At 36.9% G+C, this 72089-nt stretch overlaps 6 protein-coding genes across 6 annotated transcripts; 3 read left to right on the top strand and 3 right to left on the bottom strand.

Moving 5' to 3' along the window:
• Positions 1-2067: 2067 nt before the first annotated feature.
• Positions 2068-2520, bottom strand: LOC107766364 (auxin-induced protein 6B-like). The gene has a single exon (XM_016585136.2). The coding sequence runs from the start codon at positions 2518-2520 to the stop codon at positions 2068-2070; it is 453 nt and encodes a 150-aa protein (XP_016440622.1).
• Positions 2521-32794: 30274 nt separating this feature from the next.
• LOC142173567 (uncharacterized) lies at positions 32795-33630 on the bottom strand. The gene is made up of 2 exons (XM_075239185.1): positions 33124-33630; positions 32795-32977 (listed from the first exon to the last, which is right to left on the bottom strand). The coding sequence occupies exons 1-2, from the start codon at positions 33628-33630 to the stop codon at positions 32795-32797; spliced, it is 690 nt and encodes a 229-aa protein (XP_075095286.1).
• A 3379-nt stretch (positions 33631-37009) lies between these two features.
• Positions 37010-40871, top strand: LOC107766361 (putative ribosome-binding factor A, chloroplastic). The gene is made up of 4 exons (XM_016585132.1): positions 37010-37472; positions 39246-39419; positions 40141-40350; positions 40701-40871. The coding sequence occupies exons 1-3, from the start codon at positions 37107-37109 to the stop codon at positions 40285-40287; spliced, it is 687 nt and encodes a 228-aa protein (XP_016440618.1). The 5' UTR covers positions 37010-37106; the 3' UTR covers positions 40288-40350; positions 40701-40871.
• A 3295-nt stretch (positions 40872-44166) lies between these two features.
• Positions 44167-47263, top strand: LOC107766359 (peptidyl-prolyl cis-trans isomerase Pin1-like). The gene is made up of 2 exons (XM_016585131.2): positions 44167-44529; positions 46936-47263. The coding sequence occupies exons 1-2, from the start codon at positions 44298-44300 to the stop codon at positions 47058-47060; spliced, it is 357 nt and encodes a 118-aa protein (XP_016440617.1). The 5' UTR covers positions 44167-44297; the 3' UTR covers positions 47061-47263.
• Positions 47264-50268: 3005 nt separating this feature from the next.
• LOC107766358 (amidophosphoribosyltransferase, chloroplastic) lies at positions 50269-52228 on the top strand. The gene has a single exon (XM_075238083.1). It carries the CDS (start codon positions 50404-50406, stop codon positions 52123-52125), a length of 1722 nt encoding a protein of 573 aa, XP_075094184.1. The 5' UTR covers positions 50269-50403; the 3' UTR covers positions 52126-52228.
• Positions 52229-53766: 1538 nt separating this feature from the next.
• LOC107766363 (tRNA-dihydrouridine(47) synthase [NAD(P)(+)]-like) lies at positions 53767-58939 on the bottom strand. The gene is made up of 10 exons (XM_075238082.1): positions 58534-58939; positions 57828-57944; positions 57502-57738; positions 57063-57309; positions 56720-56973; positions 55791-56063; positions 55294-55575; positions 55060-55180; positions 54141-54310; positions 53767-54045 (listed from the first exon to the last, which is right to left on the bottom strand). Exons 1-10 carry the CDS (start codon positions 58849-58851, stop codon positions 53947-53949), a joined length of 2118 nt encoding a protein of 705 aa, XP_075094183.1. The 5' UTR covers positions 58852-58939; the 3' UTR covers positions 53767-53946.
• Between the last annotated feature and the right edge of the window lie 13150 nt (positions 58940-72089).

The following is a 72089-nucleotide window of genomic DNA, read 5'->3' as shown; positions in this document are numbered from 1 at the left end:
GGATAACCAGTCGCTGGATATTTTTCTTTACTTATGCTAAACTCTGCATGCTTATAATTTGTAAATATTTGCCTATGATGTGCCTGTTTCTACTTAATTTCAACTGTAAATATGCATATCCCCTCTTTGTTGATATCAAAAAGGGGGAGAAAAGAAGTCATACATTGTAGGACAAATAGCAGCGTTTGTTGAGGGGGAGTCGACTGAAGTATATGCAATACCTGTTGAGGGAGAGTCGACTGAAGTATATGCAGCACCTGTTGAGGGGGAGTTGATTACAATGGAGTAGGCCAACCGGGAAGTAAACTGTTGTTTATATATTTTTTTTTTGTCATCATAAAAAATGGGAAGATTATTAAATATGAGTTTCAATGATGAAAAATAATATATCACATTTAGTGCACGATCACAAGGGATAAAACAAAGAAATCAAAAAGCCCTATCATTCAAGTATAGATTAAGGAAACAATCTATTAACGGGAGCTCTAGAAGCAAAGCAAAGGACATGAATCAATGATTAGAGATAAAAAAAGGAAGAAGCAGCGGAGATCCGGAAGAAGAATCAATCAATGATTTGATAGATGATTGACGGAAGCTATTATAGGAAGGTCCCAAATCAAAGGGAAACAAGATTGCAAAGTGCTGCACTGGAGATCGTTGAAGCTAGAAATCAAGGGATCTATCGCTGATCACTCAAGTAACGGAAAAGATATGCCTAGCGGATGAAAAGCCTGTCAAGACCACAAATCAAGGAAGATCAACGGAAACTCGACTTTATTCTTGGAAAGAATCAATTTATGATTCCTTTCAAGGATCAACTCCCTTGGGTTTCTAATCTCTCAAGATTCACGTCAATCAAGAGGTCTCGCGAAGTATATATATATATATGTTCCAGATTTGAAGAATACATTCTTTGAACGAACCATTATCACTCTTTTTGTTCTACTCCAAGCAAACATTATACTTCTCCTTAGATCTGTTGTATAATTAGTGAGAGAAGAAAGAAAGATAAATACTGGTGAGGCATTGTATCAAGAAGAGAAAAGTGACATAGATATTGAGCCGTTGGTGTAAAGCTACATCAACTATCTTGTACTCGAGATACTTCAAATACTGAAAGAGATCATCCTTACAAGCTAAGGGGACTGGACGTAGGAATCACATTGAATCTGAATCAGTATAAAACTCCGGGTGTCTTTATTTCCTGTTCTTCATTTCTGCATTATTATTATTTTGTTATTATCTCTAGTCGACTAACTGGCAAACTAGTCTACTTACAATGAAAAAAAAAGTCAATTCACCCCCTATTGTAATTTCACTAATATTTGTATGCAAAAATATCAGCAAATTGTACTTTAAGTATGATGTTGTAAAAACAATTTTACAGCCTCAATGAATAAAATTATACTATTTAACATTTTTACACACCATCTATAGAAGCCACTGAATAGTTGTATTGTCTAAATTATCCTTGATTTCTCTTTAAGTATCTAACTTAATTAATACTCAACTAATTAGGATAGTAAGATTAGATTTGGAAAAAATAGTAGTATAAATTAATTTTTATTTTGCTAAAATGTCAAATATTTTAGACAAGTTTAGTTTGCAAAATTGCCAGCTTTTTAAATAGAAGTCATCATTCGGACTTGCTTATTGTTATTGATTTCTACTGATCTTCTATTGTGGGATCACAATTTTCATGCTCTAGATTGTATTATATTTCTTCAAAATCAAGAAATATATAGGAATAAAAAAGAACAAATTAGAAAAAAAATGCGTGTGCATGAGACTGCTACATGTAAAGAAATAGCGAGCTTAGAAGAATATTCATTGTATAGTATATCAATTACGTATCAAATTGTACAACTTTTGTCTCGAGAGAAAAAAAGAAAAAGAGAGAATAATAATATTGTAAATTTCAAAAAGAAAAATACTAACAGACACTCTTTATAATCTGGCGTCTTTCATCAGCACAATTCGGGATGACTCAGTCCTCAAAGGCCTTTCGCCATCTCCATTAATTGCAACCTCACAAATTTCTACTGCCTAATCGAATTTTCTAATCTTTTAACAAACTGATTTTTCAGTACATCTCAGTAGTGGCCGAGATTCACCAAAATTCTCCACACTATTCCGGTACTTTGCATGGCATGATTTCTGAAAATCCTCAAGGCTCAATGAACGGGTCGGGTTACCCGATCCGGATCTAGAGACAAACCGAAGGATCTCCTCGAACAGGAACTCGTCGCAAGGTATAGCCAAGGTTCCATGGTTGGAAAAACCGTACTCTTCCTCGGCCTGAATCAATAGCTTCCTAAAAATTGGATGATTTAAGTATGTCGCCCGCACGACGAATCTCCGGCAACTACTGCCTACGGAGATTGCCACGTGTCCGGCAGGCACATCAGGAGCTATTCGTTTAGATGAAGACGACACAGCTCTTTTTCTCCAATGCCGAAGCATCTGACGAATCTTAACGATGTAACGGATCTTCATCGATTTTCCGATCTCCGGCGACATCTCTAGTGACAAAATATGAGTGGTGTGTGAGAGTGGAGAAACTTTTCCGGTTTGCGATTTGGAATTGTAAGGAGTTGTACTCTACGCGGGTCTCTTATATAGACCGAATAACTGAAAGGACGAAATTGACCTTGGTAAGTTGAGGATATCTACGGGATTGCGACAGGTGCTCTAAGGCCCATGTGGTGGGCAGAGAAAAAGTGAATATGATTAGTTGCCGTTGTGGGACCCAATTTTACAACCAACGAGTCTCTCTTCTGAATCTCTGTGGATTTTATTTTCATATTATTGAATTTTTCTTTTTCGTTTTCTTTTTTTGTCTCATTTTGATGATTGCGAATCAATTTTTTTTAATATCATTAAGTAGTGTAGTGAGATAAATGGAATCTCTCTCAAAAAATGAAGGTTCCGATTTTGAGTTTTAAATATGGAGAAAGTTCTATAAGTAAATATTTTTTTTAGTGGACCTTACACAATATGAACTCAATTTAATTAGTCAGTTAATAACTTAATATTTAATACCGGATAAATCAAGCACAAAAAAAAAGGAATCAATTTGATAGTTTTTGGAGCTTAGTTAAAGAAAAATTAATTTGATTTATCAAATATATTCTTATCACAAGTAAAAAGCTAAGTATTTGTAAACTACAAAAAACAATGTGTTAAGAGTTGCAATTATTTCATATTAAATACAATCAAAAAGAAAAAAAAAGTGACAGATAAACGGGAACAAAATTAGTACTAAATGCATCTTCTCCTTTCTATTTTCGTACAGACATTAAATGGCATTAAAAGTTTTGTGTGGCAATATTTGGTTAATCTTATTTTAGTTTTGGAATGTCTTGAAGTTTACTCTAATATGTTTTCTCTCTATAAATTTGTTTCCATTTTAGTTCAAACCAGATGTTATTATACGACATAGACTTATTCGAAAATATGTATGTGCAAATGGAAAGATATGAAAATTGTACTCACTTATTATGTCTTCGTATTTTTAGAAATGTTGATCCTTTTTATTAATGTGGGTGTAGCCTACTTTTTTAGTCAAATTATTTTTTAAAGAAAATATATTGAAATAGTCAATGTTAGTTTTAGATGGATCCATGAGAGAGTAGATTAACTAACATCAAATTTCCAGGATCTGAAATAAACGAACAATTAACAGATTAATTAACCTCATAAGCATATACTTTAAAAATACAACTAATATCACGTTACACCCCTTGATTTTCTTTTTCTATTTTAATTTTTAATTACGGACCCAAATTATTTGAAGATTTCTTGTCTGTCAAGGATCTTTCTATCCCTGTAATCCTACACTAAAAAATGGAAATAGTAAAGATTTGGGGAATATTTATGGGGCCTGCATTCATATTGCATCTAACCACATGTAATTATTTTGCTAACTAACTAAATAATCCTAATTTAAGGCAGACAAATTTTTCTCATCAGTCACCTCACAAACTATATGGGGGATACGTTATCCTTTGTAAAATCATTTTTCACCGATTCCACTAAAATTGGTAAAGTAGCAGAGGAAGTGTATAGGGAAAATGACATTGTATAGTCACTCTTAAAATAATATTCGTAAAAACATATATTTTTTGCATAAAGATATATTTTATATGTTATATACAAATTTTATACACTTTTTCGTTAATGGATTTAAATAGTTTCTGATACGGATCTAAAAGTGAAAAAGCCCAAGTGTATAGGTATCCATCAGTGGCCCAATTAACAAACAACGACTGAATTGAAAACAAGTCCCAAACAACATGAAACCCGATAGATCCTTGCCCAATTAAATATGTTATTTCGTAGAAGAGCATCATTGGTGTTATAAGCAGTAGAAATGGCGTAGGATAACCACTTTTTAACATGGTATTTAGTTTTTATCCAATATTTTTAATGCTGAGCAAAAATAGTCACTAGTCTATTAAAATTAATATAAAAAGATATTTTTACCCTTTCTTCATGAGTGTTGTGTAAATATTAAGGATATGGTGTCCTTAACATTTACACTGTACACATGAAGTTAAGGACGCCATGTCCTTAACATTTACACTGAACATTTGAAATTAAAGACATGATGTCCTAAAGTTTAACAACGAAATGTGTAAATACAAGACACTTTGTCCTTAATATTTACACAACATTCATGAAGTTAAGGACATCATGTCCTTAATATTTACACAACACTCATAAAGTTAAGGACACTATGTCGTTAACATTTACACTGCACACATGAAGTTAAGGATACCATGTCCTTAACATTTACACTACACATATGAAGTTAAGGACATGAGGTCCTAAAGTTTAACAACAGAAGGTGCAAATACAAGTTAAGGACATTATGTCCTTAACATTTACACTGCACACATAAAGTTAAGGACGCCATGTCCTTAACATTTACACTGCATATATGAAGTTAAGGACATGATGTCCTAAAGTTTAACGAAAAGTGTAAATACAGGACACTTTGTCCTTAATATTTACACAACATTCATGAAGTTAAGGACACCATGTCCTTAATATTAGCATAGGGGTATTTTCGTCCGGGCAGGTAAAAAATTATTAAGCACTGACTAAAAAATAAATACATTTTAAACGGTGATTAAAGAATAAAGATATCTCTAATTAGTGGTTAACCGTGCACTTCCGCCTTATAAGTAACAAGCAAACGTTTCATTCTTATGCATATTATACATACACACACAAATTTTTGAAGTATGAAATCATACTTTCTAAACAAATTACAGTCAATAGTCAAAAGAAAATTAAAATAAAAATTTTAAAGCTCTCAAAATGAACAAGCCATGGGTTAAAGTTTGCACAAAATGATCCTTAGTATAAATGAAGAATAACACAAGGTGTGAAGTGTGCACGAGACATTCTTCACCGATTGGGGCATTAACTTCAAGAGACGTAACCATATATTAGCGTCTTGAACGTTCTAAGACCGTCTCATTTAGAGACGGATGTAACATTTGCACAATAGATACATCCGAATAAAAAAATAACATATATATACTCCATTTGTTTCAATTTATATGAATTTATTTAATTAAGCAAGAACTTTAAGAAAAAAGAGAAGATTTTTGAACGTGTGATGTAAAATGAGGTATATATATTTTGTGTGGCTATAAATTATTGTATTAAGGTAAATTGTTTCCAAATATGGAAAGGGTCATTCTTTTCTGCACGGACTAAAAAGAAAATATGTTCACATAAATTAAAACGGAGGGAGTATAATTTAAAAAATATTAAATCTAATAATTTTTCCACTATATTAGAAGTGTCAGTGCATCAGGTGAAGCAGGGTACTCTCGGGGGTCTAAAGCCAAACTTTAATGGGAGGCCTTATTTGTTTTTAAAAAAATCCTATATATTTTATTTGAAATTTTTTCAAGCTTTTTCAGAATAAAATTTTTAATAATTCTTTGCATAAACCATTTAATCTCTCATGTAACATTATTAATCTTAAGTAATAGAACCCGATTCAAGAAGTTGATAACTTTATATCAGAACAATTTTTTGATGTTTCAATATACTTGTCTTAATGATGGAAACCCGAGAAAAAACAAAAAAAAAATAGAGTTTAAAAGCGTATTATTAATTTTCTAATGATAAATATAATATTTTCTTTATGTAAAATATTTTACTTTTCTACTTTAAAATACTTAATATTTTCTAAAGAGCCCCACAAGAAGAGTTGTAGTGGGATGGATATGATCTTTCCTTCCTTAATCGGAGGTATTCGATTCGAGTCTTAGGAATAAAAAAATTCTTTCTAAGGAGCGGTTTTCACTTTAATAGACTTTACATGGTACGAATTCAAATCACTCAATGCCCTAAATCAAATATCGGACATCATATAGGAATTGAAAAAAAAATTGGGGCCTCTAAAATTCTAAGGCCTAAAGCCCCAGTTTAGTGGCTTCACCCTAAAGGTGACAGGGGGCCGGTCCGGTCCGGGTTGAAGAAAAATGTGGGCGGCCGGTCACCAATCCGGGCCAGTATCATTTTTTCCAATCGGATTTACTGGGTCCGGGCCCATCCGGTGATTTAATGAACCGGAAGGGTTATGGGCCAAAGGGGTCAGGCCGGGCCGATTTTTTTTAATTATATTTTGTATAACTACTGTAATTTATATTAAGATAAAGTAAAAATATAAAACAAAAAAATAATCTTATAAAATGAGTGTTTGAATAAAGGATGCAAAGGCTTTAAAATCCTTATATTTGAATATTTCATTAAAAATTTAAGATAATAGAATACAATGAAGATGAAAAAAAATTGCACTTATAATTTGCAAGTTCTTTTTTTATTTCAAACTTGCAAATAAAAGTTTACATTCAAAGGTTTTGCATTGCCTTGGTAAGTTCTTCATAATCAATATGAACTTCTTGGCCATCTTCTAGAGTGTTAAATTCAGATGGGTGACCATGTGTTAATATATCTCCAAGTTCCTTATCTTCTGGTTTATCAACATCTTCACGTCCATGATTTCTTCGTTCTGATCTAATCCAATCTCTGAAACATACTAAAACTTCCAAAGCATTGCTTCCCAATGAGTGACGGGTGTCTCCTAATTGTTGTCTTGCTTGACTAAATGCACTCCCTGATGCAACAGTTGAAATTGGCACATTCAGCACGTCCCGAGCCATAGCGGAAAGAACATGAAATTGCTTTTCATTCTCATGCCACCATTCCAACGGTGAAAATTACTTTGTGCGAGACTCTGATTGCTTTTGCAAGTAAAATTGAAGTTCATTAATGTTCCTGCTACTGGTTTGAGTGGAAGAAAATGTAGACCAAATATTATAACCATCAATGCCTTCATCTTCATCCATAGTAGTAGATGCAGTAGAAGTAGTACAATGCATAGTGGGATTAACATTGCCTACATTAATAGCATCATCATCAATTATATTTGCATAATAATTATATAATTATTGTAAATAATCATTTAGCTTGTTCATACAACAATATAGATTTGGGGTTTCAGTTGGTCAAATAATTTTAAAAAAATAAAATAAAATATATAAGTATATAAAGCATTGATTAATTGGTGACAATTAGACATCTTAATAAAAGGATTTAAAACAACACTAATTAAGTAAATAGGAGGAGTTGGAAAGAAATATTTTTTGAATTTGGCTTGCATTTTTTCAACAACATCCATATATTTTTCTTTCTTCTTAAATTCAGTGAATAGAAAAGAAATTTCAGTTATATGTACTAAAGCCATAGTAACAATAGGGTAATATATTCTAGAAAACTCAACAGTAGCTGTATAAAATTTATGTAAAAATTGAACAACGTCATTAATGGTCTCCCAAATATTAGTTGTTAACATACGGTTTAGATCAGTACAATGCGCATTAGCAACTTCAGTTATCGGCAATCTATATTTGTAGCAATATTTTTAAAATAAGTATATATAATTCCATCTAGTAACAATTTCATCTGGCATGAATCTGGGTTTAAGGTTATGCTCCGTACACTTAGTCTTAAATTCCTTAATTCTATATTGTCTATTATTTTCTTGAATAACACCAACTGCTCTTCTAACATGAGTAATCTCAGTCGAAAATAAATCAAGGCCACTTTTAATAATTAAATTATAAACATGACATGCACACCTAACATGAAAGATTTCGTCAAGTGGTGGTTTCAAATGCAGTCTTAATAGTAAAATTGCGGCATTATTGTTAGAAGCATTATCAAAAGACATACACAATACTTTTTTATTAAGATTATACAATTCAACAACTTCGCAAATAGTAGTACTTATAAAAATATCAGTACGGCTTTAATCTTCATCATATTTAAAAGCGATAATACGTTTTTGCATACAATAATTATTATCTATCCAATGACATGTAATTGTCAAATAATCATTTTCATTTACAGCATGTCCAATATCAGAAGTTAGAGAAACTCTACAAGGAAGGTGGTCAAATAAATAAGGGATTATAAATCCTTTGAATATATATAGTCAGATATGATGAAGAAACAAAAGAAAAAGGTAGACAACCCAAAGCAATCATTTTTGCTAACTCCTCGCGATCCTTCATTTTATCATATTTCATAAGTCCTCCAGCGCTAGGGTTTAGAGTTCCTTGATTTTCATCTAAATCAGAGCCCCATTCTATAGGATGAGTAATTTTCATATGTCTACTAAGTATTCCAATCCCCCCTAAACTTCCTCCGGTCTTATGTTTAAAATCATCTTTACAAAGTTTGCATCTAACTCTATCTGAATTCTCTATTTCGTCAAAATATTTCCAAACTTTACTTCTTTTCCTCCGATTAGTAGTCGGGGCCACATGTGGTCTACTACTAGCGCCATGACCACCACCCCTGCTACCAACTCCAACACTACTAGGTGTAAGTGGTGTCTTATCTTCAATTTCTAATTCATTATCTTCTATACCGAAAATCTTTCTGTAATTGTTCATAATCTATATTATTATCAGGTGATGTTTCAGAAATATGTGTAGAGTCATTTAAATTACTACTAGATGTTGAAGTAGTACCTCTTTTTCTATTTTTCCGATTACTCCGATTAGCAACCTTATTACACACTCTTTTTGCAGCATTAAACATATTGTGAAAATGTAACTACTAACAAAAATTAAATATGTAAATAAAATAGTAAATAAGAGAAAAAGTTGGAGGGAGTGCACCAAATTCCGCAATAAATTGAACACTTGATAATTTTCGCAACTCCAATGTTACCACGAAGAAACGTCAATTGTTCAAAATTCAAACTTCAAACTTCAAATAATACGAAAAATTAAATTCCAAAAAAAAAAAATGAGAGCCAAATAGTTTATTGCAATTTAGATGAAGAATGAGAGAATGACAATTGAGAATATGAGTTTGAGAAATGAGAGATGAGTGAAGAGGGGGTGTGTTTATAGTTTTTTAAAGGGCTAAATTAGTAATTACTAAAAGTGTTATTTTTTATAAAAAGTGCCCAAAAAGGGCTATTCTTACAAAATATCCATTGGGCAACGGTCAACTGAATTTTAAAAAAAAAAAATCAGAAAATAGTCGTTGAACCGGTCCGGGCCGATCCGGTTAACCGGTTCAACAGTAATTTTTCTTGACCGGATTTGACCGATCCGGTTAATCGGTAAGAAAAATATAAACGTCTCAACCCCTTACCCCCCAAACCCAGCCCTACCCGGCCCCTACCATCGGTCCGGGCCGATCCGGTTTAATAATGGTCTGGGCCGATCCGGAACCGAATCAACCCGGCCCGTTAAACAAGTATACTTCACCCTCTGGCCGCCCCGGGTACTCTTAGTTGACATCCCTATTTCCAACCTAGGCACTTTTGGTATTTCATGTATTTTCTTAATTAAATTTCTTCTATAAGTTTTTTGTACTTTCTGATGTACATGTGTATCTTTTCTTCTATTCCACATCTGCCCTCGATAAATGCAGTATGTTCATTGAGAAAGTGGGACCCTTAGACACTTGTTTGTGCGGTATTCGACTAGAATACATAAGGTAAAAGGTGGGACCCATATGACGTTTTATTGCACTATCCTTTTGGTTTCCTTCTGACATGCATTTAAAAGTTTTAATTTCTAAAATGAGGGGTCCACTTTTTTCCTTAAAACATCCATGTTTCATTTTGCACAAAATACATTAACTTCAACTAAATCTAAATTTTCAGTATCAAACTTGATAAAAGGTTTGCTCTATAATCTATGTGGTAGCAATTAATTCCCAAAGTTAAATGTGTAGGGTTTGCACACTAAATAATTGATGAAAAATTAAAAGGGACATTTGAACAAAATTTAACTATATATTTAAAATAATATGCAATTAGGAACTAATATTTATATACTATTAGGCCGTTTCAGTAGACGAATTTGCCTTACTATTAACTGTTGAAAGTTTATGATTGATTAACATTTGTTCAATAGAAAAGACTATGTAAATTCTGCCGGAATAGAGAGGAAAAGATTATGTTATTAGGTACGGACTAAAAGCTCACCAATATGATAAGCAATCAGGACTATTAATATTCGAGATTTTTACCTTCCTATACACTATATGAAATCTTATTACCCTCCCTACTCAAGTTTTAATATAATTATATGGGTATATACAATTTACCAATTATATACATTTTGGGAATTAAATGAGATATTCCCTCCCCTACGTTTCTCCTTTAATCACGCTAAAACGTATCTAACGTACATATCCCACTCCCCCACGTATCTCTGTCCACAGTACACACCTCCCATGATTCGGATGCTCTCTCCCTCTATTAAGGCTTTCTTCCATTTTTGTTCAAAAAGCTTTTACAATTTCTCTCTCAAATTTTCTGATTTTTCTCTCAAAATCCCTACGAAATCGTTATTGCTTCAAATTTTCTTTCCCTTACGATGAAGAAGAAAGGAACTACAAGGAATATCCCTAAAAAGCTATTGATAGTGATATTCCTGCTTTTGATTTGGGTGCTTTCTCACAGGATTCACCACAAAAAATAGTAAAATCCAGACATGCAACACCAGAGAGAAAGTCCAAGCTTTCTCCTCGTAAAGCTAGGGCAGAGGTTCGAACAAAACTCAAGCATGACATGGATGCTACTAAAGTTTCAACATCTGCTAAATCAGTAAAAGGAAAGGGGCAAAGAAATTGCTCGTGATGATATTATTCTGAAACCTGCAAAAAAAAAAAAAACTTCTACTGGCAAACCTTCAAAAAAGAAGAAGGTTCAAAAATCTCTAAAAAACATACCCCAACAGTCATTAGAGAAGGTAAAATTGTAGCACTTATAATTTTTGGTTGTTATTCTTGCTTAAAAAACTATTTTCATTCTCATCCTGATACCTTTTTTTTTTGTTCTGTAATTGTAGAAATTTTGTGTACATTGTGTATATTTCTTATTTTTTTATCAAATTTTCTACATATTTCTAGAAATTATAGATTTGTTTTATATTATTTGAAATAATTTTGTTAGGATATGTATTACATGATTTAGTTGGTTTTGTTGGTTAATTTTTGCTCCATTTGTAGATGTTAATTTCATTTTCTGTAAACAAATTGTATATATTATGTCTAGTTGTTAGTCTTCCCCCCAATTTTTTAAATGTATGTTACTTTGTAATTTCTTGCTCCAAATAAATAATTGTCAGTTCATTTGTAGCTTTGTCACGACCCAAATATCTAACTAGTCGTGATGGCGCCTATCGTGGAACTAGGCAAGTCGACATTCTCAATATGCTTTCAATATATAACAGAAGTGAACTAAAACAATTAAACTAACTGAAAGTTTACATAATAACGGGATAAAAACCCACAATACAAGTGCGGAATGATAGTCCGACATCAGAGTGTCACTAAGTCTTGAGAATCTAACACCTAATCTAGAAAACAGAGTCTACTACAGTCTGTGTCAAATACCAATACAAGAGAGAAAAGATAATAAGAAAGGAGAAACAAGGACTGCGGACGCCGACAGCTACCTCGTAAGTCTCCGATAATCAGCCCGCGCACGAAACTCAGCGACCTCCAGAACCGTACACACCTGGATCTGCACATGAAGTGCAGGGTGTAGCATGAGTACCACTAACTCATCAAGTAACAGAACTAAATAAGGAACAGAGAATCAGTGACGAACTATAAAAATACAGATCATTTCAAAGGTTTTTAGTATAGAGTGAACATGATTTCAAATCCGGTGGTAAAAGTCAAATCAGTTCGAGCTCAAGTAAAACAGATATGAATCTTCCAGAAATTTTACAACAACAACAGATAACAACTAAGTGCAATAATAAATAAAAGCAAGTACAGCCTCTCAAGGCAACAGTCGCTCAACTCATCTCAACAGCTCATACTCTCGGCTCTCAGCCCTCAATACACACTCTCAATAGGTACCTGCGCTCACTTGGGGTGTACAGACTCCGGAGGGGCTCCTTCAGCCCAATCGCTATATTGTTGCGGCGCACAACCCGATCCAATATTGTTGCGGCGTGCAACCCGATCCAATATTATTGCGGCGTACAACCCGATCCAATATTATTGCGGCGTGCAACCCGATCCAAAATTGTTACGGCGTGCAACCCGATCCAATATTGTTGTTGCAGCGTGCAACCCGCTCTAATATTGTTGAGGCATGCAACCCGATCCAATATTCCTCACATAGCTCTCAACCCGGCACTCAGGCCCTATCTCAGTCACTAACCTCTTCAGCCCCTCGGGCTCACAGAATATCATAATAATTAGCCCAAACAGAGAATACAACAAGTATCAACAAGAAATGAAAGGGAACGGAGATATAACACACAAGTAAGACTGTGACTGAGTACAAGACAACAATTAGCAGTCAATTCAACAAGTATACGACCGTTGCGGGTCCCAACAGTGATACTATATGGCTTAAGCATGGTTTCTAACATGAAAGGAAGTCAATTGCTCAAAGACAAGGAAAAACAAGTAATAACAATGGCTATTCCACTTTACAGTCTCACGGGACGGACCAAGTCATAATTCTTCACGGTGCACGCTCACACGCCCGTCACCTAGCATGTGCGTCACCTCCAAATATTCACATCATACCAATTCTCGGGGTTTCATACCCTCAAAACCAAATTTAAGACTGTTACTTACCTCAACTGCGCAGAAATCCTACTCCGAAATGCCTTTGGTTCTCGAATCGGCCTCCAAATGCCCCGAATCTAGCCATAAACAGTACGAGATAATTAATATTGGCTAAAAGGATCAATTCCACAAGAAAACTACTAAAATATAGCCCAAAATTCAAAATCAGCTCAACCCCCCCCCTCCCCCCGGGTCCCACATCTCGAAACCCGACGAAAGTCACAAAACCCGAAAGCCCATTCACTCACGAGTCTATCCATACCAAATTTATCAAAATCCGACCTCAATTGCCCCTCCAAAAACCCAAAATTCACTCTCCAATTCCCAAGCCCTAATCTCCCAAATCTCACCTCAAACACTCACCAATAGGTGCAAAATCAGTGGGGAAACACCATTATTAAAGATAAATAAGCACAAGGAACTTACCTCAGTGATTACTCCGAACTCCCTCTCAAAATTCCCAAAATCCGACCTAAAAAATGATAAAAATGGTGAAAAATCTCGAAGTGTTATATTTATAGGTTCTGCCCAGACTTCTCGCATCTGCGGCTCCATTTCCGCATCTGCGGGCAAATCCCTGCTTATGCGGAAAAATTCCTACACACTGCCTCCTCTCCTGCGATCAAGTGACCGCATCCGATCTTCGCGGGTGCGGGAACTACATCGCACCTGCAGTCCAAACTCCCACCTGCGCCCTTAAATCCGCTTCTGCGACCATTGCAGGTGTGGGAATGCCATCGCACATGCGTCCTATGCCCAGGTCCTCCTTAGCCGCATCTTCGGCTCCTCCTTCACTTCTGCGGGCTCGCACCTGCAGTTCTAACTCCGCAAGTGTGGTTACACCAGTAGCAGCAGCTTCAGCTGCAATTCCTCAACTCTCATCAAGCCGTTAACCATCCGAAATTACCCCGAGGCCTTCGAGACCTCAACCAATCATACCAACAAGTCATATAACCCCATGTGAACTTAGTCGAACCTTCGAATCACTCAAGACAACATCAAAACACCAATTACACCCGGATTCAAGCCTAAGAACTTCTAAACTTTCAAATTCCACAAACGACGCCAAAACCTACAAAAACCACGTCCGATTGACCTTAAATTTTACACACAAGTCAAAAATGATACCACGAACCTATTCCAACTTCCAAAAATCCAATCCGACCTCGATATCAAAATTTCTACTGCCGGCCAAAATCGCCAAAATTCCAACTTTCGTCACTTCAAGCCTAATTCTACTACGGACCTCCAAATCACATTCGAGACGCGCTCCTAAGTCCAAAATCACCTAACGGAGCTAACGGAACCATAAAAATTCAAATCTGAGGCCGATTTGCCACAAGTCGACATCTGGTCGACTTTTCCAACTTAAGCTTCCAATTAAGAGACTAAGTATCTCAATTCACTCCAAAACCACTCCGGACCCGAACCAACCAACCCGGTAAGACATAATACAACTGTAAAGCACAAAAGAAGCATAAGTGAGGGAAACAGGGCTATAACTCTCGAAACGACCGGTCGGGTCGTTACAAGCTTAGCTGTAGTTCAGTTATTGTATTTGTCATTGATTTTGTAATTTATTTGTCTGCAATGTATTACTATATTTTTGGATGTAGATAAAGCATAGCAGCATTGTTATTATTTTGTTTTCTTATCTTTAAACATGTTTTATTAACTATTTTTTCCATTTGGTGCAGAATTGGAGATTTTTTGCATCACATGATGTTGATTATGGCATCACTAGGTTTCAAACATTATCCGACCCTGGTGTCCCTGCCCAAATCAAGGTATTATTGTTTGAAAATGGGATAAAATTATTTAAGAAGACATGTTTTGGGTACTTTCTTCGCATGCCTAAAATATGTATCCAAAATCGAGCAATTCACCTTCTAATGAAGTGAATCGAACACATCCGGGTCATATGTTTTCACAACAGAGATGAAGGGTGAGAGGCTGAACTTTGGGTTGAGGGAGTTTGCTCTTATTACTGGTCTCAAATGTTTTACTGAAGTAACCGACTTTGGTTATACAACTAAGCATGATAGTAAAACAATGCGGAGTTATTTTCTGAACAAGAAAAAAGTTGAGAAGTCATACTTGAAACAAATTGTAACCAGCCGTAGTTGGGTGAATGATGAGGATGCAGTCAAGCTGTGTATTCTCTGATAGAGTTCTTCATGTGACCCTCACAGAAAGATAATGGTTTGATTGACCACTTTAGGTTCCGTTTGGAGGACTCGGGGCAGTATGCGAATTTCGCATGGGGTATCAAAGCTTATACACAATTGCTTCAGTCTGTTAGGCATAAGCTGAACCCTTCTTTGCATTTTTATCTCCTTCGAGGTTTTTCACTCGCTATGCAAATCTGATTGTATGAGTGTTGCTCTACAGTCAACACAGATATAGCTACAAGGGTTGGTAATTTGATTCCCTACATACTTAACTGGACATCAACAAAAGACAAGATATGGATTTCTGTATTGGAAGAGAGGATGATCAAACCATCATCGATCAAGGTAAATGTTTTTCAGTTTTGTATAGGGTATTTTAAAATATTGACATACTTAACACAACAAATCTACATGTTTATGGTACAGACAATATAACTACAAATTATCTACAAATTTTATACATATGATAACTATCTCCCCTATATTTTTATTTCATTCAGTTCACCAACATGATTGAAGCCCCAGAAGAGCTTTCTAGATTGACTTTGCCGGACAAAGTTGAATACATCCTTGAATAAGCTGAAGCGCAGGCCGAGCATCCGACAAATGCTCCATCTATATCTGGCAATAAGCAGTGAATGGGAATAGATGACAGGAAAGATATTCTAAAACAACTAAAAAATTTAAGAAAAGATGTTGATAAGGTAACTACCGATGATATTCCTAACTGATTTCTGTAATTTATGTTATGCAAATTATTTCTTTAACTCTTTCTATTTTTATACTTAGGTCGGTTTAGAACTTGGATTGTTCAAGAAAGAGGTATACCTAATTCTTGATTTTTAGGCTTCTTTATATATCTGTAATTCTCTTATTGTGAGATACATTATAAGCATTTTTGGTTCTCTAGGTTTTTGAAGAACTAGGTAGCATTCGAGTGTTATTCAATGATTCAATCAAATCTATCTTACAGGCAATAAAGAGTCAATAGGACACTAACATCGATACTAAGGTTTCATTCAAATTATATTCATTAACGAAAATATTTTTTACCATGTTTATATTTATATTACCATTCATAAAGGATATAGCCTCAGAAATTCTGCTTGCAGTTTAGTGACAGTTCTGCAAAAAATGATGAGCATTACAAAGCAAAAAACACGCAACAGTATCACGACAATAGTGTTAAATAAGTGTTGGGTAGCATCACTAAAACAAGTATTTGTTCAATTTTAACACAATTTGATGACATGTCTTACCTAGGTTAAACATATTACTAAAGTATCAACAAATAATCTACATTATACATCCAATTGCTGTATAAGATACAAGACACATGTCTGATATTCAAAAAGAAGAGAATGTTCTTATATCATGTCCGGTAGGTGTTGACTTATTTTTCCAGTTTCAAGAGGCATTGAACAAAGAAACTTCTGGTATGATTTTGTACATCTTTTCTACATAATTCACAATACATATTACATTCTAGATACAAGACAACATTTCAATAAATTAACTACAATTTAATAATAATTTATCTATATTTTTTTTCGTTTATTACAAATAATCTACAATTCTCTTTCAATGTACACATTTGTTATCACATAGAAGGAAAGTATGCATGTGCACTCTCCACATCAGGATGCAAATATTGCTAGACAAGGAGACCATTTCAATGTGGATAAGGAGACAATGCATTTGCAATCTCCAATTCAGGAAGCAAATGTTTCCGAACAAGGAGAGGATTGCAACGAAACTTTCAGTGGTATTAATTCTTACAATATAATTGTAGAAAAACATAACAGCTTTCATATAATTTACAGTTTTCCTAACATTTCTGATGCAAGCAACATACAATGTTATTTTTTATTTTTAACTTTGTAGGTGAACCAGTCGACTTCATCAATGTAGATGATTCGGACAATGATTCCAAGTCTGGAAAAAGGGCAATAACACTTGATGATTTTGAGCTGCCGAGGTTAATGAAGATGAAACAACCCCTGTGTAGCAAGGAAGAACAAGGGTTCCTGGAAAGCATGTCAGATCCCCCTTTCTCCTTTATTTCAGTTCTGGTGGAAGTACTTCTGTTGGCCCTCCTCCAATTTTCAACATCTAGCATCCATTTACTGGGGTAATTGGCGAAGATGTTGATCCTGCTTTGTTGGAAGAATTCAATAAGTGGTTATATTTAGGTACCGATACCGTTTCAAAGAGGTTAGATTATACACTTTTTTTATATTATCGAGTGCATAGAATTTATGGATTTTCAATTGCAACAACATTTTAATTGTACTTGCTATGTCTTTATATAGAAAGAAGGTGCCTTATACTGTAAAAGATAACCAGCTCAACCCGTGGTTTGATCTTGGAGCGGAGAAAGTTGATAAAAGGGATTGGTTTTATACTTTGGCACATCCCGGGCAAATCCTGAACAATACGGTACACTCATACCCCGGAAGAATTTAATGATAAGCTGAAATATTCTGTTATTTTAGATATCTGTAGATTTTTTGTTAAAATATTATAGTTAAATTATATGCTGCAGTGAGAAATAATGTAATTTATTTTTTGCAGCACATTGATATTATTTTATACTTCTTGAGGAAGAGAGAAAAGTATGGTCCTGAAAACAGAACACGGTTTACAACCACTGACTGTATGTTCAAGACTAGAATAGAACAAATTTATGAGAGGTACAGTAAGGCCCCTGCTGATAGGAAGCTTGTTGTTGTCAAACCCCAAGACGTCATCAGAATACATATTGGGGTACCAATTACTTGCAAGTGTTGCATGGGACAAAGTTGATTTGTGATTATGCCCATAAATATTGTTGAGCAATTTCATTGGTTGTTGGCTTTGTTTGATATAACCGATAGGGTTCTATATGTTTATGATTCTATGGCCTTTTCACATAATCACAAACTTGTGGAATCTGTTGTCGACAAGTTTGCTATTATGATCCCCCTCTACTTGTCATCCACCGGCTTCTATGGAAAGCGTCTAGACATCAACTACAAGAACACAAAGGCATACATTGAAAAAGGTGTTACTGACCCTATTGACATTCAGTGGTTGGTCGGTGAGATACCCCAGCAAAAATAGGGATCACTGTATGTGTTGCTTTTCCTTTAATTTAACCAATTGAATTTTACATTGAATGCTAAAGCTTTTCCCCTAATATTTATTGCAGTTATTGCGGTGTATACGTGACGACAATTATTGAATATGTCAGCATTGGACATCTCTCAATTTCAGAGGATAACCTTTCTGATATTGATCAACACCGTAGACGCTATGGAGCGCTCCTTTGGGATTATGCTAGAAAAAAGTAAGAGCTTGGTGAAATTAGTGAAAGTGAAGTGACAGGGAGATTAAAAAGAAGAAAAGGTGCACCAGCTGTGAGGGGGAGAACAAGAGTTCGACAAAAAAGAATTAATTTCCCTTTTCAGTAGCTATTTTGTAGGAAAAGTGTAACGAACTGACCAGTCGTTTTGAGCTTTAGCCTTTTGTTCGGCGGTTTGAGACCTTGAGTAGCTTCACTTCAGGCATTATGACTTTTATGTGTGGTCAGAATTGAATTTCGGAAAATCCGTAGTTGATTTAGAAAGAAAATTCTCATTTCAGAAGTTTTAAGTTGGAAGAATTTACTAAGGTATAATTTTTGAGTAAACGGCCTTGGAATCGGGATTTAAAGGTTCCAATAGATTCTTATGATGATTTTGGACTTGGTCGTATGTCCGGATCGGGCTTTGGATGACCCGGGAGCGTTTCAGCGCCTATTGTAGAAAGTTGGCATTTTGGAAGGATTTCATAAATTTGGGTTGAAGTGCATTTCAATGTTATCGATGTCCGATTGGGATTCCGAGCCTGTGAATAGCTCTGTTTGGTGATTTTGTACTTAGGGGCGCGTCCGGAAGTGTATTTGCAGGTCCATAGGTTGTTTCGGGGTCAAATGGCGAAAAATAAAAATTTGAAGGTTTTTGGAGAGTTTGACCAGGAGTGGACTTTTTGATATCGAGGTTAGATTCTGATCCCGAGAGTTGGAGTAGGTCCGTAATGTTGAATGTGACCTGTGTACAAAATTTGAGGTCAATCGGACGTGATTTGATAGGTTTTGGCATTGAATATAGAAGTTTGAAGTTTTAAAGTTCATTAAGCTTGAACTGGGGTGCGATTCATGATTTTGATATTGTTTGATGTGATTTGAGGCCTCGAGCAGGTCTGTGTTATATTATTGGACTGGTTGGTATGATTGGACGGGGTCCTGGGGGCCTCGGGTAAGTTTTGGATTTTTAACGGATCGATTTTTGGACTAAGGGAAATTCTAAGGCAGCTGGTATTTGGTGTAACCGCACCTGCGAGGTTTTGGCCGCAAGTGCGGAGCCGCAGAAGCGGCCAGGAGGGTTGCAAAAGCAGTTCTGGGCGAGCTGGGCAGTGCCCGCAGGTGCAAGACTTCTTCCGCATCTGCGATGGCGCAGATGCGGCCTCTTGGAGCGCAGAAGCGGAGTGGAGCACAGAAGCGGAGTGGAGCGCAGGAGCGAGGTGCATTTGCGCACCTGCGATATAGCGGGAGTGGGTCATTGTCCGCAGTTGCGAAGGGACGGCCTCCAATGTTTTCTGCAGAAGCGGTCTTGGTGCCGCAGAAGCGGCCTTTGGCTTCGCAGGTGCAAAAGTCACCTGGGCAGAATGTATAAGTTAGCCAAATCGGGTTTTGGCTCATTTGACCTCTTTTCTCTCGTTGGAGCCGGTCTTGGGTGCGATTTTGAAGTGCCATTTTGTCATCCTTCATGAGGTAAGTAATTCCCACATATTGTGAGTTAAATACATGGTTTATATATGGATTTAAACATGAAAATTTGTAGAAATTTGAGATTTTGTAGAAAAACCTAGAAATTGATATTTTTGGAATTTGACCACGAATTTGGGCATAGAATTGAGAATAAATTATATATTTGAGTTAGTAGTGCTATGGGTAGTGTTTGTCTTCAGAAATTTTCGGAATCCGGGCATGTGGGCCTGATGTGATTTTTATCGACTTTTTGAGCAGAGTTGGAAATTGTTGTAAATTGAATTATAATGACTATTAGAGTATATATTTATGGATTTGCACCTTTATTGACTAGTTTTGGAGCGTTAGGCACTGAATTGAGCCGTTTGAAAGGCTTGGGAGCCGGCTATGGAACTTCGGAGCAAGGTAAGTCGCCTTTCTAACCTTGTAAGAGGGAATTAACCCTATAGGTGAATCAAATCATTATGTGTTTCTATTTGTGGGGGCTACGTACGCACGATGTGACGAGAGTCCGTGCGTAGCTACTATTATGCTTATGTACGGGTAGTCTAGGACCCATATTATGTTGTACTTGCGATATTTGCGCCCTACTTGTTAATTTAATTGTTTAAAATATTTAGAAACTCGATAAAGGAATTTTAAAAATGTTAAACTTCATTTACTTGACAGTTAAATGAGAATTTGAAATTTTTGGAATATTTGCCCCTTAATAAATCTTGAATTGGTTGTTTAATATGTTTTCTCTTTTGTGGAGCGGGCCGAATGCCTCGGTAGCAGATAGATGCATCTATGGTTCGCGTCGTTCGACCCTCGGTACTGCACAGTTTAAATATTTATGTTGGATCGGGCCGTACGACCTTAGCATGATTTGCGCATGATATATCTTTGGAATTTATAATAATTGATATTGCTTTCATTGGCCCGAGATACAAAAAAATGTTAAATGACGAAAATAAATTTGGAAAGTTACTATTAGCAAAAGAATTGTTTACTTAATTCATGTTATTGAGTTTACAGCCGTTCTATACAATCCACGCTTAATTATACTATCGATATTTTATTGTTAGCCCTTAGTAAGTGTCGGAGTCGACCCCTCGTCACTACTTCTTCGAGGTTAGGCGGGTTACTTATTGGGTACGTGTTGATTTATGTACTCATACTACACTTGCTGCACATTTTTGTGCAGGTACATATATGTCTAGTGACCTTGTGGGCGCAGAGGCGCGGTTATGGCGGGGACTTAGGTGAGCTGCATTCTATACTACGATCCGCAGCCAGCAGAGTCTCTTTCAGAGTACTTATATTTCTCCGGTCCAAATTTGTATTCTGGACAGATGTTGTATTTTATTTTACATTCCTAGTTGAGGCTGATGCACTTGTGACACCGGGTTTTGGGGTGATTATGGGTTGTCTTGTATTGAAATTGTTAAAAATATTATTATTTACTCTGTAAATTCCATCTTTTACTATTTAATTGAAGGAAATATGATTTCAAAAATATTAAAATGAGAACCAAAGTAAGTACTTATTTTTGGCTTGCATGACAGCGGTGTTCGGCGCCATCACAACCTTTAATGAATTTTGGGTCGTGACAACATGGTATCAGAACACTAGGTTCACTTAGGTCTCACGAGTCATGAGCGAGTCTATTAGAGTCTCGCGGATCAGTACGGAGACGTCTGTACTTATCTTTGAGAGGCTACCGAACTATTATGAGCACTTCCCTTCTTGATTCCTCATTGTGCGATTTGATTCCTTTGAGGCTTATGCCTTCATTTCCTTCCTATTCAATCTTATGCGACGTGAAGCGCTTGTTATAAATTAGGAATCGAGGAATTTTATTGGTGCTACACATGTGGTGCATGATATTTCTCCATGCATATTTGATTGGGCTATTATCATCGCCTTGCGGAATGTCGTTCTGTCATTGCAGCTCAGTATCAGTATTACCAAAGGTTTTGAGAATTGGCATTGATTGTTATGACTATTCGTGTGTTGCTATCGCACAATGTTTGAGTAATGATAGGATACTTGTCTATGTGTAGGGGCAGTGAATGATTTGAAAGGAGGTTTATTCTCAATGCATGATTCAAGGGTTCAGTGTTTTATTTCCAACGGAGGAAAGGAAATCAGACTAAGAATATTCAGGTTTGGGTTGATGGAATAACGAGACTTGGTATTTTCGAGCATGGTAGGATTTTTATCTGTGATGTGGTGTTGTCGTCCTTGTTGAATGTGTTAAGTTCGCTGGTGTTATGGTCTTCTTCAATTCGCCTTTGGGGCAGGGTATTGTGAAATGGGGCTAGGGAAAGCGGCTATCAGAGATCGCGGTGTGCAGTGGTTTAGGATCGAATCGGTATTCCTAGTGTTGATGGATCGAGAAGGATGATCTTCGGAAAGGTTTAAAGTTTGTAGCGATCTATTGGTTCAAGTGTTACAGAGACGGATTTTGATTTAAGGCAACAGCTGGGCAGCGGAGGATGAGGAAAGAAATGTGGGAGGTGTCTTGTCGCGGTTAAGTTTCTAAAAGGCCAAGTGCGAGAAGCAGAAGTCGAGTAGTTTCTTAAAGGAGAGGGTTTGACCAAAGCAGGAGAGTGGCAGAGTAGCATATGAGTTCTGTGGTAGGATAGTTACACGCCTTGGGGGAAGTTAAAATGATTTGGGATTCATGGTGGACAGTAACTAGGTTTACATACTTAATTTGGAATATCGACTGCTATATTGAGGAAGATTGGGTGTGACAGGAGGGAGTTGCTTAATATGAAGAGGGATGCAACATGACTTTGGATTGGAATGTATCGTCGCACCTTTAGTTTATGTCAATAGGGAGTGAACGAACTTGTACAGCTGGTGAATAAGCACGGGCTCAGGGTGGTTTATTGATTTTGTAGTAATTGTACTCGGTGCAGTGCTGTTGGAAGATGTCGGCATGTAATTTCCACAGGTGGGTTATCTCCTGTGAGCAGGTTAGCGGTCGTGTGGTGTTGACGAAGCCTCTACGAAGGATTTTACTGGCTATCCAGTAAGAGGTCGAATATGTGAATGTGGCTAATGATTTAGAATGTTCATGAAATGTTTCACATAAGGATTTCGAGGAATTTGGCAGGTTGATTGTGCAAAATCATGTCAATGGGGGATAAGGAATCTCGGTAGGTTCCACAGTTATGCAATGGTAGCTTCAAGGTAAGTGGGAGAGCCCCACCATCTATGATTGGATTGCATGGTTATCTACTTGTGAGATTTCTGGTTATCGGCATATTGGTGGGTTATTACGACTAAAGAAAGAGAACATCAGTGGTAATTTGAGCAAGGGATTTGAGGGATGTGTGCTATAATTGGCCTTATCTATTCATGTTCAGGCTTTGGGAGGACTCAGAGTTTATGCTTCGTGTAGATGTGAAGTACAAGGAAAGTGATACAGCCGGGTACTTCTTTGAGAAGGTGTTCATGTGCTAGCAGGGCCTTGGAGTTTGATCATAATTGGGAACAAGCCAGAGTGGGTGACTCTCAACAATGGTTCTAGTGGGTTCAAAGATTCAAAGTATGGTGCCTAAGGATATCGAGCCAGTAGTATGGTTAAGTATTGAGCTTTTGCAGCGGATTATGAAAAGTGGCGTGGAGTGTTTTATGTTATCTTGGTCTACGGTGTGGCATTGGAGGAATGGGAGAAAATAACTTCGGATTCATAGAGGGATTTTCATAATGGGTGTACCAGTTGAAGATGCGAATATGTGCATAAGGAGGGTATGAGATGGTTCGTGGGTTTTGGAGACAGCGTGGTCTCGTGAAATAAGGTCAATCGGGATGAGTGCGAATTTGGGTTCATGATGTTTTGAATGGAGCTATTATTATTTCTAGGGCAAGTCCCGAGTAAATTAGAAAAAGTGGCTCAGTTGGTAATGGTTGAATCATCACAGTTATGGCAGTGACTAGTTTCTCCAGCGTGAAATTATACATGTGATTTGTGGCGGTACGTGCGAGGCTCGACGGCCGCCGTAATTGATTTTCATTTAGAGGCATTCAAATATTATGGCCTGTCATGTGTAGATGGGTCCCGTGAGAGTTATGGTAGTTTAGACCACTACTTGAGGATTGTATTTTCTGCGGTTATGGGAATTCAGTCGCGTGTTGCAATGGTTCTCCTTAAATGGGTTAAGTAAAAGGTTGCTATGTGATGGAGTGTTTATTCTATTAGTGGATCAGGAGTTATGATGTAATTCTTGTACTTTCACGTATTGGCATGTTAGGTGTAGTGATCGGCATGGGAATTGGAAGTTGAGGATCAAGGTTGCAGTCGATGTCGACAAGAATGTCAAGAGTTCGGATGAGCGGGGAAGAATTCAGATGTTTAGAGTAAGTTGGTATTGTCTTTAACGTCACCTGAGATCGGTGTCCTGTGTAAGAGGCTTTGTGTACTGATTTGCGGCTTCTTGATTTGCTTTACAGAATTTGTGTGGCCGGTGGTATATATGTGCAGACTTGTTACCTGGTGCGGAAGGTCGTGGGAGCATATCCCACGAGAAGATGGTATAAGTGTGACATATGGTCATTTGATTGATTAAAGATTGGAACCAAGTGTAGAGATTTGGTAATATCGCAAGTGCGAGAGTTTATGCCTGAGAGGCATTCTATTCCTTGGGTTGTGGACCATGTGAGTTTGTTTCAGATTTGACGGTTGTTCTTATGTATCGTGAATAGGTCATTGTGGGCCCTGAGGGGTTATTTAGACAAGCATGGTATGATTAGAATCGGTTTGAGGTCCATTGATGGGTCCAGATGTGGATGTGTATTCTACACCAGCCTGGGTATGTTCATTCAGTATAGAATTCCTTATGGAGTAGTATTCGGGCCTGGGATGTTAATTTCATCGCCAACTATTTCATGTAATACTCTATTGTGTCGTGTGGGTTGTGAGACAGCTTGATTATTTGTACAATGTGTTGAGGTCCCGCGTAGAGGTGGTGTTATGTGAGCAGGATGGCTCTCGAGATGCAGATCATATATCGCACCTTAGTGGTTCTTGAGTTTTATAGCTTATGACGCTACCCGTCTCCCTAAAATTTGTATTATGCACTTGGCATGCTTATGTGTAATGACCCGGCCGGTCGTTTTGAGAGTAATAGCCCCGATCCCCTATTTACTATTTTCCCCGTATCTTTTTCTGCTTAATTGACTTGCCGGGAGGTTTTGTTTTGGTTTCGGAGTATTTTGGGACACTTAGTCCATAAAACGGAAGTTTAAGTCTTAGGATTTTGACCGTAGTCGGAACTATGTGAAGACGACTCCGGAATGGAGTTTCGTTGGTTCCGTTAGCTCCGTTGGGTGATTTTGGACTTAGGAGCGTGTCCGGATTTCGTTTTGGATGTCTGTAGCTTATTTAGGCTTGAAATGGCAAAAGTCAAATATTTAAAGATTTTGACCGGTAGTGAAATTTCTGATATCGGGGTCAGATTCTGATTCCGGAAATTGGAGTAAGTTCGTAATGTCAAATATGACTTGTGTGCAAAATTTGGGGTCAATCGGACTTGGTTTGATAGGTTTCGGCATCGGTTGTCGAATTTGAAAAATTTTAAGTTCTTTAAGTTTGAATCGGAGGATGATTCGTGATTTTTCCGTTGTTCGGGGTCATTTGAGGGCTCGATTAAGTTCGTATGGTGTTTTAGGATTTGGTTGGTATGTTTGGTCGAGGTCCCGGGGGCCTCAGGTGAGTTTCGGGTGCTTAACAGATGGATAATTTGACTTGTGCATATTCTGAAGTTGCTGGTTCTAGTGTTTTCGCACCTGCGGTGGGAAGTCCGCAGGTGCGATCCCGCAGAAGCGAGAAAAAGGTTGCAGGTGCATTTTTAATCTTGAGGTCCAGTGGTCGCAGGTGCGACGAGTAAGCTGCAGAAGCGGAGCCGCATCTGCGGAAGAGAGATCGCAGAAGCAGATTTGGGGAGGAAGCCAAGTTCCGAAGAAGTGAACGATTGGGCGCAGAAGCGCATCCTCAGATGCGGATATATGTGCGCAGGTGCGGAGCTGGGGAATTTAATGAAATTCCGTATGTGCAGAGCTTTTGCTGCAAAAGCGGTTAATGGACCGCAGATGCGGTTTAACTGGCAGAAAAGGGGCCAAATTGAGGGTTTTATTTATTTCTTCATTTTTGGACTTGGGAGCTCGGGAATTGGCGATATTTTGAGGGATTTTCAGAGAGATCTTTGGGGTAACGATTCCTAACTCATTTTATGTTGTATTTCATTAATCTATAGTTGTTTCTTCCATTTAATTTCGGATTTGGATTAAAAAATTGAGAAAATGGGGGAAGAGTTCCCTAACCGAATTTCTGAGTTTTGATTGGGATTTAGACATCGGGTTTGGATAATTTTTGTACGAGTGAACACGTGATTGAATAGGTGTTCGTGTTTTATGACTTTTACCCGATTCCGAGATGTAGGCCCGGGTCGACTTTTTTGGGCAAATTTCAAAATTTTTGTTAAAGTATTGATTTCATTAATTAGATGAGTTTATTATGATTGCAGTTATGGTATGTAATTGCTTTTGGCTAGATTTGGGCCATTCAGAGCCGGATATGCGTGTGAAAGGCATTGTGACCGATTGATTGAGCTTGGTTCGAAGTAAGTGGTTTACCTAACTTTGTGAGGGGGAACTCCCCGTAGAATTTGTACTATTTTTGATATATGAGCGTCGTGTACGTGAGGTGACGAGTACGTACACGGGCTAATTGTATAAAAAATCGATTTTTCTACTAAGTAATAACCTGATTTCCTTCTTATTTGAGTTCTATCAGCATGTGTAGTATCCGGCTAGACTAGAATAACATGCCTAGTTGCTTTAATTGTTTACTTAAACTACGTGCAGCATGTTTAGTGAATTTACCTGTCTTTCCTTAACTGGTACTTAGGTTGAACTGTAGAATTTCGTGACGTAACTATTGAATTCTATTATTTGGCTGCATATTTACTTTGGGACTATGGAACGGTATTCTGGGAGATCCTCATGTACTGCATATTTACTTTGGGACTACGGAACGATATTCCAGGAGATCCCCATGTACTGCATATTTACTTTGGGACTACCGAACGGTATTCCGGGAGATCCTCATGTACTGCATATTTACTTTGGGACTACAGAACGGTATTCCGGGAGATCCCCATGTACTGCATATTTACTTTGGGACTACGGAACGGTATTCCGGGAGATCCCCCTCCACATTTACGTTGGGATTACGAGACGGTATCTCGAGAAAATCCCTGTTGTTATCTCTGTGTACTGAGATGTTGTCTTCTATGATTTCATTCTTGTTAAATTTTAGTCTTTATTTTACTGCGGTATTTTATTCTATCTTGTGTTATTTTATATATACCAGTAGGGCCCTGACCTGACCTCGTCACTACTCGACCGAGGTTAGGCTTGGCCCTTACTGGGTACCGATTGTGATGTACTCATGCTACTCTTCTGCACATATTTTTCATGTGCATATCCAGGTATTCCTTATCAGTCGCACTATCAGTGAGCCGGGACAGCTTTGGAGACTTCAAGGTATATTTGTCGCGTCCGCAGACCTCGGATTCCCCTTTTACTCTTCCCCATGTCCATTATCTTCTGTATTTTCTTTTGATAGACTCTGATGTATAGAAACACTAGATTTTCCTCCTGTAATTTGTGATTCACGATGTTTCTGGTTTTGGGAATTTGCTGTGTATTTTTGAATAGTTGGTTATTGTACATGCCAAGCGGTATAGTACCTAGTTAGTTGTGAAATTTATGTTTTCATTTCATTATTCCGAAAAATGTTAGGCTTACCTAGTCGTAGAGACTAGGTGCCGTCACGACATCATACGGAGGGGAAATTGGGTCGTGACATTATGGTTGATATTCGGGCATTTCGTGAGTATGAGCGTTACAGCTCGAGGTGTATTTTCTTTAGATTATTATGTGTGGATCGGGTGGCACGCTGCCACGGGTACATTGTTTGGATCGGGTTGCATGCCGCAACGGTATCATGTATGGATCGGGTTGCACGCCACAACAGTATGATATTTAGCACAGTTCTCTATATCTATTCCTGTGTGTTTTGTCCCGCATTTTCTGAGAGAGATTTATGACATCTTTTCGGTTGTTTAAATTAGTTACGTGGGTTGAGTAGATCTTTCTAGAGTTAGTTTCCTTATGTATCACATTCTAGTTTGTAGCTTGTTGGCACATTGTGGCATCATATGAGACTTTTGGCAGTGTCTGGGGTGGATTATTGTCTGAGCAGCTTGTACTAGGTGAGATGGAGATTATTAGACCTAGGATCAATACGATCACATTTATATGAAGCATATTAAAGATTAAATATTGGCATTCAGTCCAGAATGAGGTAATGGTTCTTGTCGGGAGGAGAAACTCCATAAATTGTAATTCGGCAAGTGGTTATGAGTTCTACACATCTTCTCTGTCGTGACATTTCAAGAGTTGGAACAAGACTTATAGGTGTCATGAGGTATGTCGTGAGCATCAGATTCTTGGGATTTCGGCTATTGTTGTCATAGGACGTTATTAAGCGTTTGTGAATAATACAGTGCATGGTGTGAATTCAATGAGAGTATACAATCATGTATTGGTACATCGTGTAGTGTTTGAAACGGTGTTCGTATGTTGGAAGCAAGCCTAGTAGAGAATTTCGGATGTTGGAATTTGGCTCTAAGGCTTATTTGCCTAAATAAAGGGTAAGCTTTTTAGACTGGCTCGAGCTAATATGCTTGACTGGGTTGTGGTAGAATGGGTAGGTGCACGAGGTATTGACCAGTGATTTCGGACAACTCTAGAGCAGTCCTTAGCACGTTCGAGGACGAACGTATGTTTAAGTGGGAGAGAATGTAATGACCCGACCGGTCGTTTTGAGCTTTAGCGTGTCGTTCGGCGGTTTGAGACCTTGAGTAGCTTCACTTCAGGTATTATGACTTGTACGTGTGGTCGGAATTGAATTTCGGAAAATCCAGAGTTGATTTAGAAAGAAAATTCTCTTTTCGGAAGATTTAAGTTGGAAGAATTTACTAAGGTGTGATTTTTGAGTAAACGATCGTGGAATCAGGATTTGAAGGTTCCAACATGTTCGTATGATGATTTTGAACTTGGGCGTATATCCGGATCGGGTTTTGGATGACCGGGGAGCGTTTCGGCGCCTATTGTGGAAAGTTGGCATTTTGGAAGGATTTCATAAATTTGGGTTGAAGTGCATTTCAATGTTATCAATGTCCGATTAGGATTCTGAGCCTGGGAATAACTCCATATGATGATTCTGGACATAGAGGCACGTCTGGAAGTGGATTTGGAGGTTCGTAGGTCGTTTCGAGGTCATTTGGCGAAAAATAAAAATTTGAAGGTTTTTGGAAAGTTTGACCGGGAGTGGACTTTTTGATATCGGAATCGAATTCTGATCCCGAAAGTTGGAGTAGATCCGTAATGTCGAATGTGACTTGTGTGCAAAATTTGAGGTCAATCGCACGTGATTTGATAGGTTTTGGCATCGAATATAGAGGTTTGAAGTTCTAAATTTCATTAAGCTTGAATTGGGGTGCGATTCATGATTTCGATGTTGTTTGATGTGATTTGAAGCCTCGAGCAGGTCTGTGTTATATTATTGGACTGGTTGGTGTGATTGGACGGGATCCCGGGGGCCTCGGGTGAATTTCGAATGCTTAACGGATCGATTTTTGGACTAAGGAAAATGCTAAGGCAGCTGGTATCTGGTGTAACTGCACCTGTGAGGTTTTGGCCGCAGGTGCGAAGCCACAGAAGCGGCCAGGAGGGTCGCAGAAGCGGTTCTGGACGAGTTGGGCAGTGCCCACAGGTGCGAGACTTCTTTCGCATCTGCGATGGCGCAGAAGCGGCCTCTTAGAGTGCAGAAGTGGAGTGGAGCGCAGGAGCGAGGTGCATTTTCGCACCTGCGATGTCGCAGGAGCGGGACATTGTCCGCAGGTTTGAAGGGGCGGCCTCCAGTGTTTTCCGCAGAAGCGGTCTTGGTGCCGCAGAAGCGACGCCGCAGAATCGGCCTTTGGCTTCGCAGGTGCGAAAGTCGCCTCGGCAGAATGTATAAGTTAGCCAAATCGGGTTTTGGCTCTTTTCACCTCTTTTCTCTCGTTGGAGCCGGTCTTGGGTGCGATTTTGAAGTGCCATTTTGTGATTCTTCATGAGGTAAGTAATTTCCACATATTGTGAGTTAAATAAATGGTTTATATATAGATTTAAACATGAAAATTAGTAAAAATTTGGGATTTTGAAGAAAAACCTAGAAATTGGTATTTTAGGAATTTGACCACGAATTTGGGCATAGAATTGAGAATAAATTATATATTTGAGTTCGTAGTGCTATGGGTAGTGTTTGTCTTCAAAAATTTTTGAAATCTAGGCACGTGGGCCTGAGGGTGATTTTTATCGACTTTTCTAGCGGAGTTGAAAATTATTGTAAATTGAATTATAATGAGTATTAGAGTATATATTTATGGATTTGCCCCTTTATTGACTAATTTTGGAGCATTGGGCACCGAATTGAGCCATTTGAAAGGCTTGGGAGCCAACTATGGAACTTCGGAGCGAGGTAAGTCTCTTTTCTAATCTTGTAAGAGGGAATTAACCCCATAGGTGAATCGAATCATTATGTGTTTCTATTTGTGGAGGCTACGTACGCACGAGGTGACGAGAGTCCGTGCGTAGCTACTATTATGCTTATGTCCAGGTAGTGTAGGACCTATATCATGTTGTACTTGTGATGTTTGCGCCCTACTAGTTAATTTAATTGTTTAAAACATTTAGAAACTCGATAAAGGAATTTTAAAAAGGTTAAACTTCATTTACATGACCGTTAAATGAGAATTTAAAATTCTTGGAATATTTTGCGCCTTAATAAATCTTAAATTGGTTGTTTAATGTATTTTCTCTTTTGTGGAGCGGGCCGAACGCCTCGGTAGCAGATAGATGCATCTATGGTTCGCGTCGTTCGACCCTAGGCAGTGCACAGTTTAAATATTTATGTTGGATCGGGTCGTACGACCTTGGCATGATTTGCGCATGATATATCTTTGGAATTGATAATAATTGATATTGCTTTCATTGGCCCGAGATACAAAAAAATGTTAAATGATGAAAATAAATTTGGAAAGTTCCTATTAATAAATGAATTGTTTACTTACTTCATATTATTGAGTTTACAGCCATTCTATACAATCCATGCTTAATTATAATATCAATACTTTATTGTTAGCCCTTAGTAAGTGTCGGAGTCGACCCCTCGTCATTACGTCTTCGAGGTTAGGCGGGATACTTACTGGGTACGCGTTGATTTATGTACTCATAGTACACTTGCTGCATATTTTTGTGTAGGTACATATATGTCTAGTAACCTTGTGGGAGCAGAGGCGCGGTTATGGCGGGGACTTAGGTGAGCTGTATTTTATACTACGATCCGCAGCCAGCAGAGTCTCCTTCAGAGTATTTATATTTCTCCTGTCCAAATTTATATTCCGGACAGATATTGTATTTTATTTTACATTCCTAGTTGAGGCTCATGCACTTGTGACACCGGATTTTGGGGTGATTATGGGTTGTCCTGTATTGAAATTGTTAAAAATATTATTATTTACTTTGTAAATTCCATCTTTTACTATTTAATTGAAGGAAATATGATTTCAAAAATATTAAAATGAGAACCAAAGTAAGTATTTATTTTGGCTTGCCTGACAGCGGTGTCCGGCGCCATCACGACCTTTAATGGATTTTGGGTCGTGACAGAAAGTGTTTAGTTGTAGCTGGATAAAATTAAAATTGTAGGCAAATTGTTTGCTAAGAACAATTCGACAACAATTTGCTTGTATCAGATTTTTGCTAAAGTTGTTTTAGCTTTTGTTTTGTTGTGTTGTGCAGAATTCTACTACTTACAAATGAAAATATCTGTAGCATGTTTTCTTTTTTGTTGAAAGCTGTTAGTAATTGATCTCCATATTGGTACTCTACAATATATGTTTTCTGTTGTCTTCTTTTACCATATTATGTTAGCATATGTTACTCTAAATGTAAGGTATCAAATGTTTAGCTTTACAATTAAATAAAATTTCAATCAACGATACACTAAAACTCTCAGATAATAATTTCTTTACATCATAACTACAATTCTGTCTACAACTAGTATACAAAAATACAGAATCTATTCAAAATTAGCAGTATTTTTAGAAAAAACTTAAAATTAATAAATAAATACAGTTATTGAACAAAACAACTACAAACCAATGGCATTAAGAGTTAAAATCTGTTTACCAAACATTCATTATATGAGACAATCTTTATTCAATTATAATTGTCCAGAACACAACAAATACAACTGAATATGTCTTAAAAGACGGATTATAATAAAAGTACTCTGTAAAAAAATCTTTATACTACATTAATTCTTATTTCCTTTTGGGAGCATTCCTACAAAATCTTTTGTTATGCCCTTTTTGTCTGCCGTTGCCACATGAAACCTTGTACTTCTTTGCATTTATTTCATCATATGGTTTGTATCTTTATTTTTAGGTCTCCCTGGCTGCCTTTTCCTAGTAGGTGGTAGTACAACTTCTTCTATTATATGTTGTGGCACATCCCATTTGCTTTCATCAGGTAGAAGGTCTACTGGTATTTCATAAGTCTGTAGAAGGCTCCCCCTCGTTTAATAAGGAGAACAATAGCTTTCATAAGACTCGTTCCTGTGCCTCAAAGCCGCCAAAGCATGTGGACAAGGAAGTTCATCAAGTTGGAATTGTCCACAACTACATCTCTTGTTTTGAAGGCAAACAATGAAGCGTTTCATACCATTTATCACAGCTTGGATGTAATCTGTTGAAGCCCTCACCTACATTTTTATTACAAATATACAACAAGTTGTCAGCACTTGATAAAATACAAAATATCTATAACTATACTATAACATATCTACAATTATCAGTATATGTTTATTTTGATGAAATCAATTATCTTATATTATGGACCATAAATTACTCTCATCTTATGCGATAATATCCTGTTGTCCTCCAACTCTTTGTTGTATTTTTTTCCAAGGTATGTGAACGTACCCTTTACATTCAATAACTTTTCATTAGTCCAACGTTCAAGAAGAGTCCTCATGTACTCTAATAGTTCAGCCACGAGCAGCTCTCTTGCATCTTTGGTTACCGTATTTAAAGACTCTGCAATATTCGATGTCATCGTCCATGTTTTGTTCACCGTAGCATGTACCCGAGACCATTTGTAATAACTAATATCATATAGGTATGCTTTAATACGTGTGTCGATCTTTTCAATCTTTGACATTCTTTCATTAAATTCATCAAGCGTGTATGATCGTGTCGTGGCAAAGTACAATTCGCTTATCTTTAGATGACCTTTCTTGAACTTTGACCTTACATTTGTCCAAATATGCCACATGCAAACATAATGTGGCATGCCAGTATAAACCGTAGATGTTACCTTCAAGATACTCTCATTCTGGTCCGAAACAACACACATATTTGGTTTTTCACCATATGCATATTTGAATTGCTCAAAAAATCACCTCCATGATGCTTCATTTTTTGAATCAAACAATGGCGTATACTAGTGGTAATATGCTACCTATCACATAGGTAGCAAAAAGAAATTCAATTTTCTTGAAAATATAAAAAATACAGTCTCAGAAACGACTTTATTACAATATTTTTATAATTAATCTACATTACCTGTTGCATCCAGTATGCTAGCTGTTAGCATGATTCCCCTATATGCCGACTTCAAGAAGGTGCCATCAACTACTACAACTGGCCTACAATGCTCCCAACCTTTGATGGACGTATATACTAAGAGAAACAAATGCATACAAGAAACAGTAATCTTCAGTCTTCTGCAATTTCACTACCGACCTTGAATAAGTCTCCTCCAATATATACAAATAACTCGACAACCGACTGTAGGAATCAGCAAGATGACCTCTCAAAAATTCCAAAATCTTTTTCTTGGTTCTCCAAGCTTATATGTATGTTAAGTTCACACCATGCTCCGATAACTATCAGTTTGTATGTCTTTTGGTGTGTATATTGTCTTAGGATCCACATATTTTGGCATGATCATGCTGCCAACTACCACGGTAGTAGCTCAGCATTGTATATATGTGTTGTCCATCAAAGAGCATGTATGCAAGCTGTTGAATTTTCGAACGTTGAACAATGCTGATTCATTTATGCTGGTGGACTTGAAGTGCCACGTACAATTATCACAAACACATGAGAGGCAATAGCTACAGAATAAAAATAATTATAAAAATATTATGCAAATTGTAGCTACAGAATACGAGGCTGTTTATGCACAACAAATTGTTCTAAATAATTTATATACATAAAAACTACAACTTATACACAATATGATTTTGACAAATAAAATGTTCTTACCTTCTTGCACTAGACCTTTTCACCCTAAATTAAAATTTATTCATGACAGCATAGTGCTTCATTGCACTGACAATTGTTTGCTTGTCTTGGTAAACTTGGCCTACTACAATTACTTTTGGGGTATATTCTGTTATTATGATACTTTCATATTCCACAGTTACCGTCAACTTCACTGTTCCTGATACTTCTCCAAATATGTTACAATTACTTGACAAGTGTACCACGTTAGTATTACAATAATCAGAAGTACCTGCACTCAATTAAAAGTATAGTAATTCAAACCTCTGTATATTCAGGTGTTCAGTATTTGACAGAATACTTGTAGATACTTTGTTCTGTAATCACATTATTATTTTTTCAAACCTTAAGTATTGTGTAACAGTTACACTTCAATTGTTTCTAGAGACATAATAGTTGAACTATATTTGTTATGTAGTATAGTTGTAGATAATTTGTAGTAAAATTATAGAACAATCGATATTGAAAAAACACCACCACTGGAAAAACATAGCAAACCTGCAATGTGCTCGCAATCGACATACTGCATTCCAAATCAAAATCACGTATTGTTATACACAGCGGATACATTCCTAAGTTTTTATTTTCCTTTTTCGTCTACATATACACTTGAACTCCCATGTCGTTTCGAATTTCCATTGGAGGACAACATTCGTTGATAGTGTATTTGATCTCGGTAATTTTTATAGAGGTATCGATCATTAGATGCTCTGCAATTACGCCATTCAATTTGACAACAATTTCATCAACATCAAAATCTATGTATCTCCCAAAGCTATCCCACCCACCATTGAGCTGAAGCATTACTACTAATTCTGACATTATATCGCCAAATTCAATTCAATTATAGAGAAAATAATCACGCAATCGTATGAAAACTTTAGAATGTAGCTAATTATTTGCAATTGTGTTCTTCTGAAGCTTTTTTTGAGTTTGTTGCCTTGTTTATGGAAAATCAGAGGAAATCTACGTAATAGAAGGATTCTACAGATATGTTGCCTTGATTATGATGCAATGATTGCGTCTAAAATTTCTAACTGAAATATAAGCTATCCCAAAATTGCGCGTCTAAATAAGGCAGTCTACCGAAGAAAAGAGTCTATTTTAAATGAATGTATATTTTTTGTAGCTAAAATATATTTAGGTCGGGTAAATTTAAAAATTGGGATAATTTTGATAATAAGGTTTCAAATAGTGTATAGAAAAAAAAAATTTCTTATTATTCAATATGAAAGAATGTGGATGGCTTTGAATCTAAGCCCAAATATGAGGGATGATTTTGGGCTTTTTAAGTTTGTAGGTCGCCTAGTGTACAAGCGACACTGAAGTCGCCAAATGTACAAGCGACCTAACAAATAGGACTATTAACGTTCTATGTGAAAGAATAGGGATGGCTTTGTATCTAAGCCTAATATGAGGGATGAATTTGGGCTTTTAAGAAAATAATTGGGTCGCCCAATATATAGGCGACGCTGAAAATAATCGTAGTCGCCGAATACACGGGCGACCTAGTAAAAGTAGGTGAAATTCAAAAATAGTCAGATTTACAAGTGGTAATTGAAAAATAGCCACAGTTTCAAAAGTAATCAAAATTTAGCCACTTTTCATGTAAAGATAAATCTGAACAAAAACACTATTCAAAATTCGGAAAATATTCCAGCATAATATGATGGAGGTCGAATTTTTTACATGTGAACTTCCAGCATAACATGCTGGAATTTTATAATGTGCTGGAGTCCCAGTATAATATGCTAGAAGTTTATACACAGGTGCTCCAATCTCCAGTATATTATGCTGGAACTTTCTGTGTGCTGGAGTTCCAGCATAATATGCTGGAAGTTCATACACAAGTGCTTCAATATCCTGTATATTATGCTGGAGCTTTCCGTGTATAATGACTATTTTTTAATGACTTTGCAAACACTGTCTATTTTTCAATTACCAATTCAAAAACTGGCTAGTCCGTACTATTTTAATACTAAAAGTAGAAGTCGCCCCGAGATAGTAGAGCAGCTAACCTTGTAATAGCCTGTTTGGCCAAGCTTCTAAAATCAGCTTATTTTGAGAAGTGCTTTTCTCAAAAGTACTTTTTTAAAAAGTGCTTTTGGGGAGAAACAGTTTGTGTTTGGCTAATTAATTTGAAAAGTACTTTTGAGCAGTAATTAGTGTTTGGTCAAGCTTTTGAAAACTGGTTCTTAGTGTATTTTTCTCAAAAGTGTTTCTTAGAAAAGTGCTTTTGGAAAGAAGCTATTTTTTTCTGCTTTTCAAAAACTGCTTCTTCTTCTCCTCAAAAATATTTTTTTTCTTCCAAAAACTTGGCGAAACACCTCAATTTTTGGCTAAAAGTGCTTTGGGTCAAAAAAAATACTTTTGGCCAAAAAAGAAGCTTGGGCAAACACGCTATAAATCAGCCCAATTTTCAATAACCGGATAAGAGGATAGTTGCACTTAATTCCAGAAACACCCTTACACAAACGGATATTCTAAACCGGTTCCTCTCAGCTGGGTCATCTCTACAACCCGATTACCCGAAAAAGCTCTGTAATGCAGCACCTCGTAATCCAAATTCCACGTTTACGTCCTCTCCCGCCGTCCACACAATGCCTCTTTCCGGCAACAATGAGTTCGTCTCCGTCGGTTTTCACGGCGAAGCCTCTCAGTCTCCGGCAATTCAACTCTCCAGTGCTGATAACCCACAGCAAGAGTGTAAAACTTCGGTTCATTAGATGTATGGCGAATCCTCGGAGAGTTAAAATGGTGGCTAAACAGATACAAAGAGAGCTCTCCGACATGTTACTTACGGATAAGGTGTTACAGTACGCTGTTCTACCTGAAGCTGCTCTTGGTGCGGATCGATACCTTTCTTCGCTTACTACTATCAGTGATGTTGAAGTTTCAACGGATTTGCAGGTTCGTTAATTTTGAATAATTGTTAGTTTTAGCTTAATTTTTTCTCGAATTTGCAAAATCTTCTAAATTAGGAAGAAGGTTAGTTAATTGTGGTATTAGAGTAATTACATTTGCGTTTCATTAGTATGAGAATTTTTTGAGAAAGTGTAGCCATATGATAATTGAACTACTACAACATCCTCTTAAGTTTTATGCATTCTGTCAGTAGAAATATTTTTTACACTATCACATCGGTTATAAGGTAATAGGCCACTTATAAGCTAATTACATGTAAATCTCTTATAAACATTACTTGGTAAGTTGGTAAATAAAGTAACTAACTAGCTATTAAAGGTTAAATTAAAATCCACTGAAAGTCTACTATGAAATAAGGAGAAAAAGGCATATGAGAGGTTTTTGTTGAAAGGAATTTGTGATAAGCTTCTTTTTTCGTGTTAAATCCTGTTTAGTTAATGCCAAACTTAGAATATTGTATGTTTTTCGCTTAACTGAGTCGATTTTATCGGTTGAAGAGAAAGTGAAAAGCTTCATGTTTGGCTTGTTGAAACAAGCCATAGTCTTTTATCATATTGTGAAATCTATGCATAAGATTTTCTTGCTCTGAGCTTAATCCTTGCAGTAACTGTTCATGTTTAACCTGTTCTTATAATATTATTGTAATTCTGTTCCTTCCCAATTGCTTAACGAACCGAAGTAGACAATGTGAAGCTATCTGATAGTTTTTCTCAATGTACTAGGCAAGGAAGGATTAGGTAGATCTGTTTATATATTTAATATACTAGGGATAATGGGAATTATTATCTCCGTCATGAAGAGATCTTATTTGGTAGTATTTGATAGGCTTTGCATATATAGCATCTGGTTGTTTTGAAGAGGTGATCTTAATGAGTTCATTTTAATCAAACGCGTAGGGGTAAAATAAAGTTGGTATAGAGTTTTGACCATATATCCCAGAGCCAATAAGCATATTTGCGCCTCATATGCACTGGAACACAGACTATCACCCTCCTTCTTTTGTAGAATGTTACTACTGATATTAAGTTGTGGTTGTCTCCCACTACTGATCCTGATATCTGGATTGACATGGATGTACTGTTTACAGATCAAATGCTTTTTCAACATTATATCTAAAACTTTCAGTTGCTGAAGGTGACTTCTTCAGAACTCCTGGTTTAATTGAGTTTTTCAATAAATCGAAATTTAATTAGCCTGAAGGACGTTGCTTTTAAACAGACTACACAGTATGTTAAGGATGGTCTTATGGGTTGAAACTAGAGGTGACTGTTAAGAAACAAGAAAACATCCAAATATTGAATAAGATATGTATGGCAATCCTTGGCAGGACAAGGCTGTGGTTACATTCTCCCCTAGGGTAGAATTTACTCCATTTGATTTTGAGGGTACGATTCGCTGAAGAAGTGATCAAACCCCTATCACCATCCACTAGCAACTTACAAGAAGATCCCAATCTCAAATTTTATCTTTCTCAGGATAAAGTTGTCATTCGTGCCTCTAATGTATGTGACTATGTAAAGTGATGTCTGCTGTCGACGCAAGCAAAAATGAGAAACTGAGAAAGAAAAATTTTAGGTGTGAGAGAGAGAGATTTTCCATTATTAAGAAATTGCATCTAACTTAGTACTAGACAACAAAGAAAATGATTCCTATCACTCCTATAAATGGCAAGCTTCTCTCCTCTGATCACTAGGATGATGCATGCGATTTATCATATTCTAATTTGGAGACTCAAAAAATATTTCTGTGCTACTGTAGGTTGTAAAGGTCTATGTCTCTGTGTTTGGAGATGAAAGAGGTAAAGAAGTGGCTTTGTCTGGCTTGAAGTCAAAAGCAAAATATGTAAGGAGTGAGCTAGGTAGGCGAATGAAGTTGCGACTGACTCCCGAGATTCGTTTCATTGAAGATGAGTCCCTTGAACGAGGAAGCAGAGTGAGTAATTCTAATCTATTTTCTTATTAGAAAATTGATTAGTTTTGGGGGATCTTTATTGTTATTTATATCTCCAACAGCGTTATGCTCTTTGCATTTTCTTTTTAGTTTTCTCTCTTATTTTACAAGTCTGTTTTTGTTTCCTGGCTACTAAGCCTTTTATATTTTTCCTTCCATAATTTCTCAATATTGAGGTTAACCTTTGTCTTTGACTTTCCCCTACTTAAATGATGGCCAAGTTCATTGACAACTCACCAAACTGACTTGGATCTTGAACGTATCAGATGCCTGTTGAACAGTTCTCAGGATTTTGTCACTAATTTAGGAAGAGTGAAGTTATTAGCCTCAACGCCTGTTTTTATTGTCAGTGATCTCTCAAATAATCCACGGCTCAAACTGTTTCTTGCATTTCCAAGTTGATCCAGTAATTCTCTTGCTTAATCAGCATGACTTTTTGGTTAAGTTCTGGCTTAATCAACATTACTTTCTATCCAAGAAAAAAATGACTTATTTGGCTTTTGGCACTAAAATTTATTCTTGAGACCAATTAAACCATAACCTCTTTCTGAAATGATGCAGTGAATAGGCTTTGTGTCTTCTTTTGCTAGCATTGGTACTGAACGGAGTAGATTATAACTATATGATCGATGTGCATTTTCCGGCAGATCGCTTCCTTACTGTCCCTCACAAGTCATACTTACTGTTGAACCAATTCTTGCAGGTACTTGCTATATTGGACAGGATTAAGGATGAGAACGAGAACAAGAATGCACCATCCGGAGCTTCCGATAACAATGACCAAAGCGATGATGATGGGGATTGGGAGGGTGACGACCCCGATGATGAAGGCATTATTTATGTGAAATAGCTCTCACTACTTCTCTCTAAAATACGCCGACTTTGGAGTAGTCAAAAGATGCATTGCATCGTGGTAAGTCTCGCATGTTTGTAAAGTTAGCACATTTCTGAGTGAGCACAACACTGGGTTCCCTGAAATTTGTGTTGGTTAGGCTACATTGATTGTGCCTTTGTATTACCAGAGAATAGAAATGTTGTGCTTTTCAGCTCACACTAGCACCTGAACTGCCCTTTCCATCGCTAACACTCATATAAAGCTTAGCCTTCGCAATCTTCATAGGAGCAGCGAGTAAACTTCAGTAGAACTTTAACATCACTGACCAGAAGTCATCCACATCCATTTATCTCCATTGTGTTGCGTTGAGTGAGCTTATTATCACATTTTATTTTTTAAAAATCTAATGATTGCTATTACGTTTACAGGGTGGAGGTGTTTCCACAGTGATGCAAAGAACATTTGCGCAGGTTCCAAATTGTGGAAACCTTATTGAACCATGTTCAGAATTGTCTAGCTAGTTTCTTTTCTTGTTTCATGTATAATTCATGTCTGATAATACGAATCAGTTGAGTAGTATTACTTGGCCTTTCCATGCACGAGCCCTGCCTTTGCCTCTCCATTTCAACTTAAGCAAGTTTACTAGCTGGTTTAGTCTGTTTTTAATTCTGGAGAAGAAATTGAAACAAAAAGGTAATCTATGCCAATAGTAATTAGACTAGAAATTGTCGTGTAAAAGTTTGTCTGGATATTTTAACTATTGAGAGGACCTGGTTAAATGAATTTTACTTTTACATGAGTGATGTAGATCCACAAATTAAAGTTCATAGGCAAACTTACACCTGCATATATTTGTGTTGAATATGTTTCCAAGTTGTATTGATATCGCGTAGTGATAGTATATAAGACATTACTTGGATTACACCGTGGCTGAAAAACATTATACTAGCATTAAAGAAAACACAAGAAAGAAGAGATCCTTTTCGCATAATTATGGGTTCATTCAATATTTTACCACGGTAAATGAACCACCTTAGACAGCTCATCTAGAAAGCAAGTCAACATATCTTCATCATTTATGGAATAACCACAAACTAAATTAGCTTTTTCCCTGGATGACCTGATGTAACAAGATTATTGTCTATGGCCAACTTTCCCCTATTTGTCCAGTGCAGTCCTCAAAATTGGACCACCATGATACCAAATGAACCATAAAAATATCTAAACTCTCAAACACAAAATTTAACAGTTACAAGTCAGAAAATGATGGTCCTAAGCAACAGGCCAGAATGAAAATTGATATTATATGATTGTCATATATTATTTTTATCAAACAGCAAATGCAGCATACTGCTCTCTATCAGTGATGTGCCTAAGCTTCAGCCTTCTGGTGAGACTTGGCCTTAGCCTGAAATAAATAAGATGGAAAGTTGGCAATAAACATTAGTCTATGCAGAATGAAAGGCAAATTAGCTAGTATTAGAAACAATTGTAAACATCCATTGGTTGAAAGAAAACCAAATATTTACAGCTGATACAAGGAGATTCACAAAACAATTAACACGGAAAAAAGAAAAAATACGAGCACTGTAGAAATTTGTTGAACGTCTTCTTCTTAAGCAGTATCCACGCGAACTTCAAAAAGGCATTACAAATTACGCAGATAAGTGATGGGAAAGGAAAATTCCAAACACATCCTGACTCTCATTTCTCAATGTGGATGGAGGCAGGATTTCAGGGTGCTCATGAACCGTGATGGACCATGAGCAAAATGCAAATTGCATCTACCTTAGACAAATCATGAATATCATTTCACGGAGAAAATGATAAACAGGATATAAGAGCTATATGCTTGGAGAGGTAGAAACTAGCTGGAATCATAACAAGACATTATTGTTCAAACAAGTGTTTACTGCGGTCCTTTTGTAACAAAGTCAAACACACTCATAGAGCCCCAAGAACAGCATCCTAGACCAACAAACCGATCAGTGGGCTTTTAATCATCGTGCACCTTTCCGTCCACTCTTAAACTGGACATTAGCGGAAGCACACTGTCGACATGTTCATAGCTAAGAAGTATCAGAGGCATAACATTCACAAAAATGATCTACTTATCTTCCACGTTAAAGCATAAGCTTGTGAATTTCTGCTTGTATTTTCAGTCATCACCATTCTACGGGCTATGAGAATATAAAATTTATGTATCTCCTTTCTGCTTCAGAATCCAAACTAATCTCATGGAAGTAGATCAGGTGGTCTCGAAGAAATAAAGTTGTGCCTCGTACTGCTACTTAGACATGCGGTAATTTGTCATGTCCTTCTAATCAGCTCATTCCTCCTTACCCCGGGTAAGGGTAAGGTCTGCGTACACTCTACCCTACCCAGACCCCATTAGTGGGATTCTACTGGGTTGTTGTTGTTGTTGCTTCTAATCACCTCATTGAATAATATCTGTATCTTGTTCCCTTCACATTGAGCTTGTTATCAAATAGATCTACCATTTATTAGGGCATTCTTTTATCTGATTTAATTTTGCAATTCAGCTTCAAGACAATTAGATTGAACAATATAAGAAAATTCAAGCTGCAACCTAAAAATCTGACAGTTAACTATTGAGTCTAGAAAATTTCATAGTTTAAAGACGTTGAAGAAACATCAAACCACACAGAAAACTCAACAAAAAACAATATTGTCTTTCTTATCTAAAAATATCACTAAATAGTGGGGAGAGAAACAAAGCAAATACCCTGAGATACTTGAGCTTCATGCTACCATAGACAAGTCCGAATGTGAATGCCGAGGTACGAGCCACCTGTCCCCAAAACAATTAAATTGATTAATCAACCAATCGCCTAAGCATCAACCTAAATCTGTTCGCTCTAGTCAGATCCATTTCACTATAATACTCAACAATATGAATTTTAAGTTAATTAAAAGCATTTCAAAATCAATGATTGACTGGTACATTAGATCGAAGAATAGAAAGAGAGAAAAAAATGGATTACCAGAGCAAGGGTGCTGGTACCAGAGTAAGGTCCGGGAAGAGGCGCCATTGTTGAATTGCAAAGTAGAGCTTCTTCAAGATCTCTTTTTAAGCCCTAGATTTTTCACAAACCCTGAAAGGCCTAAACATACCAACGACGGTGGGCTTATATATTGGGAGCTGTGATCTGCTATGCGCCCCCTTAGTTAAAACCTCTGAGTTTTTTTTTTTTGTTTTTTTTTTGCCTTTTCATTTTGTGGTTTTTGTTTTGGTTAAATATTCACGATGTATATTTCCCCTTTTAGCCTTACACGAAAGCCTTGTTATAATTTATTTATTAACAAAAATTAATTAAACTTCATTATTAGTCAAAATAGCTCTTTATAAAAGTGAAATTAAGAATGAAATAGTATGATTTAGCAACTTATCTGTTACTATGTCTTGATAATTGTGCTTGCATGACCTGGTCGCACTTTTTTTTTCTTTACATCATGATATCATGGATTTATTTCAATTTATACAATTTAACTATATTAATTAATTAATTAATTAACTAAAAACATATTGCGTATCCAGTAATTGCACAATGAATTAACATTCATCACTTTGACAAAGCTGATTACAATTTATTAAGATCTAATGATCACTTATAAACAATGACACGTAACATAGTAAAACTCCCAAATCAAATAATGAATTAAGAATATACTTTATACAAAAAGATTTGTTTATTGGAGCTGGTGTAAATATGAAGTACTCTATCCATTTTAATTTACGTGAACATATTTGATTGGACATAAAATTTTAAAAAAAAAAAAATTATTTAGAATTTGTGATACTAAACAAATAAAAAAGGGAGAGAATAATTGTGCTGCTATTAAAGGTAAAATTAGTTTAAAATAAATCGTTTCCAAAATGGCATGAAACGGAGTTAATAATTTTTTTCCGCAGACTACAGTACTACACAAAACAGCTACTAGTAATAAAGCGGATACCGGCGGCGATAGTGTGTTATTCTTGTGGGAGAAGAAAGCGGATAAAAATGGCGTCGAACCAAGTGAGGGCATCGCACATACTGATAAAACACGAGGGATCAAGACGCAAAGCATCATGGAAAGATCCAGAAGGCCGCGTTATATGTAACACTACCAGAGACGCCGCCGTTACCCAGCTCAAAGCCTTTCGCGATGACATCATCTCCGGCAAATCTAAGTTTGAAGATGTTGCTTCTCGCTTCTCTGATTGCAGCTCCGCCAAACGCGGTGGCGATCTCGGTAATAACTTATACTGTTAGGCCTGTGTTTGTTAGGAGGTTTTTAGTTTTGGTTCTAGATTTACATGGCTTTTCTAGGGATTAAGATCTGAGATTTAAAGAACTTTCTAGTTTTAGAAAATTGTTACTTTGCTTTAAATACATGCATGTGCCTAATTGCAATTAATTTGAGATTGAAGTGTGTAGTTAATTGATTGATATTGGAATGACTATGCCGGGGGTTTAATGGGTTATTACTAGTAATTAGCTTTGATGGTAGTCTGCAAAAATCAAAACGTATTGAAATTTAGCTTGGGCTTCACTCATTTGGGGGTGAAATTCAATTTATGTTTCTTTTTAATTGTTTATGCTATACTTTGAAAGAATAGGAAAGGAAGTGAAGAAATAATGTTTAGGGAACTGGACATTTGTTATTTAAATAAGCATAATTTGTTACTATTTTTGTGCATCTACTATTTGGTTTAAACTTTCACCTCTATATTGCAAATGTTTGGTATAGCACCCTTTCTAGAATGGACAGTTAGCAAGTATTGAAGAAGAGAACTGCTTGTTGCTATGGATGAGCTCGCCAAAGCACACCTTTTTTGTTGTTTATCTATTTGTTTGTAAGTAGAAGGGGAGCACTAGTTTTTCATTCTTCGAAATTAAACAAAGGAACTGCTTTTTAGGTGAAAATTATGATTTAAATTATCAGGACATTTCTGTCTTGAGAAAGATTTCTGTCCACATCTTCTTGCAGCTTGATGTCATTTGGTGCTAATCAGCGATGGAAGCTGAGAGATTGTTGCTTATCCTGTACATGTCTGCATAAAGTAATAAGCCTTCAGCAGCTTGAAATTTGTGCTGGCTATTTCTCTTAGATTAGGAAAACGGACAGGCGGTGCATCATATTTGATACTAATCAACTTTCTTTTCTTCTTTTTCTTTTGGGTGTTGTTGACACTAATTAACAGTGGCAATAGGTTGGCGATGCAAGCCTCTCATCTGTCAAAAAACTAGTGAATCATTTTGGATAAAATGTGGTGATCTAGATCTTTCACTACAAAGGAAAAGTGTGATGCCTAAACCTGCTCAATCTTGTTCAAACCTTTTCTGCACATTCCTGTAGTTCTCCACTTGGTAATAGCAGATTGAGTTCTTAGTTATCAGATTAAAGAGGTGTAAGGACATTAAGAAAGCAATATATCCTATAAAGCTTGTTTCAGAAGTAAGAATGAAAAAGTAACGATTAGTATTGCACCAACTAACTTGAGCTATTATCAAGCTGCTCAAATTCTGACAAGATTTCTGATATTCAAATGTAAAGGTTTCAATGATTTAAAAGCCAGATCATTTCTGTAGCTTGTATGATTTTTGCTAGACACTGTCGATTGTGCCAAGTCCAATATAACTAAATTTCCTATAACTACATATAATTGCTGTTTTTGGCGCGCTTCTTATATTGGCTTCCACAGTTGTTGGTTTCATTGTAGTGGTTGGTCAATGTTCTAGAATTCTGCATTTGTATTTTACTTTGTTTGATGCCTAGCTTCACTTCTGTTCACGCTCTACTTAGTTTGACACTCGAATAGTGTTATTTGGCTACATAAGTTCACTATTCAAAGATCTTTGCTATTTGCTTTTTTGTAATTTAAATATCATAACATGTTTTGTTTTGTAAAACATTATACTCTTACAACATTATATACTTAGTTAGCTGTCACATTCATTCATCCTATGAATCATTTCAGTTTGTAATATCTGATTCTTCTAACGCTTTTGAAGGCTAAAATTGTCATTCAGTATATACTTCTGGTCAGAAACTGCTTTTTGTTATAATAATGGTCGTGTTGGGTGTTGTTGTCAATCTTCTGGCTTGCTCTCAGCTTGTCAAGGTTTATAGTCTCTTACCATAGAAATCGCTCCATTAAGTAATTGCTTGATGCCGCATAACGTTCTTGTTAACAGAGGCAGGTTAAAAAGGTTTTGTCAGGTTTCTAGGTTTTCTAAATGCATACAAATTAACAGAGGCAAGGTGGCAAATGTGCTATCACAAACCCAATATAGAGCACTGCTCCTTAACCCTTAGTTTGTCTGTGTTTTTCTTGTATGCCCCTTTCTGTAAATGTCAACTAAGTCTTTATCTCCGGCGAAAGGGCAAAAAGCCCAAATAATGAATCCAAAATACACCCCTAGCCAGCTGCTATCGAAAACAAAACATGAGGGTAGGGGTATCTCTACTGTTTTCCACTGAAGAAGGTGATTGCAACTGGAATAATATACCATTGTCACTGCAAAGGGCAAAGATAGAAATATATCTTTGTGGATATAGTAGGGTTTGTCAGCTTGCTTAATGGCCTAATGATGTCATTTCTGGCTTCCGTTAAGGTGAACTGGTGAATGCTTATGAAGCTCATTTCCTGTACAGGTCCATTTGGCCGAGGGCAGATGCAGAAACCTTTTGAAGATAATACTTTCGCACTGAAGGTTGGTGAGATCAGTGACATCATTGATACTGATAGTGGTGTTCACATTATTCTGAGAACCGGTTAGTTTACCAGAGGAAGTATCCATAGATTCAAGAGCAATTGCAAGTTGTAACGCGTCTTTTCTTTCTATTTGGTGTTTCAAAGACTACCCTTCCCACTCTTGCGTCTTATGGCAGCAACAAACTTATAAAGTTTGATTGGATTATCAGTCAAATACGACTCCAAATGCTTGACTAGTAATTTGATGTTTATAGACGTTTTTATCCATGTGGTTGAGAGTTTCTTGACTTGTGGCACGCTTAAGAAACTTTTTGATGCAGCGTGCTCTCACTTTTTGTGGTTTTTATTGGTGGCACTGAATTTACTGAAAAGTCATCCGGGGAAGTTCTTTTAGGTCATTTAATACAGCAATTTTCAGGATTAGATTCATTTATCATTTGAGTAATTGAAACTCAATCTCTATGAACTGCAAAGGTTCTGTGATAAGGTCTTCTTAACGAAGAAACTTTGATAAATCATCGAGATTAAGGTTCAAATTTCAGTAGAGATAAAAATAGCAGGTATTATTTTCCACGTCAAGCATTGGTGGTTAGTTATTGAGTGCTTGTGCTGGTTGGAGGTAGGAGGTAGCAAATATTCTATGAAATATAAGGTGAGTTAGCTCGAATATTAAATAAAGAAAACAAAAGAATCTTTGTGGACCAATTTCGGTGGGGTGTATGTGGGTAGGCTTTTTTCCTTGTCCATATGTTTGTAAGCCAGTTTCATTGGTGATAAATGGTTCTCTGCTGACTCTCAAGTTGATGCAATTGCGTCTTTGTAATGTCGATTGAGTACTTTGTTCTGTTCTTATCCCTGCTTGGAAGTTTTTTAACAAAGTGTGGATTGCGTACTTCCTTCTTATCCCAACTTGCGAGTTTGACCAAAATTGTCAAATTTCGAGAGAGATTTTTTCCTTTGTTATTTTCTATTGGATGCCGCCAAAAGCACTGAGAATCATTCTTCAAACGACATTTCTTTCGTAATAATAGAGAAATTTAAATGGTTTAAATAACCTTTCATAAAAACCACACGTGATATAAGATTTTGAACACCAAGCTAATGATGTATGAGATTTGTTTTTTGTATGCAAAATTAAAAAGTTTTGTTTTTTCAATTTCATAGGGGATTTAAAGGAAGGGGAAGGGAAACGGAAGTAGTGGAATCAAACCCACATCTATTGTGCAGAAAACTTTCATTGGTATTACTAGACGTTAAACCTTGGTACCCCCAATTCAATTTATGATTTAGCCATAATATATTATATTAGTATAATATAAATATAGAGTATGAGTAAGTTTTATCTCGACTCGTGCCAATCCTCTCTTTTCTTTTCATTTATCTTTTCTAGGATGGTGAAGACTTCGAATTCACCTTGTACAATGACTGTACTTTGAAAAGGATAGGTGACTAATCTCAAATCTTGTCATTTGTCATGCCTTTTTTTAAAAGAAAACAAAATAACTTTGATAAATTCAAGTCAACCAAAGTAGTATTCGGCTTCTGGAAATTCACAAGTACTGGTGCAATAAGTAATTTAGGATTCAAACAGCATGAATGGACAAGTCAATATTTATCGTTTGATTTCTTTGTAGCTTAGATAATGTGTACGAGAGAGGAAGTTGATAAAAACAAATGGAATCAAGTTTATTCTGAATAAGATTTGTGGCTATGAACATTGCTTATATCTCATTCTTTCATCCAAATGGAATCAAGGCATGTTAATCTCTTAACAAGAAGGTATAAGCTTGGTGTAACTTGCTAAGATTCCAGGTCCCCACCAAAATTCTCTCTTCCTTTTCCAAGGATTTTACCAGTACAATATAGAACAAACGAAATTTTTGAGAAGTGTTCTAAAAGATTGTGTATAATTACTACAATCATTTTGACTCCCCCTCATGGACTTTGTTTACCTTAAAACGATATAGTTGAATTTGTAATGTGGTTTATAGACAAGCGAACTGATTTGATCCAAAAATGATAAATAAACAAGATTTAAAATAAGAATTAGCGATTAAAATTAAAGAAAATGACAAGCTTGGTTGCGAGAGCAAGGCCTCCGAGAACAGAAATAAGAACAATGTAAAAGAGTTGATTGAGCATAAGAATGGAATATAACATAAGTTTTGTCAAGGCTTTCGTGTTTTATAATGGCTATTGAGCCTACTATTTATAGCTATACCTAAGGAAGCAACATCTTAGGATCAAGCCTCCTCTTAAATGACAATAAAGGGGCATTGATGAATATGTAACGACACGCTATAAATGCAAATATTCTCTGCAACGGTTGCTCATTTAATGCCAGGGAATATTGTTCATCGAATGTTATCCGATGACAAGCATTTTGATCTGCCCACGTTGGCCATGCTCCCTTCGGGATCTATCCGATGCCAATTGTAGTTGTTCCCGATACTGATTGTTACTTAATTTGCTCTCTACTTATCTCTGACTTCACATGTCACGCTATCATTCGATCATTTATTATAAATCAATTTTATCCCATACATACTTGCCGACCTAGACATCTAAAGAATTAAATTGAGATACAAAGGAAAGAACTCCCAGCACCCGGGTTGGAAGTACAATGTAATTTTTAACAGAAAGTTAGAGAAACAAATAATTTTAACTAATTAAAAAAGTCTCACAAACATATTTTCAGGACAAAAGTTGGAAATTAGTTTTGGTCCATTGACGCACCCTTGTGAGGGAAATATCAAAGGTATTATCAATATTAGTTCGCGTCAGAAATTATTTATATTTATATTTTAAAATATAATTTCTCTTTATTAAATATTTATTCTATTTATATGTTATCTCCATCTTTAAAAATAATTATTATTAAAGGTAAAATGAGAAAAATATAGTTTATTTTGTCTTGAACTTTTAAAAAAAAAATTAAAAATAATTATTTTTAGAAAGCAGATAAACAATTTGAGAGGGAGCAAGTAAATATCAACCCAATTTGCGGGACCCTTTAGCATAAGCAATAGTCACACGGCTATCTCGAGAATCTAAATTTTAATAAGTAGTATGTTATTTTGACCCAAAAAATCGCCGAAAGCTATTAACGGGTCAATTTTCTTTTTATTAATTAAAATAATAGAGTAGTATTATATACTGTACTAAAAATTTAACAACTTTATTCTGTGGTGACTCAAATCCTTCTATCACTATCACCATAAGGTAAAGAAATAACCAATTAGATTCTGCGGTGAGAGAGCCACTCTCACCACACGTCGGTTTTGCCCTACGGTATTTTCACTCCACACACAAACCCCATATAAGCACTAAAACCTAGCTCAGCCTCTTTGGCTATTCACATAGCCCCCCACTTGCTTTTCCTTCTGTCCTCCTTTTTTCCACCGCCCATGGCCGCCACCGTCTCCACCGCCTCTGCCGCCGCCACCAATAAATCTCCTCTTTCGCAGCCCCTCGACAAACCCTTTTGCTCCCCATCTCAAAAGCTCTTATCTTTATCCCCTAAAACCCTCCCAAAACCCTATAGAACTCTCGTCACCGCATCTTCCAAAAACCCCTTAAACGACGTCGTTTCGTTTAAGAAATCAGCTGACAATACATTGGACTCGTATTTTGACGATGAAGACAAACCCCGTGAAGAGTGTGGCGTTGTGGGCATCTATGGCGACTCAGAAGCTTCACGCCTTTGCTATTTAGCACTTCACGCGCTTCAACACCGTGGCCAAGAAGGCGCCGGCATTGTCGCCGTTAACGACGACGTTCTTAAGTCAATTACAGGTGTTGGGTTAGTATCCGACGTGTTCAATGAGTCAAAGCTTGACCAACTCCCTGGTGACATGGCAATTGGCCACGTAAGGTACTCTACTGCTGGCTCTTCTATGTTAAAAAATGTTCAGCCTTTTGTTGCTAGTTATAAATTTGGGTCAGTTGGTGTTGCCCATAATGGTAATTTAGTGAATTATAAGTTACTGCGTGGTGAACTAGAAGAGAATGGGTCAATTTTTAATACGAGTTCTGATACTGAAGTGGTACTTCACCTTATTGCTATATCGAAAGCTAGGCCTTTTTTATTGAGGATTGTTGAGGCTTGTGAAAAAATTGAAGGTGCTTATTCTATGGTGTTTGTTACTGAGGATAAGTTGGTTGCCGTAAGGGATCCTCATGGGTTTAGGCCATTGGTTATGGGTAGGAGAAGTAATGGTGCTGTTGTTTTTGCGTCGGAGACGTGTGCTTTGGATTTGATTGAGGCTACTTATGAGAGGGAGGTGAATCCTGGTGAGGTTGTTGTTGTGGATAAAGATGGGGTTCATTCTATTTGTTTGATGCCTCATCCCGAGCATAAATCTTGTATCTTTGAGCATATTTACTTTGCTCTGCCTAATTCGGTCGTGTTTGGGAGGTCTGTGTACGAGTCTAGGCGTGCTTTTGGAGAGATTCTTGCGACTGAAGCTCCCGTGGAATGTGATGTTGTGATAGCAGTTCCTGATTCGGGTGTCGTGGCTGCGCTCGGTTATGCTGCTAAAGCGGGGGTACCGTTTCAACAAGGTTTGATAAGGTCGCATTATGTTGGTAGGACATTTATCGAGCCGTCGCAGAAGATAAGGGATTTCGGGGTGAAGCTTAAGTTGTCACCAGTTAGGGCAGTATTGGAGGGGAAAAGGGTTGTGGTCGTGGACGATTCAATCGTTAGAGGGACGACCTCGTCCAAGATTGTGAGGTTGTTGAAGGAGGCGGGTGCGAAAGAGGTTCATATGAGGATTGCAAGCCCACCAATTATAGCTTCTTGTTATTATGGAGTGGATACTCCTAGTTCAGATGAGCTGATATCAAATAGGATGAGTGTGGAGGAGATTAAGGAGTTCATTGGATCGGATTCGCTTGCTTTTCTGCCAATGGATAGCTTGAATAAGTTGTTAGGCAATGATTCTAGAAGCTTTTGCTATGCTTGCTTTTCGGGCAATTACCCGGTCGAGCCGACGGGTAAGGTTAAAAGGATTGGGGATTTCATGGATGATGGATTAAGTGGAGATATGGATTCCATTGATGGTGGTTGGCTACCAGGAAGTAGTAGGGTTCAAAAGACTATCTTGAATGAAGTTAGAACCGGCTAAACTTTCTTTTCCATGTTTGCTTTAGTTTTTGCTTTGGATTTCTAATGCTTGACTATAGAAATTATAAGTTTCAATGAAGTCTCTTTTTCTATTTGGGATGCCATATGAGTCCACTGATTTAATTTTCGTATTATGATTCTTACATTATATATGTTCAATAGGGCTTGTCCACAAATCAAAGGACCACTAAGGGTATAATGAACTGTCATATAATTTTGGGTGTCAATCAAAATATCCTTTTGTTCTTTCAACAGTAAGGCAACAAATCTTTAAGAGGGCACTCAGAAGTCCTAGAAAATATTATTATGCATGATATGATTATGTCATATCCACTTGGTTAAAAGCATCAAATGCATACATAAGCTGCTGCTCCCTAGATAGAAAAATAAACCAGATAAAGCACTTTGTTTTGGAGTCGTCTATCCTTTAGAGATTGAAAGCGGAGTTGAGAATCATAAAACAAAGTGAAACGAATAAGAAAATCAATAAAATTATTTGACAGATACAATAACAGGATTATAGCAATAGCTGACCAATATCATTCTCCAGTCAAGTTACTGCTTCTCGCTGCTATTTGAAAGTTGTCAGTGCATCAGCAACAGCATTTTCCAACTTAATCTGCCCAAATTTTAAAGCAAAGTTACTTTTGATACTAATTTAGACAAAATTAAAAATGAACCAATCCAAGAATGCACCTTTATCTCCAGTAAGAGCTTGTGCCAACTCTGCCTTAACATATACCTTCATTTTGGCCATTGAACAAATTTATTTGCTCAATTTTCCCATCTCAATCCTTGTGACCTTCCAATTCTTTTGCTGGCTGTACGTTCTTCCACCAGAAGTCAGAAAGTGCAATCTTCAACCAGTTGCCAATATTTTTCTTCGCCATGCAACCGAAACAAACTACTTCCATTGATAGTCCAAACATAAAAATTGCATAGTCTCAATCCAATATTTTCAAGAAGATGACAAAACGAGGAGGAAAAATTAGATACAACCATCTTAGATAAACTAATTGAGAAAGAAAAAACTAGCAGATGCAAAGAATGAGTTCAAAATATCGAAGCAAGCTTCATTCATCGAGGAGAAGCCATAATCCATAATTCGAGGAACATCGAACGCAATCCTGTACAATACGTCAACTTGAAATATTCCATATAGAACATATGCTATCATTGATATTTGTAGAATAATTCTTCAATGAGAATTAACTTAAATAGTCACACGCTAAAGAAAAATTAACCGACAGATGTGTATATTATAAATAATTAGTGTATAATATATGTATATATGCTAGTACCTGTGAATATTTTTGGTTGAGCTAAAAACTGTGATTCATTTGCACTTGTTACAATAATACTGTATTCGAAAATTGCAGAACTGATTCAATATAGGTCTTGCGTTCTGTGCTTACTCTATAATAACTTCCTAATATATCATGGTTGTAAGTACTGCTAAATGAAAATATAAAAAAAAATACTTCTACTTAAAGCAATATAAAGCAAGTACCTTAAGTCTTACACAAATAACCAAAAAGATAGTTTAATACCACATTCATCTATAATTATCTCAACTAAAATACTGAAAATGGTATAAAGTAAGAATTATGTGATTAATTATTGGTAACCAGCGGACAACAAATGGTTAAAGAAATTTACTTATCATGAATAAAAACTGTAATAATTATTTGAATTACATATTGTATACTATCCAATAAAAATAATTTTAGGGGCCTTGAAATTTTGGCTAGGGGTGGAGCCGTCCTTGCTAAGATGCAGCAAAAATTAGTATCAGACCAACAGCAACAGCGACAAAATGATATTAGCCGTTCTCTGCTCTGTCATAAGCATTGGACTTGTGCTTTGGTGAAAACGAAAAGCCAACAGGAACCTTGCCTAGTAACATTTCGGATATCCTTATCTGCAGAGGGAATGTATATATAGCATGTTAAATTGAAAGAATAATGTGTTTTACACACCTAACAATTTGCTATCTACGAACAGTAAATTACGTACCCAGTCTGCAGCAGAATCAGAGGCCATTAGTGTCTCGAGGTCATCCCTACCGTAGTATGAGGGTGGTCGCCAATTTATTCTTTGTGGGATAATGTCTAACAGGCCAACTGGAACATACCGACATGTGTAACTAAGCCACTCCAACAAAAAGTGTCTGGTCGTCTCCACTCCTGTGCTCATTTAGGGCAAACATCAGGTATGTCCAATCATAACATTAATTTTCTTCAAGATCTTTCCAATAGAAGAATATCGCAAAGAAAGCAAATTGCCAGCAAATGAGAATAAAATAGAGAGAGAAACCCCATTTTTTCAAGACAAATATGGAAAGCTTCTACTAACATACTCGTAGATCCTACCAATTACGCCTTTACAGAGATTCAAGAAAACCTCGGTGACTGAACCACCATAGAATGTACAGGATACATAAGTCATTGCTAGTGTAAAATGGATAATGAAGAAAATAAGAAGACATCATTGTTCACATATACAATGGTCTAATCTAATGAGGAACTTTCCTAATATATTGAAAAGTCCACCTGACAGAAGCATACTATATTCTTAAGGATATAGACAGTGAACAGTATCCATTGCATTTATTCTGCTATGAAAGGCCAGTTATAGAGCACAGTTTAGAAGCCTGCACATGCGTGCAACTCTTTGCATGGACATAGTTATTCCCAAGCTATCTCAATTTCTTATATATCTGATGAAAGAACCAAACATGATCATGAGATGAAGATTTGGAGATGTAAAGGTTAAGGCACTCAGTTTAGAGTAAACATGGATGCAAATATAAGTATATAACATGATAGCTCATCTTTAAGGCATGCTTCCAATTGGTTGCAGCAATTAATATCTTGGTAGATTTACCAGACAAACTTCTTACTGATCCATAACATTTACGAACATAACTATATACCTTTTGAATCAGAACCCCAGTGTTCAAGGCCAAATCGTGCATAATCCTTCAAGATATCTAGCCGCTCCCCAGATGTAATGTCCCAGTGCCTCTGTTCCTTGATTTCAGTAAATATCCACGGCTGCAAAAATAGGAAGTGCTGCTTAGTGCAGATAGACCCTCAGAGGCACAAATAGAATGAACATGCAACCGTAACAAGTTTACACAACGGAAATAGAAGATCTTACTACAAACCTTTATCAATGCACCTCGGGCGATCATACATGTGGAAAGCTCAGGGGAGTCAGTTTTGTGCTTGTTCCAGTCTAAATAAGAAAATACATCACCGTTTCCAAGGACTTGTAAAGACTTGGGGGCCCTTTGTACACATTGGTAGATGTAATCCCAGTCAGCAAGTTTACTATAGCGCTGTTGACGTGATCTACCATGTATGGTAACTGCAGTTGCACCCCAATTACCAATATCTGCTATGAGAGAATCAATGCGATTCTTCCCCTCAAAATAAGCAGTTCTTACCTAAAGCAGGAAAAAGTTGCATTGTCAAGCATCTCTGCACATCTCTTTAAGAACCACGGGCACGTGGGAACCAGATCTTTGAACAAGACAAACACAGAAAAGCAATAATCTACTCTAGGGTGGGAACTGGGAATTGTATCATAATGTCAAATACCTACGCCGCAAAAGGTTGGTCTCCAATAGTACAAAGCAAAAGGCAAAGCAGATCATCCTACCTTGATAGTTACTGGTATACCAACTGTTGCCGAAGCAGCTTCTACTACACTCTTCATCCGCATTGGTTTTGTAAGAAGAGCTGATCCAGCACCCTTGTTAACTACAATATCAATCGGGCATCCCATGTTAATATCAATGAAATCCACAGTGCATTCTTGTTCAATAAGCTCAACTGTCTTTGTAACAGTGTCTGGATAAGCTCCACAAATCTGAACACCAAACAAATTCTCGGACGAATGCCGTCTCAGCAGTGCCCACTCAGATGCTTGGCCCTACATTAACCATAAGGCGCAAATAATTGATACTTAAGTTCAAGAATGTTACCCAAGCAAATGAAAAGTCTTTTTAGATGGAAAATGGTAAGACAGGGATGAGAGACAAAGATCATTAATTCTCAAAGAAGCCAAAAGTTACATGTCCGTAAACTGAACAAGTTATGTACCCCTGGTACAAAATCATTCCAGGTGGTTCTCTTAACTTGAGGATTAGGCAGGGAAGATGTTGTTATTTATTTCTTATAGAAGGCCAAGTATGACACACCCACATCCAAACCAGTTGCATTTCCACGATATTTTTTTTATAAGGTAAAATTTTATTAAATAAAAAAGGTACCAAGCTGGTACAAATACAATAGGCCAGCAACTAACACAAAACTGATCTCCTAGATATCACGGATCTCCACGAATTTATGTGTCGAAAGTTAACAAAGAAATATATGCAATTTTACCTTCTCAACAAAATATATGCAAATTTTACAATAGCATTTCTAAGCTAGTACTTACAAGTTATGGCATTTCCTCCCCCTAACCATTAAACTATCACCACCACAAAAGCTTTTCACCAGTCTCAATCTCATTCTGATTCTATTTTGAGGAATAAATTTAATGATAACTTATGTTTATCCCATCAACAATTAGCAGTGACTGACCTGCAAAAGATTTGTGCACATTGCCATCTCACCAGATGTTACATCAGCTCCTAGCACCTTGCAAACTCTCCGAAAAGGCAGATTACCAACTGTGGTCAAAGGCGCAAGATAGAGCTTATCTCGAAAATCAATAAGCTTTTTTTCACGGGGGTGCAATTTTAGGCTTTTATCAGAATCTGTAACCGTGTCAGCAGTTGGCTCTGATTTATTCACATCACAATTGCTGTCAAGAACTTCCCCCTGGACACTTGAACCTGTCAAAGTACACAAGATCAGCTACACGAGGTTTCACCTCTCCATAAAACAACCTGAATGCTCGTAAAGGAATAAAGCATCTATTAACCATTGCTAACTTGGGAGGAACAAATTTCATCGATTGATGATTTTGCCTTCTTTAAAGGTCTAATATCATCAGCCAAATTATTTTCATCTACATCATCTTCTGGTGAAATGGAAGGAGTGATCTCCACTTTATTAGAGCAGTCACTAGCAGCTTCATTGCTGTCTGTTTTGGTATCAGTGGCTGGTTCTTTTGGCACAACTTCGTCATTTTCCTCTTTATCAACCAATATTTTATCTTTCGGATGGCCCTGCGATAAGAAATTCAAATGAACATGAGAAATAATCCAGAGACAGAAAAACATACAGGTTTGATACTGCTTCCTAATGGTCAAACATCTTGTTCATTAGGCTAAAATTTGAAGCTTGTCTAATAAAGAATCACCTTTTTCCCCTAAAACTGGTACTGACGAATGGAAGAAAAACTGGTGGGAGGCACAAACCTTAAGTCCAAGAAGTTTGAGAGTGGCTTCAGCCTTCGGAAACTTCATTTTGTTTTTCCACAGAAGTTTCTGAGTGTCCTTATTAAAAAAATTTAGTTCAAAACTCTTCCTAGATATCTTCTCAGTTTGAGCTGAAACATCATCTTCGTGGGTCCCTGCAAACCTACAAGCCAATCCATAAGGGCATGGCCCTTCATAAACCAGAAAAGGGCAACTACCCTCTATATCGGCTGGTTTCTGCATTCAAAACAACAGCAAAGATTGTAATTTTACGGAATCACATAACAGCATCATAACGATAACTATGATATTATTTCTTAATTTACCTCAGCTTTAAAAGCTTCCAAGTCATGACTAAATCGACATTTGTCACTATAAGGGCACGCACTAACTTTTCCAGTTTTGGCAACCTCGGGACAGATATGCAATGGTGATTTTTGTTCCTGCAATCATTTCAAGCATTTCATTTACTATAAAATAACCACACCAACCACAATCTCTTTTTTCTATTTCTTATGAGTGATTATACCAACCAGAATCTTAAAATGCACAATCACAACAGTAAATATTTACTCGACCAGTGTTTACAGCAAGCCAAACAACTTAACCTAGCAGTTAAAAATTAAAGTAAAGATATATATCATTTAATCATGGTTAAGTGATAACTGTCGGTATGAAAGAATACTTACCGCACCCAGTGTTTCACCAAACCAAGCAATTAATCCTTAGCTGTTAAAATTGAAGTAAAAATACATCTCATTGAACCATGGTTTGATAAATGTGTGTATGAAGGGTACATGTCCTATTCACCAGATGCCAGTGCGGGTAATATTTTGACCATCACACAAATATCAGTTATAAAATTATGTTCAGCTAAAATGGAACTTTTTGAAGAGAAAATTTCAACTCAACACTCTATACTTATCCTCTATATGCATTCCATTCTATTTAGGATACTTCATTCCAATAAAGACAAATAGTTTGTCTTTTAAATTCGCCAAAAATAAGCTTTTTCAAAATAATGAGAATCACCTGACGGCGTTCACGTTTAATTTGGCGTTTGGATTTCTTCTCCTTAAGAATAGGAGCGCTTTTGGCCTCAGCTGCATCGTCGTTTTCGACTCCAACGGTGCCATTGTTGTTGTTGTTGTTTGAAGGTCTAGAAGGTGGAGGGCGAAGATACTCTCTCTTCACAGGAGCTATGGCTTTAGAAACTAACTCCTCTGGAGTTCGAAATGGTTGATTTACTCCACCGTCATCGGTATTCGACGAAGGTTGCTGTACTGGAGCTTCCGGCTGTTCCGTCGCAGTCGCCGCCGGCGACGAGTCCGTTAGGGCTTGGTTCTCCATGGAGTCTGGAGGTTGTGGTTAGGGTTTAGGTGAACAAGTGGAGATTATAGACGAGGGGTTTAGCTGCAGAACAACGACGTCGTATGGAACATTAGAATAGACGGAAAACCATTGTTTGTGTTATGAAAATAATCATTAATAATGGGATGTCCATTTAGTACTCCGCTATAGATAATTTTCCTAAAGATTATTATCCGTTTGGTACTCTATTGAAGTTTATCAACACCCAGCTGCTGATGCAGACAGGTTGCAAGCAACTCAATAAAATGATTTGCAGCAGTTCTTTTTAAACAGGCATGTTGCAAATAGCTTATGCAGACAACTTACAAGTAGCTCAAGAAAAGTCCCGCAGCTATTTCCTGAAAAGTCTCGCAGCTGCCTCATTTCTTCTATAAATAGAGGAGTTTTCAGTTTATTATGTACATCGGTTTGAAGTTGAATAAAAATATCAATCTCCCACTATACTTGTCTTCGATTTATTTACTTTACAGTTTTTATTTTATAACACGTTAACAGCACGAGACTCTGCCATTAATATTTACTTTCAAAAAAAAAAGAGAGAGAGAGAGAGAAGGATCTAAAGATATGGGGAAAGAAGAAAAAATCCTACTTATCCTCCTTACAAGACATCGGTTCCCACGGTAAGTAGTACTAAGTTATTGCATATATGAAATTTCCACCATTTTTACGGTGGCTAGAAGGAGTGGTATTCCTTTGGTATCAATGTTTCCTTTTCACACTAGCAAAGTAAGATGATTTCATGATTGGCTGAAACTAAGCAAAGGAATCGTGAATTCTCAATTTTCTTTTGCACTTTCATCTCTTTGCTAACACTAATTATTTGTTTATTTTGAGTAAACAAAAAGTTATAACTACTAATCAGATTATATTGCATCATTAAGAGTCTACACTAAAGGTTAGTATTTTCTTTCTTCATTTTGTCATTTGCTACTAGCTTGATTGATTTCGTTCGGTTTATTTGATCTGAGGAATCTAATTTGTTCATTTGACAATTCATGCCTCAAATTTGTTCCTGAAGAACAAAATTGTGAAAAGGCATCAAATTTGCTCCTGCAGAGCATCGCTTGAACTCGAGCAGAATTCATAAGAAACGTACAACCACTAGAAGTGGTTGAATATTTCATATCTCGTTATAACTAAATTTTGTTAACCATTAAAAGTGGTATATACCTATGACCATCAGAAGTGACTATTTAGGCTTTCGAAGGTTACAATTAAAGATAAGCTAGAGAAAAATTCTCTATATTACATGCACGCCTCGATTTGCTCTTGAAGTAGTAAATATTTTAAAAGAGGTTGAAGCATCATAATTTGATGTGATTAATGCGCGTTCAGATAATTATGTTCGATTTCCTGAAGGATGAGAATTTTTGATAAATATTAATCCATTTCCTGAAGTGAATGTAACAATATTAATAAAGCTCGTAAATATGAACGCGCTCTTAATGTAAATATATTACAATTGACCTCCAGAAGAGGTAATATGATTGAGAGAATATATACTCAATATTTCGTATTTTAAATTTGCTCCTGAGTAGTAAAACAATTGAATTTTTCTCCTAAAGTAGGAAAATATTATGAAACTATGTCTTTCTGTGCTTAACAAAATAATGAGCTATTCAAAGTTATTTTTGAAGTACATTTTCATTCCCTGGAGTGAATGAAGAAATACCACAACTCACCTCCTGAAGAGCTAGAATAACACAGGATATAAATATTATTTTTGTGGCATAAAGATCATTGCCGCACGTACCTGTTGTACGTAAAACATCTTGGATAATTTTATTAAGTATCATTCTAAGGCAAAAACATCCTTGTAGAATACATTTTGCTATAACCACATTAATATATTATGGTTAGTTATTGAGTTCCCTGGAGGAAATAACAAATCGTATATCTTTCCTTAAAAGGATGCAATGACTATGTGGTTGCCGCATTGATACAAAATATTCAGATTTTAATAGTATTTCTCCTTGAAGGAGACATTTGTCACAAAATTAGTGGTAGAAATATTAAAATTCTTAATTTTCGTCATTTATAAATTTAGAATTGACATTATATTGTTCATTTGATTATGATTTTCTCCCATGACACCAGAAGTGTCTGAGCAATATTTGGTAGTACAAAATTTATCAAAAGCTCCCGAAGAGCTAACTGTTTGTCTAGAAGACACATGACACAAGTAGTTTCTGAATAATATTTGATTGTGGACAATAAAAGAAGGCTCCCGAAGAGCTTATTTATCATTATTGTGGTCAAAATATATGTTATGATAAACCCGAAGTTCACAAATACAAATGACAATCATACTAAGACTACAAATTATTGAAAGATTGAAAATCTTCATGTTTCCACAATCATATGGGGTAAATATGTATGTGAGAAATTACCCGCCTTATTCTTTAATTTGTACTACATCACGTAGCAGTCACAGTAAACCAGAAATTTATGTGAGAAGTTACCCGCCTTATTCTTCAAGTTGTACTACATCATGTAGCGGTCACAGTAAACCAGAATTTTTTACTGAGGCAAAAGTAGCTATAGTAAATCAGAAATTTACTGATACAAAAGTAGCCGCAGTAAATCAAAAGTTTACTGATATAAAAGTTTATGCCATAGTAAACTAGAAGTTTACTAAAAGATAGCACATGCCATAATAAACTGAAAGTTTTTATTTGCGATCTAGTTTAAATATGATGAGCTAATTTAGAATTCTGATAAGCATATATTGAAGAAGTAGAAGATTCTTCAAGAATTTTCTTGTGTTGCTTGTTCTCATAATAATATGATTATACTAGCGAAATTTGGGACTAAGACCCCTAATTCTGAAACATATAAAAGGTGAATATGGGCCAATTCACCTATCATGTGAACCACTTATAGTTGCATATATGAGATGGTTACATGTGCGATTATTGTCAACCTGCATTTTGGTATTTGAAATTGCTTTTCTCAATTAAGAGCATAATTTTTAGATTATGAAATTAAGACAGTTCATCTTGATAACGCTGGTTTAGCATTGAATACCTCCTATTAATGACTAAACTATTGCTTATGAGAACAAAGCTTCATGTGCTGGTCTAAGATTTTCTAAAATGCATACAACAGCACTTGTATGTATCAGACCAACAATATATGATAAGTCTTAGTTTAGGATCAGAAACCAAATATTTTTACTATCTAATAACTTTTGATGTATGGTATATGATTAATTTATCTACCACAATGCACAAAGATAGGTTTTCCAAAGAAGATTGGGGATATAAGTTAGTTTTTCTAACATTTGGGGGATGGAATAAACAGCTAAAAATATGCTATATGAATCGAATTATCATTAATATGATCCTCACTTAGAACATAATTCAAGTCAAATGCCAGAAGCATTTGCTAATCCAAAATTAAATATCATATTTCAGCTGTAAATGCTCCTATTAAAATTAAAGTCCCTGAAGGATAAAGTTTACTGCACGCATGAAGCATAGTAAACCGATCGGTTCCAAAGGTAACAACCCTTGAAAAGAATAGGATAAAATGATCAAAATGATCATAATGAGGAGGAAATAAGCTCTACAAGAGCCCACAACATAACATTTTATGAAACTCCAGAAGAAGTTCAGGTACATGAAAATAAAGAAAGTGATGAGATCTTAACAAGTTATGTCACTTGCGAACCGATACAAAATGATCGTCGACGATATATTTGATACAATATAGTGCACAATATTCTAAAAGATTGTGAGGATCAGACCTGTAGTCCAGACACCTAAAGATGTCATGCCATTTAGATGCAAGTCATAACCTATATGACTCATTTGATCAAATTTATATAAAGATCCCTGAAGGATTTAAAATGCTTGAAGCATATAATTCAAAGTCTCGAGAAATGTACTCAATCAGATTACAAAAATCTTTGTATGATTTAAACAATCAGGGCGCATGTGGTATAATCACCTTACTGAATTGATGAATGAAGGTTATATAAATGATGGTATTTGTCCATGTATTTTTACAAAGAAAATAGCATTAGAGTTTGTTATACTTGTTGTTTATGTTAATGATATAAATCTCATAGGAACTTCAGAAGAGCTCCAAAGGAAAAAATATTGTCTTAGTCTGCTAATTGAATATTTAGCAGACGAGATCTTTATCCATCAATGACTCCGAAGAGCCACGTTTCAGTTGCTAGGCAGCTTGTCTCCATTCTGGTTTTCCAGCTCGTATGAACCTTTCCCAGTGAAAGCTGAAATTCGGTAGGGACCTTCCCACGTTAGACCTAGCTTTCCCGCGTTGAGCTCCCGGGTATTTTGGGTTATTTTCCTCAGAACCAAGTCTTCTACTTTGAAATAACGGAAGTTGGCTCTTCGATTATAATATCGCTCCATTCTCTGCTTTTTGAGCTACCATTCTTAGATGCGCCAAGTCTCTGCGTTCTTCGAGCAGTTCTAAGTTTATTAACATCGCTTCATTATTCGATTCTTCATCTGCACGAAAATATCTCAAAGTGGGCTCACCTACTTCCATCGGTATTAGGGCTTCAGCACCGTACACAAGGGAAAAAGGAGTTTCTCTTATACTCGATTTGGTCGTTGTTCAGTAGGCCCATAGAACTCCAGGCAATTCTTCGGGCCAATTGCCTTTTGTTGCTTCCAACCTTTTCTTGAGGTTTTGAATAATCATTTTGTTTGTTGACTCTGCTTGACCGTTTGCACTTGGATGATAAGGAGAAGATGTGATCCTCTTTATCCTCAAATTTTCGAGAAATATTGTAACTTTTGCACCGATAAATTGCGGCCCATTGTCGCATGCTATCTCTTTTGGTATTCCGAACCTTCAAATTATATTTTCCCACAGGAAATCGACCACTTCGCGTTCTCCAATCTTCTGATAAGGACCTGCCTCCATCCATTTAGAAAAATAGTCAGTCAAAATTAAAAGAAACCTTACCTTTCCAGGAGCCGGTGGTAGCGGTATGACGATGTCCATCCCCCATTTCATGAACGGACATAGGGACAGAACCAAATGTAAGAGTTTTGTTGGTTTGATGTACTAGTGGTGTGTAGCGTTGGCACTTATCACATTCTCGTATGAAGTCTTTGGCGTCTTGTTCCATGCGAGGCCAATAATATCCTACTCGTACCAACTTCAGCACTAAAGAATCTGCGCTCGAGTGATTGCCATAAATCCCTTCATGGACTTCTCTCATGACAGAATTAGCTTATGACGCTCCTAAGCATCGGGTCAGCGGCCTTGGAAGGATTTTCTATACAATTGGCCTTTATTGAAGTTATAACGTGCAGCTTTGGCGCGTAACGCCCGCGATGCTTTGGCGTCTTCGGGCAACTTCCCGTGCTCGAGATAGTTGATCATTTTATTTCTCCAGTCCCAGACCAGACTAGTCGAATTTACCTCATAATAACCATCCGTATCCAGAACTGAGCTCATCAGCTATACTACCATCACGAATTCTGATTCCTTTATTTCGGTCGATGATCCTAAGTTTGCTAATGCATCCGCTTTTGCGTTATCCTCCCTCAGGATGTGAGTAATTTACCACTCCCGGAATCGCGCCAAAAGAGCTTGGCCCTTTACCACGTATTGTTGCATATTGTAACAACCCGACTTGTTGTTTTAAGAATTAACGCCTCGTTCAGTGATTTAAGGTCCCAAGAAACTTTGTAATATGTATTATGACTTGCGTGTGCCGTCGAGTTTGGTTTTTCGGAAGATTCAGAATTAAATTAAAAGAACAATTCTTATTTTAGAAGCTAAAATAAAAAGAGTTGATCGAAGAGTTGACTTTTGAGCAAACGGCTCTGGAATGGAATTTTGATGATGTCAATAACTTCGTATGGTGATTTCGGACTTAGGCGTATGTACGGATTTAGATTTGGAAGTACGTTGGACAATTTGACACATTTTGGCGAAAGTTGGAAAATAGAAGATTTTTAGAAAGTTCGACCGAAGGTTGAATTTTTGATAACGAGGTCGGATTTTGATTCCGAAAATTGAAACATCTCCATTACGTCATTTATGACTTGTATGTAAAATTTGAAGTCATCCGGATTGATTTGATATGTTTCGGCGCAAAATAAAGAAGTTGAAAGATTTGAAAACTCATAATTCGATTCGATGCGCGATTCATAATTTCGGCGTTGTTTGACATGGTTTGAAGCCTCAACTAAGTTTGTATTACATTTTGAGACGTGTTGGTATAGTTGTTTAAGGTCCGGAGGGCCTCGGGTTGTTTTCGGGAGGTTAACGGATCAATTCGGACTTGAAGAAAAGCTGCTGGAATTTCTGGGCAGCAGCTGATGCTTTCGCTTTTGCGGAAGCTTCATCGAAGAAGCGACCTTGCAGAAGCGAGGATTTCGTCGCAGAAGCGACTTGGGCAGAACTGGAGGAAGGTCGCAGATGCGGACAGCCTTCCGCACTTGCGCAAATCGCAGGTGCGATGTTTTCTACGTAGAAGCGACGAGGGAACGCAGAAGCACAGATGTGTGAGCACCTGCGATCATCGAAGAAACAAAAATTTCTCCGCAGGTGCGAGATCTTTGGCTGGGCAGTGATCATCGCAGAAGCACATTTTGTCTCGCAAATGCGAGGCCGCAGATGCGCAATTTGTTCCACAGAAGCGGTTTTGGAAAGAAACATTAAGAAGCAAAAATGGTCATTTTCGCCATTTTCGTTTTGGATTTTTGGAGCTCGGATTTAGGCGGTTCTGGAGGGATTTTTCACAAGATTGGTTGGGGTAAGTGTTCCATATCCTAAAGTGATTATATTTTATGAAGCTATGATTATATTAATCATTTATTTTGGATTTAAATGGAAGAAATCAAGATTTTTGTAAAACTTTTCAAAAATGGAAATTCAAGATTTGGAGGACGAATTGTTATTGAAATTTGATAAAATTGGTATGGTTGAACTCGTATCGGAATATGTGTTCGGATTTTGTGAAAATTCTACCGGGTTCCGAGAGGCGGGTCCCGTGTTGACTTTGGTTGACTTTTTAATGCAAAATTTTAAGTTGGCATTTTATTATCCAGAATTGTTTCCGATGAATTTTAATGAAGTTATACAATTAATTTTGATAGATTTGAGCTATCCGAAGGTCAATTCAAGTAAGAAGGCGATTTTTGAAATCTCGGCCTAACTTCAAAAAGGTAAGTATCTTGCCTAACCTGTGCGGGAATTTTCCCTAGGCATTGAGTCATATGTGGAAATTATATGATTGAAAACCATGTACGCGAGGTGACGAGTACGTACTTAGTTTATATGTGCAAATTATATCGGTTGAAATTCGTAGACACTCTTATGTATTAAATTGGAAAATTATTGGAACTTAGTAAATCCTTGATTTGTCATGCCCCATTCTTTGTTCTTCGAGTTTGTATTTTATATGATAATTTGGTGTGATTGCCTCTTGGATTTTATGTGAATTTCGTGTGTTTGTTGATTTGATATTTGTTGGAAATAATTACATTATGGATTTTTCATATGTAAATAATTAATTAAATAAGTTTAAATTGAGGCGTTAATATATTTATCAAAAAATTGGATTAAACAATAGGTTGTTTTTGCAGAGTTATTTTTCTATCTTTGTTGTTACTTTTGAGATTTTACACACATTGTGTGAAGCCTTGGGTTATTTGCTGTGAAATTAATTGATTTCGTTGTACCTTTGGAAAGGTTGTGGACTACAAGAAATTTGTAAATGCAAGTAATTATGTGGTGTTGTTGTGATAATTTTTTGTGTAAATTGTTGTGTGATTTGGGTTACAGTTATGTGGTGTATAAGGGTGGCATTTCATTATTGATATCATGTGGGCATAAGGGTGGCATTTCACTGTTGTATGTGTGCTGGAACATTGTCTGGGCGGAGCGATAAGGGAGGCTATTATAGGAGTGATAAGGGTGGCTATAGAAGCGATAAGGGTGGTTGTTGATATTGTCATGGCGGAGGGATAAAGGTGGCTATTATTATGGAGTGATACGGGTGGCTATTATACTCCACCGAGGTTAGTCTTGATACTTACTGGGTACCGACTGTGGTGTACTCATACTACACTTCTGCAGATTTTTGTGCAGAGCCAGGTATTGGAGATATCGGACTCGGGCAGAGTTAGTGTGTTGATCGCAGGGATTCAAGGTAGAGTTGTTTGGTCGTTGCAGTCCCTTGGAGTCTTTCTATTTTATTGTATTGTCGACTCTTATTCGAATAATATTGTATATTCGATCCTTGAGATCATTACATGTATCCAGTTAGAGTTCGTGATTCAGTATTACCAGTCTTGGGAGGTTGTTTGAATATTTCCGCCGTGGGTTTCGATTATCTATAAAAAAAAAACTTGAATTGTTATTATAATCGGCTTACCTAGTGTTAAATATTAAGTGCCATCACGATGCCTGTGGTGGGATTTTGGGTCGTGACAAGTTGGTATTAGAGCTCTAGGTTCATAGGTTCTACGAGTCACGAACGAGTTTAGTAGAGCCTTGCGGATCGGTACAGAGATGTCTGTACTTATCTTCGAGAGGCTACAAAACTGTTATGAAATTTCCACTTCTTTCATTCCTGTCGTGCGAGATTTGTTGAATTTGGAATTTGAGCCTTTGTATCTATATTCTCTCACAGATGGTGAGGACACGTGCTACCGGGTCAGCTGATCAGACACCCGCACATACTGCTAGGGCCGCAAGAGGCCGGGGTCGAGGTAGAGGCCGAGGTAGAGGCCGAGGAAATGAATGTGTCACAGCTAGAACATCGGTTAGAGAGGCGGTTGAGAAGCCGTCGGTTGCTCCAGTTGGGGGACAGGTACCAGAGACACATGTTGTAACCCCCGAACTTCATGAGACTTTAGCACAGTTCCTAAACATGTTTGGTACATTGACTCAGACTGGATTGATCTCCGTTTCACCAAATATTTCACAGATTAGGGGAGGAGTTCAGACTCCTACCGCCCGTACTCCAGAGTAGCAGATTCACATTGGTCACGTTCCGGGTATAGTACCGGTATAACATGTTATTCCGGTTCCGTCTGAGTCAGGCCAGAGGTATCAGAAGAAGAACAAAAGAGACTTGAGAGATTTAAGAGGTATAGTCCACCTACATTTAGTGGCATAGCTACCGATGATCCCCAGGGATTTCTAGAAAAGTGCCACCGTATTCTCCGCACCATGGGTATTGTGGAAGTGAGCGGAGTTACCATTACTACATTTTAGTTATCAGGAGCAGCATATCGATGGTGTCAAGCTTATGAAGAGGGCAGACCAGCCGATGTAGCACCACCAACTTGGGCCCATTTTTCGGAAATATTTTTGAAAGAGTTTGTTCCCTAAACTCTCCGGGATGCATGACGCACAAAGTTTGAAGGGTTATGTTAGGGCACCATGACGATGTCAGAATATTCTATCAAGTTCAGTGAGTTAGCCCGACATACACCTATCTTGGTTCCTACAGTTAGAGAGCGAGTTCGCAGATTCATTGAAGGCTTGATTATGATTTTAAAATAAGCGTGGCTCGAGAATTGCAGACTGACATTCCATTTCAGCAAGTAGTAGAGATTGTCAGGATGTTAGAACGTGTTCGAAGTGAGGAAAATGAGTCTAAAGAGACCAAAAGGTCTTAGAACTCTAGAGGATTCAGTGGATTCTACTCTGTAGCTATGACTCATTATGGCGGAGGCTCTGGCAGTCGGTCAGCCCAGTCCGCAATTCAGAGTACTCTTAGTGCTCCAGTTAATACTTTTAGTGCACCACCAGCATGAGGTTCTTACAGTGGTTATTCAAGTTATCCGGGACAAACTCAATACAAGTAGCCGCAACCTCAGAGGGGTTGTTATGAGTGTGGTGATACCAGGCACATCATGAGAGATTATCCCAGACTTGGGAGAGGCGAATTTCATCAAAACACTCAGGGTACATGCTTTATTCCAGTTAATACTCCACGTGCACAGCCAGTTAGGGGTGGAGGATAGGCGGGTAGAGGGCGCCCAAGAGGGGGAGGCCCGTCCCGTTGATATAATTGCTATGAATTGGCTGAGGCCGATACACCAGATGGTGTCGTTACATGTATGAATTAATTTATAATAAAATGAGCACTATTCGTATCATGATTCGATTATCGAGGTAGGAACTCCTTTCATGCTCCTTATATGGTAGATTTGTGAATTTGTACTCCACTTCCGTGTTTATCTCTGTTGGGAGACTTAATGGTGTTGGTCGTGTCTATCATTTTTTGTTTTATACATTATTGTGGGCTATGAGTCCAAAAGGTGACTTCTTATTACTCACTACAGTGGATTTTGATGTGATTTCGAGATAATTGATTACAATTTTATGAATTATATGCCCTACCGGTATGGGGGTTCATTATGTATTGTAAAAACTGTTTACGGAATTTATTAAAAAAAAAAAAGAAGAACGAAAGGGAATGGAAAATTTCAGTGGCACAATGTGCAAAATACTTGTGATTCGGAGTTGAGGATGAAATCCTCGCATTTTTATATGGTCTGAAATATTTAAACCGGGCTACAAGCCGCGGTGAAAGTTATATAAGGATGAGATCCTTATGGTAAAAAAAATATTACGAGTTTAAATTCTCCCTCTGTGAAATTAAAATTTGTACTATAGTATTAATAGGGAGTCATGTCTGTTAGGCTTATTTGATAATCTTGTATGTATTTTCTATTCATACTTAATCATATTCATGTTGTAAATATTGAGTTTTAGCCTATGAGATGAGTGCCCATGTGGCGTTAAATATGACTCGTTAATTGGGGTAAATAATTATGAGGTTTTCATGCCTCGCGTGTTGCTGTTAGTGTTTTAAAAATTTTGAAACGAGATTTTGGTTAATATAAGATTAATTGAGGATGCTGGAATTAATTATGAACAATCATTATGACCAGAGATGTGATTATGGGCATACGTATAATGTGTGTGTAGGCACGAAATTGCTACCGCCGGTTGAGACTAACACATTGTGCTAATATGGAAAATCAGGCCTTTTGAAATTAATTGGAGTATAAGGATTTGGCTTTAAAATTTATAAAGGAGGGCAAAAAGAAATAATCTCAGCTAAGATGGTGTTGTCAGACCCATGTTAAATTACGGGTACGTAGAATGACCCGCGAGTATGCGTATAAGGATACACTCAGTAATTTAATATCCTCAGAATAATTCTTGGCACGTTCGAGGATGAACGTATATTTTAGGGGGGGGGGGAGGGGGAGAATGTAACGACCCGACTTGTCGTTTTAAGAATTAACGCCCCGTTCAACGACTTAAGGTTTCGAGAAACTTCGTAATATGTATTATGACTTGCGTGTCCCGTCGAGATTGGTTTTTCGGAAGATTCAGAATTAAATTGAAAGAACAATTCTTATTTTAGAAGCTAAAATGAAAAGAGTTGACCGGAGAGTTGACTTTTGAGAAAACGGCTCCGCAATAGAATTTTGATGATGTCAATAGCTTCGTATGGTGATTTCGGACTTAGGCGTATCTCCGGATTTGGATTTGAAAGTCCGTAGGGCAATTTGACGCATTTTGGCGAAAGTTGGAAAATAAAAGATTTTTAGAAAGTTCGACCGAAGGTTAAATTTTTGATAACGAGGTTGGATTTTGATTCCGGAAATTGGAACATCTCCATTACGCCATTTATGACTTGTGTCATTCCAGATTGATTTGGTACGTTTCGGCGCAAAATATAGAAGTTAGAAGATTTGAAAACTCATAATTCGATTAGATGCCCGATTCGTAATTTCGGCGTTGTTTGATATGGTTTGAAGCCTCAACTAAGTTTGTATTGCATTTTGGGACGTGTTGGTATAATTGGTTAAGATCCCGAGGGCCTCGGGTGAATTCCGGGAGGTTAACGGATCAATTCGGACTTGAAGAAAAGATGCTGGAATTTCTGGGCAGCAGCTGACGCTTTCGCTTCTGCGGAAGCTTCATCGCAGAAGCGACCTCGCACAAGCGAGGATTTCATCGGAGAAGCGACCTGGGCAGAACTGGAGGAAGGTTGCAGATGCGGACAGCCTTCCGCACCTGCGCAATCGCAGGTGCGATGTTTTCTACGCAGAAGCGACGAGGGAACGCAAAAGCGCAAATGTGTGCGCACCTGCGATCATCGCAAAAGCGAAAATTTCTCCGCAGGTGTGAGCTCTTTGGCTGGGCAGTGATCATCGCAGAAGCGCATTTTGTCACACAAAAGCGAGACCGCAGATGCGCAATTTGTTCCGCAGAAGCGGTTCTGGAAAGAAACATTAAGAAGCAAAAATGGTCATTTCACCATTTTCGTTTTGGATTTTTGGAGCTCGGATTTAGGCGATTCTGGAGGGATTTTTCACAAGCTTGGTTGGGGTAAGTGTTCTATATCCTAAAGTGATTATATTTCATGAAGCTATAGTTATATTCATCATTTAATTCGGATTTAAATGGAAAAAATCAAGATTTTTGTAAAACTTTTCAAAAACGGAAATTCAAGATTTGGAGGACGATTTGTTATTGGAATTCGATAAAATTGGTATGGTTGTACTCGTATCGGAATGAGTATTTGAATTTCATAAATATTCTGTCGGGTTCTGAGAGGCAAGCCCCACGTTGACTTTGGTTGACTTTTTAATGCAAAATATTAAGTTGACGTTTTATTATCCGAAATTATTTTCGATGAATTTTAATGAAGTTATACAATTAATTTGGATAGATGTGAGCTATCCGGAGGTCAATTCAAGCAAGAAGGCAATTTTTGGAATATCGGCCTAACTTCAAAAAGGTAAGTATCTTGCCTAACCTTGTGTGGGAGAATTTCCCCTAGGCATTGAATATTATGTGGAAATTGTAATATTGAAAACCATGTACGCGAGGTGACAAGTACGTACTTGGTTTATATGTGCAAATTATATTGGCTGAAATTCGTAGACACCCTTATGTTTTAAATTAGAAAATTATTGGAACTTAGTAAATCCTTGATTTGTCATGCCTCATTCCTTGTTCGTCGAGTTTGTATTTTATATGATAATTTGGTGTGATTGCCACTTGGATTTTATGTGAATTTCGTGTATTTTTTGATTTGATATTTCTTGGAAATAATCACATTACGGATTTTCCATCTGCAAATAATTAATTAAATAAGTTTAAATTGAAGCGTTAATATATTTATCAGAAATTTGGATTAAACAAGAGGTTGTTCTTGCAGAGTTATTTTTCCATCTTTGTTGTTG

Source organism: Nicotiana tabacum, chromosome 19 (assembly GCF_000715075.1).
Source record: "Nicotiana tabacum cultivar K326 chromosome 19, ASM71507v2, whole genome shotgun sequence".
In the NCBI taxonomy this organism is placed as follows: domain Eukaryota; kingdom Viridiplantae; phylum Streptophyta; class Magnoliopsida; order Solanales; family Solanaceae; genus Nicotiana; species Nicotiana tabacum.
The sequence above is the reverse complement of the archived record's forward strand: the minus strand, read 5'-3'. Positions and strand labels throughout refer to the sequence as shown.

What these genes read in the sequence shown, in the direction of transcription:
- LOC107766364 (XM_016585136.2), bottom strand. Translation starts at nt 2,520, where the DNA reads ATGTCGCCGGAGATCGGAAAATCGATGAAGATCCGTTACATCGTTAAG.
- LOC142173567 (XM_075239185.1), bottom strand. Translation starts at nt 33,630, where the DNA reads ATGTGTGTTGTTTCGGACCAGAATGAGAGTATCTTGAAGGTAACATCT. An exon ending in TATTATCGCATAAGATGAGA is followed by an intron (nt 32,978 to 33,123) that starts GTAATTTATGGT and finishes ATAAAAATGTAG; the next exon opens with GTGAGGGCTTCAACAGATTA.
- LOC107766361 (XM_016585132.1), top strand. Translation starts at nt 37,107, where the DNA reads ATGCAGCACCTCGTAATCCAAATTCCACGTTTACGTCCTCTCCCGCCG. An exon ending in AAGTTTCAACGGATTTGCAG is followed by an intron (nt 37,473 to 39,245) that starts GTTCGTTAATTT and finishes GTGCTACTGTAG; the next exon opens with GTTGTAAAGGTCTATGTCTC. An exon ending in CCCTTGAACGAGGAAGCAGA is followed by an intron (nt 39,420 to 40,140) that starts GTGAGTAATTCT and finishes CAATTCTTGCAG; the next exon opens with GTACTTGCTATATTGGACAG.
- LOC107766359 (XM_016585131.2), top strand. Translation starts at nt 44,298, where the DNA reads ATGGCGTCGAACCAAGTGAGGGCATCGCACATACTGATAAAACACGAG. An exon ending in CAAACGCGGTGGCGATCTCG is followed by an intron (nt 44,530 to 46,935) that starts GTAATAACTTAT and finishes TTTCCTGTACAG; the next exon opens with GTCCATTTGGCCGAGGGCAG.
- LOC107766358 (XM_075238083.1), top strand. Translation starts at nt 50,404, where the DNA reads ATGGCCGCCACCGTCTCCACCGCCTCTGCCGCCGCCACCAATAAATCT.
- LOC107766363 (XM_075238082.1), bottom strand. Translation starts at nt 58,851, where the DNA reads ATGGAGAACCAAGCCCTAACGGACTCGTCGCCGGCGGCGACTGCGACG. An exon ending in CTGGGGTTCTGATTCAAAAG is followed by an intron (nt 54,311 to 55,059) that starts GTATATAGTTAT and finishes AAATGAGCACAG; the next exon opens with GAGTGGAGACGACCAGACAC. An exon ending in CTGATTCTGCTGCAGACTGG is followed by an intron (nt 54,046 to 54,140) that starts GTACGTAATTTA and finishes TTCCCTCTGCAG; the next exon opens with ATAAGGATATCCGAAATGTT.